This window comes from Cryptomeria japonica, chromosome 4, assembly GCF_030272615.1.
Source record: "Cryptomeria japonica chromosome 4, Sugi_1.0, whole genome shotgun sequence".
NCBI classification, from domain to species: domain Eukaryota; kingdom Viridiplantae; phylum Streptophyta; class Pinopsida; order Cupressales; family Cupressaceae; genus Cryptomeria; species Cryptomeria japonica.
This window is the reverse complement of record NC_081408.1, coordinates 345,648,184-345,720,272: the sequence shown is the minus strand read 5'-3', so window position 1 is coordinate 345,720,272 and position 72,089 is coordinate 345,648,184.

The following is a 72,089-nucleotide window of genomic DNA, read 5'->3' as shown; positions in this document are numbered from 1 at the left end:
ATCTCAAAGCAAGTGTGTGTCCATCAATGACAATCACAACATAATCATCAAAAATGGCAATAGTCTACCCTGAGGGCAAGGACATTCAAGAGGTCATTAATAAGATCTGGGTGTTCTTGCAAATAAAAGTGTACAACTTTTTAGTACAATTAAACCTTGGCCACTTTAACTACAACATCTTTGAATTGCATATGATCTCATGCCTCTGGAGAATGGTTCATGATAGTAGTGGCAACATTATCATATGCATCATCTTGAATATATAAATATGTAAGTTCCTTCCAGTGTTGTTGCTCATCACAAACACGGATATGAGTTCATCAAACAACCCTTGTTTTGATAGTAATCATTAACCTCTTCCAATTCATCCACCTGGAACAAAAAATAAATGTCAGAATCACAAAAAATATAAATTCCTCACTTTCACAGTTACACATAACACTGTAGATGAACCTTCCTAGATTATCATGAAAATAAAACTTAAAAAACAAACCACTTACTTGTGGTGTTGTTGTTCGTGTTGGCTCTATTGGACCCTGTAATTAAGATTCAATATACATTATTCAATAAGATTAACTATGCAACATAATGAAATATTGAAAAGTGTGTTATCTTATTGAGCTTCGCTTGGTTTCGAGAATAGTTTAATATTCTCTCCTTAACAGAGCCAACCATGTGAAGGTGGAAGCTCATTTGGCCCCTCCCCCCCCTAACATCACTCTAAATTCCCCATTAACATCTAACATTCATTCATTTTTTCATCCATTAATAAAATATAACATTCATTCATTATCACATAACATTTAACAACACATAACATTCATTAACACTCATTAACATGCAACATTCATCAATATTAATTAACACATATCATTCATGAACATTCATTAGCACATAATTATATTCATTAACACATAAAAATTTGTCATTATCAAATAATGTAGATTATAATTATTTCTTTTTTCTTTTTTTGGACCATCATTTTCTTCATCACTTCCCCCCTCTTCAGTTGTTCTGCCCTCTGCTCATGGTCTCAATGTATGCCTAGTCCTCTTCTAAGGACGAGGACATCGATGCAAAGGGGGGTCCTCTGCAATAACAAAGAAATGGGTTAAATTTAAATCATTTTTTATTTTTGTTACAAGTATTTCATTAATTTAAAGAACATAAATGTGGCACTCTTTACCTGATGGGGCCACATCATCTTCGAAATCATTTTGTCTAGCTTCAACCTCAACATGTTGAACACCCTCTAGATCCTTTGGAGTTGAAATATGAAAGATTACATTAATCAATACACCAATTGCAATTAAATATGTTTAAATGAATAACAGTGGTCCTCTTTACCTGACTGGGGAACATCACGTTCCTGATGTTGTCTACCCGGATCATGCTCCACTTGGTCACCACCGACTACATGCTCTAAAATATTAACAAAAAAGGTTACATTAATTTCTACACCAATTAAAATTTAAGATTTTTATTTGTATTAATAATTACATTAAAAAAAATTGAATAGAAAATGAATACCTCCACTACTGGGATGCACATCCGGACCTTCATGTGGAGGTTGTGTTCCACGATTATCAGGCTACATTTGAATGCCATGTGCATTGTTATAATTGCTTGCTTAATTAAAACAAATAAATTCACTTTATGTTGGAACTTAACATCAAATAGATTATTGGTAAGGTATTCAATTTGAAATTATTTTCATATAGCTTATTTATCTGTGTGATGGATGCACCAGAATCTCATGTTTTCCCACTCAAATCTCATAGTCATTTGGCCACGGGTATATAGCCTTGCTGGTAGGCAATTCTCTTGTCATCTTCTGTGGGCGCTCTATTGAATTCAAAGCCCTGCATTTTTGCTTAGTATTGTGAATTTTGCTTGTATTGTTTGATCAAAAAAAAATTGTTTGCAATTTATAAATAATTTGATGTGATATTTCATTTACTGATTCTTACAATTCGTGCAGCAAGTTTGATATAACCACCAGAGTCGAGTTTGTGTTGCTCGTGCTTTTCTTGTCTTGCCTTGGTTGCCTTTGACGTGTTACTCAGTCTATGAAAAGTTTGAAATATGTTAGATTATATAAATATAAAGAGTAATTAGTACATAATTACATTCCTAATAGTATCGCATACCTTCTTCTGGCATGTAGTGGTGGATTTTTGTTTTTTCCTTACAACTCTCTCCTTCGCATCCAAAATCAGGTCCTTCCACTCCCTCTTTGGAATCATGGGGGGATGCTCGTACTTTACGTTCTTCTCTAAATGTGTCCTATACTGGTTCCTCACATACTTTAGATATGTGCCATCTTTTTCAAGGACCTTGGTTTTGTCGAATGTGTCATTTCCGAACAACTCAACCATACGGTTTGTGAGTTCATCTTTTAACCTGTTTTCTTGGTCATTCCACCTTTTAAGCAAAAACAAACCTATTAGATTCATAAATTAACTGAAGCTACCTTTAATATAGTTCAAGTAATGGATCAAAGGAAAACTATTCTATAAATGATGTGAAATAAAAATAGTGGATTAGGGTTAGTTCACATATGATGTTCCACCTTTTATGTATGGTGGGCCCAAACATCTGCAATGGAATATCATTAATATTTTTATAAAAAATATCATTTCCTGCAAAAACATCATGGGATAATTAGTCCAAAACGAGTGATCAGTAAGTAAATTACAATTACGCTATATATAATAATAATTTTAAAGTACCTAGAACCTTTTGTATCTTCAAGGGAATAAATTCTTCGTTGCTCACCACCAATGTGGTCTGCAACGTTCCCGTAATAGCAATACGGGAAGATCCAAGAAATGATGGTATAGTATCACTAGTATTCACCTCTGGCACATCCTCATGTGCATCTCCTGCTACACAAAATGAATCCAATATGAAATGCCCCAAAGAAAGAACACTTCAAGGGAAATAAACACATAACAAAAGAGAGAGCAAATAGGGATCTACCAACAATGGGTGGGTCAACATGACGAGAAGTAGAGGACGTATGCATGTTGCTTGTTGCTGACATTGCAGTCGGCAATAACCTCGAATGAGGTGGCCTTTCCACAGGAACATTGGCAACACCTGAAGAATAATACATTAAATATATGAAAACTGCAAGAATTGTAAACAATGATGAACCTTTATTAAGAGTTGCAAAGAAATATGAACCTTTATTAAGTGTTCGATACTAATCTTAATGATACAACAGTATGAAGGAGAACAAGGAAGATAGTTTTTGATGCAGGACAAAGGTATGTAAATTTGTGACAAGAGCGCAGTGTAAGTGATAAACTAGTATAGTCCTTACAAAAGATAGTCCATGGAATCTATTTATTTAGATTTCTTCAATGTGCTATCTTATGTTTTCAAGCTTCACGCTATCTTATTGGTCTTTGTAATGTCCCTACTTTGAAATATAATTTAATAATAGTAAATTAAAATACAAGTGATCTGATCAGATCAAATGAGAACTTCTAATTGTGCAACTAAATACTTTATTAACAGTTTAATAAACTATTATTACAATCATATATACACACAAAACTTATTATTATTCATTCTAAAGAGAGAGCAATAGTATAGACAGGGAAAGGCCTGTGTTAATAACAGTAGCATTAAAAAAGCAAGTTCACAAGTCCAAAGGAGTAGTTTTAATGTATAGAACATGGTCATCACCTGCACTACCTTCAATACCCTGATCATGTCCACCAGGTTGATGATCACACATGAAATTCTGTAAAAACAACATTTACATATTTTAGTTAGTGACATAAAAGAGTATAAAATATAAACCATTATTGAATTTTTGTTATAATCAAAGCTTTCATTACTGCATACTCACATGTTTTATACTGCTTGCATCAATTGATTCAGCCTATCTTTTATCTCGTCAATTTGAGGGGTCGTGCATACCAAAGACACAATCTCTTTATTAATTTTTGTGATAGACATTTTTATCACTTCTATGGGGTTTGTGGAAATTGTGTAGTCCTCATCGCTTAATATTGTGTTGAGGTGTTGATGTAAGGGAGGTTCCTTTCCCTTTCCCCGAACGTCCGTCTATGACAAGAATATTATTAACACTATCAAAATTACTCCAAAACACTCAAGAAAAAAGCATAATAATGTAACAGTTTGCTTCTATCTAATTTATACAATTACAATGAGGTTTACCTGCTCGGTAGAAGTGTCGGGACCTACATCCATGTCTGTGCTATGTGATAGATCCAGGTCACCCTATGACAAAGAAAAAATATAAACACGTTAGCGAAATGAAACCAATAGACTTAACAAAAAAACTTAATAATAAGATGGTATATTGGAGTCATTAATTGGAGGTTGGTTTAAATGGTATATTGTGCATACCACCCCCATGTTAGTAACTTTTTTTGTATCTATACAATTCAAATTGTAATCGATTACCAGCTCTTCCCCTGCACTTATTGATTTTATCGAACATACGAATACACGATTTCCCTCACGCGCCTCAAATATGCAATTGGGTTGCTTATTAGTTGACCCAAGTCACGTACTATTTATAAAACCTACAATATTCCCTGTTGCATTTGGCCTTTCGTCAATGTATACAACCACTCGTTTACTTTGACCATTATCTTTCTGTTGTATATAATTTGTCGATAGTGCATACCTACACATACTTTTTTTATATCGAACAATTTGCATCCAATTTTTGTAATTGTAACAAGGTCCGGCATACTCCATCAATTCAGCAACTTTTTTGTAATAGGCCTTTATGTCGTCCATGGAAAATAGGCCCAAACCATGTAACGATGAAGGTGCTATGCGATATATCCTCTCGTTAACACAAAAATCAGTGTTTATTGGAGGAAGTTCCTTGGGTACCCATTGTTTCTCTAGATGTTTGTACCTCAAGGGCACCTCGATGTCACCTTTGGTCTCATCATCATAAGAACATGACCCCCCTTGAGCAAGGAAAAATTCCATGCATTTACTAAATTTTCTTCTAATCTTTTGACCTCTAGTTGATCCCCCTATTTTAGACCTAGTACATGTCTCACTTTCGTCGACTATTCCTACATTTCCCTCACTCGAGGAAGACACATCTGACAAATACCTATTTGGTGGTACCTACACTCCATCAAATGAGAGAGTTAGTTGGTAATGAGAGAGATATTTTGCAAATGAGGGTAATTTTGATGAAGAAGTCGGCCCTAAAGTTGACGTTGAGATTAAAAATTGAATAAATAAAAAAGTCCAACTGGGGCCTCAAGTGTTGATAACTGTATTAGATTTGTTGCTAATGTCGAGGTTTGAAGAACTGGGGAACTTTGTTTTCCTAGTATTTTTTTAAAAATAAACTATTTCTAAAGGGTGTATTGACTTATACCTATCGATACATGAGACTATGCAGGATCCTCGTCAAAGGGGTTCAGGTTCCTGCATATGTAATTCAATTATCTTATGTTAGCTAAAAAATACATGATATGTATACTAAAAATTACATAGTACACAACATGAACAATATACAATTATCATAATCATTGTATATTTTTTATTTCTTACCTTTACTTTATGTAGACTGTGTAGGATCCTCAACTAAAGAGTTGACGATGTCTATAGTCAATTACCTATTTACACCAAGGGTGGTAGCATCACACAAAATATATACATGAAATCAGCACCAACAATTGAGCATCATAAGCATTACATTTGTAATTTGATAAACAATAAATACATATGTATCATGAGCATCATAAGCATCACATATGTATCATCATATATGTAATTGAGCATCATAGGCATCACATATGTATCATCATAAACATGTAATCTATCACATATGTATCATAAATCACCATCCATCACATATCTAATAGACAGTCCACATTCCATAAATAAACACAAAGTTCAAAAAATGTCAAGTGTATCATCATAAACATGTAATCCATCACATATGTATTTTAAATCACCATCCATCATATAGCTAATAAACAATCCAAATTCCATAAATAAATACAAAGTTAAAAAAATGTCATACATTTCATTCATATCATTGATCTTCTTCTTCATCCAACTCATCATCATGACCATCATGATCATCATCGTCATCATCATCATCATCACCATCATCATCATCATCATCATCATCATCATCATCATCACCATCATCATCATCATCATCATCATCATTATTGTCGTCGTCATCACCATCACCATCACCATCACCATCACCATCACCATCATCATCAACAGCAGCAGCAACAACAGCATCATCATCATCATCATCACCATCTACATCATCTTCTACTTCTTTGATATCTTCTTCTTCCATCTTATTATACTTTATTGGCATTCCTCTTGGATCATGTCTAACAACAAATGACCACCAGTTTATGTGGAACCTCTGAGTAAAATACCTGCTCACATTGGCTTGGAAGAACATAGGGCTCATCCCCAACTGGCTCAAACGACCTTGTATTAACCATTGTAAATCCATTATCATGTTCAATAACAGTTCTATCAAGATTTTTTTATTCAGTCGTAGCCTATACCATTTGATGATGAACAGAACTAATTTGAAGGAATTAAAGTCACACTCAAGTATATTATCCAAAATTCCATAGTATTGATTTTGAGACTCTTGAGGATGTATGTCGTTTCTAGATGAAATATTGGTCACCTCAAAGACTACAGTTATCCCAAAATCACAAGTTTTCTTCGTGTCATCCAACTTTTTGATGTGAAATTTATGACCATTGCAACACATAGCCTTGTAGTGTTTTACCTACAATATGTCTAACATATTAAAATTATTACATCGTGATTTGATAAACATACAAGTGATTAATAAAATTATACGTACCTGTATATCTCTTAAATCATATACTAAATCAATTTCCCTTTGCGTAACATTGGAATCTTCATTAAGATGAGCTTCTTTAACCAATGAAGCCACACCTTCCCATGTTAATGTGCGACTAGAATGTTGACGTCATCCAATCCACACCGTCATCCAATCAAGATTGTTTGTAATATACAAATGTGGTGCATCCCACTCACGACCAATTGTACAAATAATTAATAGACAACTTAGAACCGATTTATTTAGAAGATTAAGAATTAATTAACTACAATAAAATCTTATAATTACCTCTCACTTTCCTCCATCTACCTTTCCCCATCAAGTACTCCCCTTTGAATTTGTTAATGGGGTTGGAATCCAAAATGCGATCTACGTGGCTGTTTGTTGCAAACTTAGGAAGATATTCAGCAATGTACACCATAGTCTGGTATACCATATATCCCTCCACCATACAACCCTCAAGATGTGCTCTTTTTTGAACCAAAGCCTTCAAAAATTTCAAGTGCCTCTCAACCATCCACATTGACCTAGTGTGTACAAGTCCACACAATTCAATCTCCTCAACTTGGTGTATGAGGTAGTGTTCTTCTGCATTGAAAAAAGTTGAAGGTAGACACTTTTGCATTTCACACATTAAATGAGGAATTTTTCTCTTCCACTATTTTATATCTTCTTTATGGATTTCTTTAGATGACAACCACCTAGAAGAGATTCAAGATGCAAAAATATATAAACAAGACTTTACAAAATAATATACAATATATTACATAACAAGTAAAACAAATTGCAAATATATTATCTTTACAACAAATTGAACAAAGATCACTACTTACCTCATGTATTTTCCAAGATCATATATGACTTGCTTGACATTATTGTCAAAGTTGTCTGGGAGAGATAGAGGTGAATGTACTGCAACAATTATCAAATGATCTTTTCATTGTTTTCTAACATAATACAATGAAAAGTACATGTGTAGTATACAAATATTTAGTAAATACACAAGAACATGAATTACCATAATGAAGGTATGTCAATCATGTGTTTTCATCCCTAGCCCAAATTCACTTTTCTTTGATATGAGATTGTTTATGTTCGTAGCAAATCCTGTGGGAAATTGAATTTTTTGTATCACTTCTTTTATAGCATTGCTTTTCTGGTCCATTAATAACCAAGGAAGGGCACTTATATTAATCCGGTCTCCATTGCTATTTGATTGAATGACATTTTTCATTGCATGATTGGATTCCTAAATGCCACTACAAATTTTGACATTTTTTTCTTTGTCATGCCTTCCCTCCAATATTTTCCATAATGTCTTTGTTATATTCTTTCCAATATGCATAGTATCAAACAAATGCCACAATTTGTAGCTGCTCGTAGTAGTGCAACCTAGTAAATTGTCTCGGATAACTTTTTAGTCCCTTTGGAAGGTGGTCATCAGTGCCTTGACGACCTTCATAATCATCAATTACATCATCAGTAAACAAAACACAATAGAAAAATACAAATTCCAAACATAAACCATTAAATGGAATGACATTACCTTGACGATTAATTCTATTATATTCCAACTTCCATAGGAAAGGTGTCATTCTTCGTGGCTTTGATGTAGTCTCTTCTTTTCCATTCAAAAGATATTTTTCAATATTTCGATACTTATAATTTTTGTGGAGGCTATACTCATCAAACACTTGCTTTCCTAAAGTTTTTGAATGATGGGATTTCATCTTTGGACCACAAACTGGACATGCAAATTTTCCCTTTATTTGAATACCTACATGATATGTATAATTGGATTAAATATGTTAATTTTTATAATTATAATTATAATGTGCAACTTGAACATTGTAACATACCACAAAAATGTGTTAGCCCTGGGGCATCATGTATTGTCCATACAAGCATTGCATGGAATTGAAATTGTCTTTGTCCTATTGGTCTAGAGATGTCATACATAGTGACACCATTCCATAACTCCAGCAACTCGTCGATAAGAGGCTCAATATACACATTCATATCTTTAACTTGGTACTTACCCAGTTGAATGAACAAAAACTACATAATTATTATGACCATTTTACTCCAATATTTATAATTAAATGTAAATGACTATTAAATGATAAAATACCAGGAACAATCATCACCAATATTATGTGCTCCCTCTTTATTGACATCCATGGATGAATGTTATTGTTGATAACAAAAACTAGCCACACCGAGTAAATAGATCTCATCTCTTCAAATGGATTGACACTGTCCACTGCCAATGAAAGCTTGAGATTACGAGGTTCTTCTTTAAAGTGTGGCCACTTTTCCTCCATGTCCATAAATTTTAAACCATCCATAGGCATTCACATAATGTCATCTCGACTTCTATTGTGTGCATGGTAATGCATAAATTGTACCAAGCTAGTGCACCTAAATAATCGTTGCATACGTGGAATAATGGGAATATAACGAAGAACCTTGTGAGGCACCTTTTTTGTTATTTGATATGTTCTATATCTACTGATATGACATTTAAGGCATTCTATTGCAAATTCATGTTGTTTATGATATATAATATGATTGTTAGGACAAGCATCTATTATTTGATACTCCATTCCAATATCTTTCATAATGAAAGATAATTCTCGGTATGAGCGAGGTAGAATATTTGATGGTGGTAACAAAAACTCACCTATAAATCTATAGAATATTAATTTATTAATATAAAGAATATTAATGGTACATGATTCACCCTTTATTAACTATAATGACATATACAACATACCTTAACATATGTGAGATTGTTATGTTGGATAAACCATTCATAACCTTCAAGTTCACCAACAACAATACATCAGAGAGAAGAGTTGTTTGGGAGCCTTCATAAAAGGGCTCATATGCCTTCTCAAGTACAGGTAAATCATGAACAACATCAAAGTCATATTGATCATTATGATCAGTTGCGCCAGTACTAAATGTGTCATGGATCAATGTATTTGTACCATCATCTTCAATCATGTTTTTTGGTGCATGATCGTCATCTTCCATGGGATCATTATCTTTAGCTTTAATATTCACACCTCCATGTTCCTCCACTTTGAAAAACATATTCTATGGGTTGTGTTGGTCCATATCATGTGCCCTGGGGAGCTTGACCTATATAAAAATGATCAACCTAAATAAACCATGATCATGATCTCATCATGAAGTGATTTCTTATGTATATAAATTGTTAAAATGATATAATGAACAGCTTACCATTGGATGATAATCATGTCCCCCTTCAATGTGACCATGTTGCCTACAATGGTTCTTAGTTGTTTTGATTAGAAGTCTTCTAGTCTTTAAGCCCTTACAAATTTTGCAGGGACAATAACATTTTCCATCACCTTTTCTTTTCAAGTTAGACCACAATCTACCAATTGTCTCCTTATTTTGTTCTTCACTGATATTTTCTGACATGGTCTTTCTTCACACGCAAAAAAGTCGGGCTATCGAAACTTCGGTTTGTAAACTTCACAAACTACGCAAAAGGATATCGTAAGTACGGAAGTCTTCCTAGAACTAGTTATATAGAAGTTGAAATTTTACTTAAACTTAGACTCTCTTCAATTATGAAAACTATTTTATTCAGATAGTTTTCTTGGCTAAAAAAGAAGTTTGATTTTGGCAAGTTGATGAAAAATATTTGAGTTTTAAAAAAAGAGAAATATTTTTATTGTGTCATCTAATAGAATCAACTTAGGAATGTATATTTACGAAGAAGTCAACATGAAATCAACTTCATATGAAAGAGAATTAAATTGACTATTAGAATCCAAAATATGAAGAAACTTGAGCGGTTACGTTAAGAGTTATAATCAATTCTTTTGTTGCAACCCATTCAACAAGGGTTTTATGATAGTTTTGACAAAAACCTTTAGAACTTTCTTTATAATCCATGGATGACCTTCAAACTTGTCTTGAATTAAAGATAACTCTTCATTCTACAACCTCAAATAGGTTATTAGGGGTCGGATTCAATCCAAATCTTATTAGAAAAAACATCTAAAGCAACAAATAATCTATTGGGATCCAAGAACACTGAGAGGGGGGGGGGGGGGGGGGGGGGGTGAATCAGTGTTCTGCCAGTAAGATAAGATTTTATCCTTTTATACCATACACATATAAATCGGTAAATAAACATATAACTTGAAGAAAAATAAACCATCCACATGAATGAACACCATAACACATACAATTTATACGTGGAAAACCTCAAAGAGGAAAAACCATAGTGGGATTTGTGACCCACAATATCAATTCACTAGCCATATGAAAGGATATTACATATAATGGGGGCCTGCACATGCAGGAAGGCACACTGCCTAGAGCACACTTCTCATAACTAAAGAGTCTCACTGACTACAAGCTTCTGCTGAAGTAAAACAATGAAAATGAACTCATAAAATGCATCTGATATGCCAAATAGAGTTCTGGTTCTAGCTCTACTCTGTACTGGTTCATAAACCCTGAACACTACTACCAGTATCACCTTCCCTCCAAGAATGTCTTACAAAACATTTACAGATCATTGCATAATACAATGTTCGCATACAAATGATCTTCGCATTCACAATCCACATCCACAAGTTCTATCCTCACATAAAATCATGATGTATCATAATGACCTAACACACTAACCTATATACCCATTACAAACAATATGCCTTATGTCGGCTTACAATACATTACAAAAGATATCCAATGTCGGCCTTGACAATAATTATAAAATGATTTTCTAAATAAATCTTCCTTGATGTCAGCTTCCTTGAAGTACTCGATGTCGGTGCCGATGTAACCCTGGATACTCCAATGCTGGTGTCTGATGGTAAATGCCTCCTAATGCTGGTATATGACTTCCATATGATCTTGTTTCCATCAATGACAACAAAATAAATTTGATGAGTGTCAATTGCCAACAATCTCCCCCTTTGGCATTGATGGCAACACTCATGTGAAAAATGGATTCCCTGTCAGTTCAACTGAAATATGCTCCCCCTGAGCAGTACACTCCTTCTGATATTCTGATGTCCTTCCCATATGTTCCTGTCTGATATTTTTCTGATATTTTTCACATATATACACTCCCCCTTTGGCATCAATGTCAAAGACTGATGAAAGAATTGAAAGAATTCAAAACAAAAGAATGAATAAATATTATTTGTTTTACCGAAGCTTGAATAACTTCAAAATTTTCGGGTAAGCCTTATCCAGCAACTATAGGTATGTATCCCAGCCGGTTTTGAAAGTTTCAAATATGGATGCTAGTCCACTTAGTAAGTGTGCCAGTGTTTCCTTCTCTTTGACTTATGTCAGTGTGGGTTTAGCAATCATGTCCATACACTCTCTTTTATGTACACCCAATGAATCCAATATGGGACTCACCAATCCTCTAAGACTCCCTACTCTCCAAATGATTTTATCTCTCTTCTTCTCAAAAGAAAAAATTTGGTTCTCCAAGGACAAAATTTCTCCATCAATAGATGTTGTCAGTGAGGTTAATCCATCAAAATAATTAGCAATGCTAGCTACCTTATCATGTAATTCCTTTAATCTGCTATCTACATTTGTTGTAAGACTTTCTATGTTACAACAGACCCTGTAGATATTTGTACATTGTTTCAAGTAATTCTCAATAAGAATGAGTTTAGCTTCAATTTTATTTTTCTCAGTTTCAATGATCTGGTCAAAGGCGGCTTTCTTAGCCACAGTAAATCTTTCTAATGCATGTTGGTCTGATATCTACTGCAATGATTGAAAATTGTTAAATATGTGCTTTGTTAGTGTTTTAAGCTTGTCGAAAGGGCTTGCTTCATTCTCAATCTGACAATCAAGGATTAATTTATGCAACATTGTAACTAATTGATCTATTATTCCCTTATCTGTAGATCCCTCCTTTAATAGTTTCTGAGTAGCCATCATCATTAACTCAGTTGGACTCATCTCAGTGACTGGTTTCTTCTTAACTTGAGAAGTGTCAATTGCCAAAACCTTTGTCGGGGAATCAATATGAACTGTTGGTGTACACGCGATTCCCTTTACCTTATCTTCTTTAGCATTGGTGGCTTCACCACTTAGTGCAGTGTCAATTACTGTCGGTGGAGTATTATCCACAATATTCATAGTATCATGTACATTTCCTTGCTCAAAAATAGTTTGTGCCGGTACAGACTATACACTTTCCTTTACAGTCGTTTGTGTCTGTATATCTATAGTTACTGTCGATTTAGTCAAAATTGGAGTTGAACTTCTCAAAATGCCTTTCCCTTTTTATTTATCTGGAGTGGTGGAAGTTGTTGCCTTAACAAATTCTTCATGAGATCTAAGAAAATCTGGATTCTTCTGGAAGAATTTTGTCCAACCCTTACTGGTCTCATTTATCACCTCATTAACTCCGACAATCATTAGGCTTATTTGTCGGGTTTTACTACTGAAAACCGTCCTATTAGAAACATCAATACATCTCTTCATTTCATCATTACTAATAGCACCACATAAAGTCAAAAGTTCTACCTCTTTGAACTCCCTATCTCTCTTGATTGCGTCAAGTCTTCTAGCATCTAGTTTATTGTACAATGATAGAGGTATTTCCTTCAAAATTTCTACTAAGGCTTTCTTATAGATATCTATATGCAACAAAATTGCCTCTTCTATCTCATTCTGCTCACTTTCTTCTAAATCCTCATAATACATAGATACATTTTTCAAAATTCCATCCTTTGTAATTTCATCAATTAATTTAGCACGGGTCATTTTGGTCTTACCGGACTCAGTATCATCGTTCTTCTTCTTTTTGCTTGGGGTTGTCGAAGTAGGTGTAACTAGTTTTCTCTTTTGTATAGGCTTCCTTGCCGGAGGTGGCGGTGCAGTAGTTTTAGTTGCCTTTCTAACAAGTCTCCTCCTAGGCTCCACCTTCTTCTACTCTACTGGTGGCTGATATACTTTATTCCTTTGTACCCTTCTGAAAGATAGAGGTTCATTGTCCTCAGGTTCAGAATTAGAAGTGATGGTAGAAATGTAAGCTTCAGACTTCTTTACTTTTGTAGTACTAGCCACTGTCGGTTTTGTTGCCGGTTTGGATCCAGAGCCCAGTTGAGTGTCTGTCTTATGAATTACTTCCTATATATATGAAGACATCTTGTCTATTTTCTTCTCCCTTCTCTTCCTGTTGAAGCCAATTTTGACTTCAAAGGCCTTCTCTTCTATCGTTCCAAAATGCTCTATTTTGTCATCCAATGGGGCATCTAGCAACATTTTTGCATAGAGGTCCAGAATGTTATCATCCACCTCATATCCAAGTTCTATAACCCATATGATCCTTGGTTCAACTGCTTCCATGAGGGTTTCATCAGTCTTCACCATGAAACAGATATCAGTGGAATACTTCTCCACAATGTTCTTTCATAACCTCTCCCTCTGCCTCATGTTTTCTTGCAATGTTTTGAAATAACCCCAAAGTTTCTCATCTCCGCAGGTACCAAGACTGGTGATTGCTTCATTGATCTTCCTACCTATCGGTAGGTTTGTTTCATAGTCTTATGCTAAGTGAACCTTCAACAATGATGAACTCAACTTTCCAGATCTCTTTCGATCTCCTCCAGGGGAATATGCAATATTTGCAATGAATTTCCCAACCCCTAAGGCCTATGTCTCAGTTACCAGTGGAATTTCCTATCAATGCAGAAATTCTCTGTTCTACCGGTGTTGTTACATTTCCACTTCGTTCTTCAGTTTTTCTAACCCATCTCTTGTTGTGGTCTTTTTGTATTTCATCTACCTTCTGCTTTCCTTTCTCATTATCTTTATCATTGCTAATCAGTTGAGTCTTGCTTCTGCAGTACTTAGCAATATGACCTATTTTGTTGCATGCATAACATGTAACATTGTTCTTTTGAATTGATTTGACATATCCGGTGTCATTCCTTGACCTACAATGATTAGAAAAATGTCCAAACTTTCCACATGCATGACATTTAACATTCATTCTGCAATCTTCTGATCTATGACCATATTTCTTGCAATTTGTGCATTGATCGGGAACAGAATTGTACTTTTGATTTGCTCTATTTCTACATTGTTTACCATATGCCCAAATTTATTAAAAACAAAGCATTTACCATTGAATTTAAAAGCATTAGAACAAAGCATTTACCATTGAATTTAAAAGCATTAGATTTACTTACCAATTTCCTCTGGTCTGATGAGTTCTGCATACCAGTTGTCTGATCTTCATTTGCAATACCAGAGCTTTCACCTTGTACAAATCCAAGCCCTCTAGAATCATCATTCTCCCTTTGTCTTTTCAATAAGTCATCCAACTGTGCAGCACTAATCCTAAATTTGTCTTTATACTCACTTACAGTAGTCACATCATCTCTCAGAGTAGTTATTTGTCTTTCAAGCTCTTGTTCATTATTTCGGGAGTGTGCCAAATCAGTTCTCAACAGATTATTCTCATGAGTCAATTTGCCACATTCATCAAATTTGTTCTTCAGAGATATAACAAGATTATCTTCCTTCTTTTTTATGTCCTCAATATCTTTTGATAACCTCATAGTCAGGTCTTGGATTTCACTCTTCATGAGCATGTTTGCTTGACTTAGTTTCTGACATTTCTCCTTAAGTGCATTTTTCTCCTCATCATTCGGGTTTTGCAAAAGTTCCTTTCTCTTGGCTTGAGCTGATGATAACCTTTCTTGCAGGACAAGGATGAATTCATTATCAGAATTCAATTCATCTTGCAGTTTCAAGTTCTTCATCCTTTCAGCATCATAATCCTCAAGAGCCATCTCAAGTTGCTTCTCCATAGCCATGTTCAAAGATTTTGGTTTCAGGATCTTCCTCAAGCTGTTAAACTTCTTCCGAGGAACTAGGCTCTAATACCAATTGTTGGGATTGAAGAACACTGAGAGGGGGGATGAATTGGTAATCTGCCGGTAAGATAAGATTTTATCCTTTTATACCATACACATATAAACCGGTAAACAAATAAACATATAACTTGAAGAAAATAAACTATCCACGTGAATGAACACCATAACACATACAATTTATATGTGGAAATATTCAAAGAGGAAAAACCACGATGGGATTTGTGACCCACAATATCAATTCACTGGCCATATGAAAGGATATTACATATAATGGGGGCCTACACATTCAGGAAGGCACACTGCCTAGAGCACACTTCTCATCACTAAAGAGTCTCACTGACTACAAGCTTCTGCTGAAGTAAAACAATAAAAATGAACTCACAAAATGCATCTACTATGCCAAATAGAGTTCTGGTTCTATCTCTTCTCTGTACCGGTTCATAAACCCTGAACACTACTACCAGTGTTACCTTCCCTCCAAGAATGTCTTACAAAACATTGACAGATCATTGCATGATACAATGTTCACATACAAATGATCTTTGCATTCACATTCCACATCCACAAGTTCTATCCTCACATAAAATCATGATGTAGCATAATGACCTAACACACTGACCTATATACCCATTACAAACAATATGCCTTATGTCGGCTTACAATACATTACAAAAGATATCCAATATCGGCCTTGACAATAATTAAAAAATGATTTTCTAAATAAATCTTCCTTGATATCGGCTTCCTTGAAGTACTTGATGTCAGTGCTGGTGTCGGTGTAACCCTGGATAGTCCAATGTTGGTGTTTGTCGGTAAATGACTCCTAACGTCGGTATATGACTTCCATCTGATCTTGTTGCCATCAATGACAACAAAATGACTCCGATGAGTGTCAATTGCCAACATAATCATGACTGTCAAAAACAATACTTAAAAGTATTGAACAAAATATCAATTTTCTCATTGAATCTTATCAAAAACATTTTCCAATACATACTTTATAGCAATACACTTCCTTCCTATTTATCCAAAAATTGATCACATGGAATTTTTACTTTCAAACTGATATACAACCCTGTAACTGTCATAACCCTGCAAAATTAAGTGACAGTCTGAGGCTTTATTTGATCTAGCCTTACAAGACTTTCCTCCAAATCTGTCACACACACTTAATTTGAATAAATGATGGATTTTATAGCCTCTCATGGTTCTATAACTGTTCCAACTACCCCTAAGACTGAAATGTACAATTTGACAACATTTTATGCATTGTTGCATTACAACTTTTTAGTGACACCTTGACAACATTTGCCTTTTGACATGAATGACCACTAAACATTACTTAGATACTTTGAACACCTTAGAATGGACTCAAAAAAACATATTAAACCTTTATCACCCTTCAATGGATACATTTATATTATTTGAACAATCAGGACCGGAATAGGACTATTTGATAACTTCTGACAAAATGGCACAATTAGCCTTACACATTGATTTCAAGCTTGACAAGCTTGTTTATTTCTCATTACTCATGATGAGTATGTAGCTTATTAATCTTAGTACTATTTATTTCTCCATTTTCTTTAAGCAATAAAAGAGTATGGATATCTTTAAGTATGGATGTCTAGAAGTGGAAGAGAATGGAAGAAGTCCATTAGAACTCCACAAGTCTGCAAATCAAACCATCGGTGTAGCCTACCCTGAATAAAGTACCCTAGCAAACCCAAACATCATCGGGAAGTTTAACTATCACTAAAAGGGGATAGGCATTATCTCGATACTCGATAGACACATCGAGAGGATATACACCGATCGAGTCATTACTAAAGTATCATCGGGGTGACTTTCGCTATCGGAACATGCAAATTGTTGTCTTGTCGATAGTCGATAAGGCTATTGGTAAGACTTACACCAATAGGGAGAGAAGCCTTAGTCATCAGTACAACTTAAAGAGATCAGGGTGTAACATTTCAAGCCATCTCGACGCTCGATGGAAATAATAGAGCAAGAGATTCACCGGGGAAAAAGTAACTATCGGCAGAGACTGTTCAAGGTTATGTCGATACCCGATGGAGGGCTCGAGAAGACACGCACCGATAAAAAACAAAGCGACTTAAGGAATGAAATATTTTTTATGGCGCCAAGGGAGTAATTCGTCAAGAAAGCATATATCGATGAGTCATTACAAATACAATTTAAAACTGAAACCAAAGTAGCCTGTATTTAATGCGTGCAATTGAGTAGATTGAAAGCTCACATGAGGCAAATTAAGAACCAAATGCAGGTTGCATCTTAGTAAAAAACACACAAGGTGAGAATTATTGATCACAATTCATCATGCATCATGGAGGTTGCAAGTTCATCAGGAAGAAAGAGGAGTGATAAGGGCTCCAAAACCACGTCTAAAAGATCCAAAACAGCGGAAGTCCCTCCTGCACAAAAACTGAATCAATATATCATTGATCAATTGCAATTTCTAGGCCCAAAATCAAGGAGGTCAAAACAGCATTTGCCCAGAAAAGACTAGCTTGAGGACAGGTAAAGTGGTTGGAGATGTGTGGACAAAGGTGAGAGGTTATGAACTCTTCCTATTTCATTTTCTGAGAAAGGACGGAGAAGTGTCAATTTGTAACCCCTGGATAACCAACTTAGGTAAACTAGTTGTTCCAAATGTTTTTGTAAATATCAGATTGATGGAAGTCTTGGTCAAAAATTACAATTCTGTGAAGAGATGCATTCAATTTCCAAATGGCAAAGTGTTTATCAGATTTAGTCGTGGCACCATAGATGAAGTTTTTAGCTTAGACCCTAACCCTGATGTACCATTGTCGTTTGAAGAACTAGAGGAGGAATTTGTTAACATGGATACTACTTATAAAGGGTGGAACTTAGCTTTCCACAGGGTTCAAAAGGGCATTCTAACCGAAGAGGATGGTCCCCCGTTCAACATGGACATTTTTAGACACTACTTACAATACACCTATATGTCATGCGGACAGGTTGGAGATATAGAGGTCCCTTATGTAGCTAATATTGGACCACTGGTGTTAGCAGCTAATGTACAGATGTATGAGCCAAAACCCTTTGATTATGCTACTTATGTTGTAGAAAAATTACATGAAGGTTTCTTGAACCTCAAAGATAATAGGGAGATCACTTTCAAGTTTTACTCGTTGTTAATGCATTTGATTTTATTTTATGGAAGGTTTAGGGGTATGTGGCCAATGAATTTAAAATTGAACACAGTGGACAGAGCAGGTAAAGAACAACCAGTATAGATGTGGACATCCGTTTGGGATTCACGATATGTAAAATCAAACTACATCAAGTTTGAAGAGCTAATAGTAAAGCCATTATACCAGATGTATGGTGTCCTGTGTGAAGGATCTATTTCCATTGAAGTTAAAAGATTTCTTAGACCTGTTATTTTTTATGAAAGAAGTATTGTTAATCACAACTGGGGCGATTGGTTTGTTCACAAGGATTTTACTTGCTTCAGGATTTATGGTTTCGAAGGAACCCCATATCTATTGCCAAAACTTGAACCATACAAAATTTCTTATCTGGAGATTGTGAGACAGTTAAGTGTTTCGATTGCCAAACATTTTGGAGGTATGCATAAGCAAACTTTCCTTCCTGGGACTCTTAGTTTTGGGGATTTTACCATTGTATCAACAAAGGCTTAAGAATCCATTGATAGGAAACTGATTGAAGAATACAATTTGTTCAAATGTGCTACTAGGGTCAATTATGACCCTAAGGGATATATTCACAATTGCAAGAAAAGTCAAAATCTAGGAGATTATATTCATGTTTACTTGGAAGCAGGGGACATGTTTAGAAACATGGAGGAGGAAGAGGCCCACACGGCCATTGATGAATTAAACAAGAAATTGGAAAAAAAGAAAAAGAGATTGCAAGAAATGAAAACTGAAGAAGAAGAGAGTGAAGGTGAGTCCGAAGAAGTTGAGGTGGTATCTAGGCATCAAACATCAGACATAGCAGAAGAGATAGACTTGCAAGAGAAAATTGTTGCCAGGTTGAACATTCATAGTGATGCAAGATACGGTGAGTATTCTGCCTTTGTGTCTGATGATATTTTTATTAAGTCAAAAGAATTTAAATCCTTTTTATATAATTTCAAAGGGAAAAAACTGAGAGACTCTATCCCAAATGTAACCCCTGAAAAAGAATCAGAATTGTTGGGAAACTAAAGGAAGAAATCACTTTAGAATTGACCACTATAACCCCTCAAAGGGGAAGACAGCTTCTTAGTGAAGTAGACATCATCATCTTTCTAGGATGGGACATGAGTGCATCATTTATTTTTGATAGCATGTTACATTCTGAGAATAAGGATTTTAAATTGGATATTCAAGGGGTAAATGATGTGTATGTCGGCTCTAGATTTGACCAGAATGAAGAGGCTTTTCTTTGTGGGCTCTTTACCCTCCAAATAAGAGGCCAAAAATCATTGATGTGGATAAATCCTTTGGTCACATGATGAAATTAAGAATTGGTGAAGTAGATCCCATTGTTACTGCTGATATGGGTATTGATATTTCAAAATTTAATAAAGCACAATTGGTCAAAGTGATCAAAGAAATAGATTAGTACAAGGGATTACATGAAGAATTGCTAAAAATAGGAGGACAACCTGTGCCACAAATCCATGATGGGTCTCAATGGAAAAAGAAGTGTGAGGAAGTGCAACTAGAAAATAAAAAGTTGAAAAGGCAAATGCAAAGTGTGAGGACTAACACAACCTCTATTTTATTGACTAAGAGATTTGAAAAATTGCAGGGTTTCCTAGAAGATTTTTGGGTTGTTTATCAAAAGAATATGGATAATGCAATATCTCACAACCAGATTTATAACATACTAGGAACTTTGTTGCATGATAAGACAATGGCCAATACAGATGTTGAAGTCATTAAAGGAATACAAAAGTTGTTGAAAAATCATGAAGACTTTGACACGGAATTGCAAAATGAACTTAATGAATATAAGGAAATAGTAAAGCATGGTTTTCCAGAAATTGAAGATCAGAATGGACAGATAAAGGATAAGGATAAATGGATTGTGGAGTGTCGAAGTCTTCTCAGTGCTTCCCTTAGCATTGTGCAGTCTGATGTACTTGACATGATAGACACAATCGAGAAGATGGAAAAATTCATCACTTTGGAGATTGTGGTCAGAGATATTATCTACGATGCAGATACCTACAAATCAGAGGGATATTTGAAGCATATTCAGAAGTGCGATCAGATGTTTGGAGACTAGCCATAGATATCAAAAGATGTTTAAAGATGTGACTTTGTATTTTATAGTTTTAGTTTGTTAGGGCAGTTTTTAGGTAGTTAGTTTCTAGTTAGTTTTTTGTTAATTTTAGTTTAATGAAAGGGTATGCCCTTTGATTTTTAAAACCGAATCCTCATCTATACATGGAGGATCTTTTAGGAGAGATGGATATCAAAAGTTTATAGTTTTTTTTATCAAGCCAATCTCCATGCATTTTCTTATGAACTCATTGTCTGCAAGTACCAATTTGATAGAGGATATGCACTAAAATCAATTGGTTTAAATATTTTATTTTCAATATAAAGATTCAAGTGTTTCTCATTCATGATGGTATCTATCTTTTTAATGGATTGATCAGTTCCTTGGATAAATCTATTTGCATATATTGTTTCATTGTGCAATCTTATGTTGTTGTAATTAAGATTGATTTTTCAGTTTGAATATCAGTTTGAAGGATTGGTTGGAAAACTTTGAATTGTCTTATTGGTCTTTCAAAGTAAAGTTAAATTCAGTAAGACTAACTATATGTCACATTTTAATTGCAATTCATATGGAAGCCTTTGAGATGATGGTCTTGTTACATTAACAAGTTATTCAAATTGTCTCTAAGGTTAAACGTAGGATTTTTCATTTAAAATGATATGAAACCAGTAAGGAATCAAGGCACTGGTCTTTTATTGATTTTATATATTTGAATCAAGTATTTCCAAAGTAAGTTTCATTAAGGAATCATATTTCTAATTCATACAGTCACTACTTGATAAACATTCATTTACAAGCAAGCAAGCAGATTGATTCTAGTATAGTAAATAGGGTTTACTTATTTTTTAATTTTTATACAATACTTTTAGCCTTTATCTAACATAATCGATAATTGGAAGACTTTTCAATAACTAGGGATGGAAAACATTCATTTACAAGCAAACAAGCAGATTGATTCTAGTATAGTAAATAGGGTTTACTTATTTTTTAATTTTTATACAATGGTTTTAGCCTTTATCTAACATAATCGATAATTGGAAGACTTTTCAATAACTAGGAACTGCAGAATTAGGAAAGTAAAGAAAAACAGATAAATGAGAACATACCAGTAGGATGACAAGCTCAAATTTATGAGACACGCACTCTGAAATGAACTTGTCTGCAACCAACTTTACATGATTCAAACACACAACCTGTAACTCCACGGGAATTTAATGGTATGCAAAAATCTATAGGAATTTCACCATCTCCAATAGTTTGATACCCTCCAAACGAGTTAATTCAATCCTTCATTTTCACCTGCTAGACAACCCAATTTGCAGAGGCAGAGGCAAAAGAGGCAAAGGAAATGTCGAACCTGATTTGCAAAGGCAGAGGTAGAGGAAGAGGCAAAAGAAACAAAGGAATTGGCAGAGGGAGAGGAAGTTGAGAGTTAATTCAATCAGTCATGCATGGTTTTCAAATGAACCCACACTTCTTCTTTTTTTTAATAATGCCTTTGGTTGTCGGAATTCCAACTAACACAAGCTTCGTTGGAAAAATTTGTCAGCATCGTCGTTGGCATTTTGACGTTATCAAGCATTTTTTTTTTAAGAAAATCACATTTGATCACAAAAAGCCTTGTCCGCATAAACCTCCGTTGAAATTTGAGGCTAAATGTATTAGTGCCACATCCTTCACTCTAACCGCAAACAACTGCCAACCTTATGTGCACACTTCTTCATCTGCATAGCGGAAATCATGCGAAGAGAGATAGGTCTCTAAATACCTACAATCTCCACACTCTTCCCACTATCATCCACACACTGCACTCTCTTACCTCTACAATCTATCTGCGCTTAGTGAGATCCAAGCCAATCCATACCAAGAACCACATCATAAGATCCCAAAGACATAACACAAAGATCCACAAAAGTATGGCAATCTCCCAAGACTAAAGGACAACTAAGCACAAGGGAATCCACTACCACTTTTGACCCCTTAGATAACTCTACCTGCCACTTATCATCCTGCTTTGTCGTAGCAATCCTGCATCACTCTACTAGAAAAGGAGAAATAAAACAATTCGATGCTCCTGAATCAAATAAAATTGAACAAGAGATACCACCTATCACACCTGATGTCTCCACAATGGTGGCCTAATGCTCAACCTGACGGTTATCAACCACCGCAAATAACCGATGAGACATGCTTGCATCTCCAACTATAGGCTCAGAAGTAGCTGGCTTCTGCTGCCCTGACAACTGAGAATTATGTTGAGGACAATGAATGACAATGTGTCCTAGTTGTCCACATGCAAAATAATCCTTCCCGCCAAACACCCTACTACCTGGTGATGTACTCGACTATTGAACATTGCCTCTACTAGAAGCTAGTTGAGAAGGAGTAGGTATTATGTCACGCTGACGACTGTGACTCCTATCACCCTAAAATCTCAGGGCACCTCGTGCAAAGCTCTACCCCTGAGAAAACTTATTCTTAAACCGTTGACCACCACAGAAAGAAGATGGATGGCTCCTAGCATAACCTGAAGATTGTTGTTGAGATCCTCTCACAATAGATCATGTAACAGGTGCACTAATTGTTTTTCCTCCAGTCGCTCCTCCTGATGCTAAGGCAAGATTCTCCTCTGCTAGCCTTGCCTTCTCCACAGCTGCCTCCAAGGTCTTAGGTTCGTGCATCCAAACGTCTCCACTGATACAATCACTGAGACCTCTCACAAAGTGTTGAATCAGCATCGGCTCATCATCTACATACCCAACATACTGTCTAAGCTCAAAGAACCTATGCTCATACTGCTCCAGAGTCATCCTCTACTGTCTCAAATTGTGGAACTCATAGGCCTTCCTTTGCCTCCAATGATCTAAAAAAAATCAAGCACGAAACCGCTCCAAGAATAACTCCCAAGATATCGTCGCTATGTCCAGATGAAACTTATGTTCCTCCATGTGCCACCATGTCATTGCAAAATCACAAAGATGCATAATTGCACATCTCACCTTAGTGTTAGTGCTACACTAGTGCATAGAAAAACACATACCTAAGTCCAATAACCATGTCTTTGCCTCCATGCCACTGCCCAAGCCATCAAAGGTAGGAGGATGAATCCTCATCAGATCTCTCATGTGACTAGCTGCAAGCGCCTCCTGATCCACCTCAACTCTCCTCCTAGGAGAATGCAAACGTTGTCTCTCTCGATGCTCTGAATGATGAGATCCCTCCTACCGGTTCTCCTCCTGTCTTAGTCCTAGGCGACCAAGAAGCTCCTGAAGCACATTCACCAACTGTGGAATCACATCATCTCTAGGTTGCTCCTATTGTTGCTCCTAATGGTGTGACTCCTCAGAAACCTCAGGTTGAGGGTTCCTATGAGTACCCATGCAACCAGCACGACGATGATCTCTACCCCTAGCAGGCATCTTGTCTAAGCAAGATGCAAAGGAAACTATAAGCTAACAATCTAGGACAACTATAACAAGAAAATAAATAGCAGGGATAAAATCGTTGGGCTACCCCATGATAAATGCTAACATGCACAATGGGCTCAATTGAAACCAGAGTACCCAGTGTTTGAACATGGGCTCTGATACCAAATGTAATCCCCGCCAAAATACCCTAGAGAAACTAAACATCTAAAATGCAAATGGAGGTAAAAAAAAATTTAATTAACATCTAATAACAACTAATATAACACAAAATATATCCATCTAACTACATTCATTAACCATTTAACCATTATGGACATACATCATTACACATTTCATTAACTTACGCAAGCGGAAATAACTTAACATCATTAACCTTTCCCTAGGGTACTTCAACATCATTACTTAATTAACTACCATAATGACATCCTACACACATGATAAACATACTCCATCTTAATTTAATGCATCATTCTTAATTTCTCAACTAGGAGATATGCAACCTACTATATTATCTATCCATCATGATATGCATATCATTTACCATTCTACTAGCACGTTACATTCCTTCTTTTAAAATGCAAGACAGCCCCATAATCCTACATTCATTTTATGCACCAAATCCAAATGTGTTTTAACCCAACATTTCCTATCTACATGTTCTTTTCCTTTTCATGATAATGCAATCCTAATGCATAGATATAATCCATCCTTAGTAATCTGATTAATCATATTTCAATTGCAACTAATACTAGCATGATCATCTTCCTTATCATTAATTCTAAATGTATAATGCAATAATCTTAATGCATCTATAGGAATTATTCATCTTCACTAGACCTAATTAGCTTCTTCTAACATATTCATATCTTACTTTATGAATATACCTCTTCTAAGGTTCATTTACATTCTAATTTACATTCTAAACATTCCATAGATTGACACAATTAAACCACAATGCATATTTATTTCTATTTTAATCATAAACCATTTTCATACCAAGATACATAAATCACATCCTTACAATAATACCAATTACATCTCTATTGTTTGATTTCAGTTTATGAAATAATCCTAATTTCCAATTACAACCTTCTTACAATTACAAGTACATTAATTAAATCGTGAGCATAACTCTTCCTAATACAATGTTTTCAAACTACTTCATACAAGAATATTACATTACATGATTCCATCATATACAATTACATAAATCTTTTGCAAGGCATATCCATAGTTCATCATGAAGAATAATCCACATCCATGCAAGAAGAATCCAAGATAACATCCCAATGGCTAAAAAGCACCAACTACCCAACCATGTGGAACCAAAGGAACCACCCCCTGTGCTAGGAGATGACACAAGGTCCCAACACGCACTCTAAACCTAAGCTGGCACCTATAACCAAAGAGACTAACCACACAAGGACTCTCATGCAAGAACTCACGCAATACAACAAGATAAACTCCCAGAAGCGTACACTTCAACAAGACATGAATGCATCTAATAAGGCATAATCATAAATCATCAAGGGAATCACATGTAGGAGTGGAGTGTCATCACATGTCATCCTCAAAACATAATAACATAAGGCACTAGCCTGATGGACATGTGGAGTCATCTCAACCTATGAGAGGCTAAGCAAGATTATCTTACCGTCTTCATGACCTTCTCATGATTATCCTAAAACATCCTCCCTAGGACTAAGTCATGAGGCTCAAATCAATTTAGAATCTTATTAATTCATCTAGCTACCCAACCCATCAATTATTAGGTTATCACTTATTTACAAATCAAGGTAAACTCCAATGTGCCCTAGTGGTCTAGACTTCATGCATCCTAACAAGGAACCTCATGCAAGCCTATCTTTCATGACCCTGGTCATCACAAGGAAGCCCACTCCCCCTAACATGGATCCAACAATAATAATCACAAGAGGCTCCAAAACCATAATCAAAACTGAGAACATACATGAATCTGAGATCATAAGCAATCCATACGCAACCAACAATCTCATCTCATAAGCATGAAACATGTGAAAGGTCACACATGAGAACCAAAACCAATGAGCCTCTTGGCCAAAACAAAATCATAAAGACCATAATAAAATCCATACAAATCTGAAATGAGTCATCAAATAGTCTCAGCAACGCCAATTCACTTGTTGGCACAAAATCACAAGAATCTCAATCTCTCTCTCGATGCATCAACAAGAGAGGAAGAACAAACAAATCAAATGGCATAAAACGCATACAAAACTCACAAATAAATCATATGAAGACATCACCAATCATAAATCAACATTAGACAACATCATAAATGGTAATTATTTTAGCACATATGGTGATTATTTTAGCGCATAGGAAAAAGATTGTAAATTTTGCAGAAATTTGCTAAAGTGCAGGATCAAAACTAATTTTTGTATTAAGTATCATAGAATCATAAAGCTCATTTTTTTCTCATTCGAGCATCCACGTTACAAACTTATTACAAATACTAGCTCCTTTCGAGCACCAAACTAGAAACAACAATTGGAAGACCAAGGGTCACAACTTAGAAATACACTTTAAACAATGTGAAAAATACAACTAATGGAAGACAAAGAGTCACAAATTGGAATTCTACACAAATGTGTCCCTCATGGGGGTTGAACTTGGGTCTCGACATTGAGAACTCAATGCTTTAACCAACTAAGCTCAACCCCTTGGATGGGATCAAAACTAATTGAAACATAATGAGCCAAATATGATGTATTTATACTCGTTGGAATCGGCACGAAATGAAATTTAATAATATGTGAACTAAATAAAATAATAAAATTCACCCAAGGAACTCCAATTGAAAACATAATGCATACTTTTGGAGAAAGAACATCTCTAGCATAGTCAAAACTAAGACAATACTCAACAACCTTGAATCTAAAACATAGAAAGGATAATATATGACTCAAATACATTTAAAAAGGAATTCCACATAACAAATAACATCCATACACAAGAGGATGAGTGAAAATGAGAAGGGAAAAATTTTCGTGAGTCTCCCCTACGGCAGAGCCAAACTGGGGCTCGCAAAGACTCTCCTCTTTCCCAGATTCACAATTTCCATAAGAACTCATCTACCAGAATAAAATATCCTGAATAAAAAATAGAAATATATTAATATAATGCATACAAAGACATCTACAAAATCTACAAGACATTCCCCATGTTGAACATTCACAACAATGCACATGAAGCATTATTTCCAGAACTATAAACCAAGCAAAAGAATCTAGAATCCCATGGCTTCCCATTCCAAATATAACAAGACTAAAGATAATGCATAAATGAAAACCTTTTTTTTTCTTAAAAAATCAAACACAAAGAAAACAAGTTTCAGAACTTTGAAAGCAAAACAAGAAACCAATGGAGAGGCCTCCAACCTGCAACCTGTGTGATGGTTTGTAGGTGAAGGAGAGCCCACAATGTTCTACAATTCCACTCTAAGACAAATTCCCACCAAATCCAAGCCCAAACAAGCCTCTAAGAATTCAAGCCAAAAGAATGGAACCCGTGAACAGTCACAGGCATTCCATTAAAACATGAAAATCTCTAGAAACCCTAATCCTCCAACCAATAGGATTATTCCTTTTTGGAATATTTTTTCCCTACCCTATAGTTTTCAAAATTATTTTTCCCATTTGAAATCCACCAATGGGAGAATAAGGTAGGTGAGGAAAATGATAATTTAATATAAGATATAAGTGGGGTTAATTTATTTTTTTATATCCCAAGTATATTATTATTCCACTATATATATATTAATGTACAAACTATAGTCTACTTAAGAAATAATATTTAATCCACCATAGGCTATATTTAATTTTATTAAATAATCACAAGGGAAGAACATAATTAAATAAATCTGGCACTAAATAGTTAAATACTCAAACCAATAAAATATTAAACGTTAATTAAATAATCCTTACAAAATTATTAATTAAATAGATACTATAATTCTAAAAATCATAAATCAAATAATTAAATGGTCAGATAGATAAAATTAAATAATTAAAATAAATATTACTAACTATTAAATCACGCATCAAATAATCAAATAGTCAACCACAACGGGGGTTCACTCGCAACGTGACAGTAAAGTCACGAACCCCAGAATGGGGAGGTCCCATGTTCGACTCACACCGCCACAGATGAGTCGACTTAGCCCCAGGCAAGGATGGAGTGATAAGGAGGTCGCGCTTCATAGGTGGAGAGATAAGGAGGAACCATGATTGGTGGAGTGATAAGGAGATTTTCGCTCGTGGCTGTGGAGGGATAAGGGAGATGGTCATTGTTGGAGAGATAAGGAGGAGGAAATGACTGCTAATAGAACTAATGCTTAAAGGTGTTAATACCTCAAATATGTAAGGCGAGGATGAGGCCCCCCGATTTGTGGCCTCACCTGGTGATTGGACCAGGCTAAAAAATCCATGTCACCAATCAAAAATAAATAAATAAAATAGTCAACCACAACAAAAATAACCATATAGCCAAATAGATCAACCATACTCACAAACTGAAAGATCCAAGCCGACAACTGACATGACAAATTGTGCCTAGTGACAATCTTAGACCTAGAGTATGTGAAGGGAACTCATGTCATCTCTGAACCACATAAGCCATTGGAATTAAAGACATGCTCCGACCTGTGAAGCCAGGTGGAGTCGATGTCTAGTAACTGCAGAGTCCTGCAACCACAAAATGATAATACAACACATACATATACATATATAGAACAAGCAAGTGATAGAGAATTGTGACGACACATCCTGCTCGCAATGAGTGATGTGGAATCATCCCTATCACAAAGATAGTCAAACAATAATCAAACACATCTCATAAACATCTCATCAAATGTAATCATCAAATAGGGTTAGCGTCATCATAATCATCATCAAAACCATGATAAATCTAATCTATCTATAATCCATCACATAGTAATCATATGGAATCCATCAAGCACATATATCCATCAAATTGGATGATCAATAGTGATAATATCATCATCCATACAGATCATCAAAATAGCATATGTCCAATAGTGTCTAACATCAATAGTAAGTAACTGAAACACATGAGTAATCAGCATCCAAATCATCAAATATAGTCTAGATAAGTCTATCAAGCATGAAATAAAAGTTAACTCTAGTCAAAATAGGTCAAGTCAAGGGTGGACACTACATAGTTAATGCATTTGGGTTTGGATATGAGGTGTAAGATGTTTTTGGGAGCGATTGAGCGTAGTTTCACGTGTGCACCTTGAGTTTTTTTAATCCAGTAATCAGTAACAGGGTAGAACATAGCAGTCTATCAGAACAATACAGCGGATCACTTTGTGCCTAATCAAAACTGTTATTTGGCATGGTCATATGCTTTTATTCAGTTCATTACTCATTGTAATCATTTTCTATTAGCCTATAAAGCAATGAGCCTTCCTCCAGGTTGTAGCCCTTTTGTAATTGAGCAGTGAGCTCTAGGGAGTGTGCCTGAATGCATGTGCATTTCAACTCATGTAATATTTTTTTACTACTAGCCATAGTATAATAATATTATGGGTTCAAATCCCATTGTGGTTTTTCCCTTTTTGGGTTTCTAGGTAAAAATATTGGTGAACTATGGTTATATTCTTGTTTGCTTTGTGTTTCTGCATTTCAGTTTCTTATTTGTGCATATGGTTGATTAAGAATCATATTATCAAATTATAAGTACCAGAACACTGATTCACCCCCCCCCCCTCTTAGTGTTCTTTGATTCCAACAATTGGTATCAGAGCTTTGTGCCTCAGAAGAAGCCTAATAGCTTGAGGAAGATCCAGAAGATTGAATCAATGGACTCCGGTTTGTAGAGACAGCTTATTGTGGCACTTGAAGATCTTGATGCAGCAATTAAGAAAAAGCGTAGCTTGAAAAGAAATTTGAGTGCAGTGAAAGACTTCATTGAAACCTTGAAAGATCAAGTAAACACTTCTTGGGAAAACAGAAAGGAGCTGATGGACAAGCTAAAGGAAAAAGAAGAACAAAGTGTTGACAATCAAATCTTTCAAGACAAGACTGATGAATGTGAGAAGCTGGCTAGGGAGAATGTTGTCTTGAAGAATGAGATGCAATCTATTGTTATGAATCTAACTATAAGGATATTGAAGATCGAAAGAAGAATGAAGAAAGCTTGACTCAATCATTAAAGGATAGATCTAGTGCATGTTGTACATTGACATATAAGAATGATCAGTTGAATCTTGAACTAGCACAGACAAAGAATGATGGGCAAGAACTTGAGAGACTGATCATAATTCTAAGAGATGAGCTGACAACTGCTAACGAGTACAAAGAGAAGTTCAAATCTATTTCAGCCTGATTGGATGAGATGCTGGATAGTTAGAGACATGGGAAACACACAAGAGGACTTGGATATGAGAAAGGAGAATCCTCTAGTTCTAGACAGAGTGATGCAAAATTGAATCATAAGTAGCGCAAGAAGCCTTCGGTAAGACAGCCTAATGCCTATAAATTCAATGGTAGATGTTTTACTTGCAATAAATATGGTAAATCAATCCAAAATTAGGATGAATAATGGAATGATGAATAATGTGAACAATGGTCTTGCCTTTACCGGTCAATGTTTCAAATGCAACAATTTTGGACATAAGAAATATGTGCAGAATGATGATCAAGTTTCATAATATGAGATGTTTTGCATGTGGGATGTTTGGACATATATCTAACCAATGCAAGATGAGACCAAATCATATGAATTTTAGGCCTATGCAGAGAAATGTTGTATGTCATGCTTATAACAAAGTAGGTCATATTGCAAAACATTGCAGAGGCAAGAATGCACCGATGAACAAGAACAAATATGATGAGAAAGGCAAAGCAAAGGTAGATGAAATCAAAGATTAGCATAAGAAGATGTGGATAAAGAAGGAAGATTCTAATGTCCAAAATGGCTCCATGCCTTAATCCAGTGATGGAACCTCATCTGGTAACTAGGGCTTTTTGGCCTTAGGGGGAGTTTGTCATGCAGAATCAATAGAACCCCCTTGCAGAGATCTATAACCGATTCCAAAAGGTTGCAGAAGATTCAGATCGAGCATGCAGTTGATATTCGGAAGATTTTGTAGCAGTTCGGCAATCTGGTGAAAGAAATGATAAAAAACAATGTAACCAGAAGCTTAAAGATTGAAGCATTTATTAAAACTTAAAATTAGGTTTTTAGAGGTTAAAAATGTTGGCAATTGATACTCATTGGATTCATTTTGTTGTCATTGATGGCAACAAGATCAGATGGAAGTCATATACTGGCACTTGGAGGCATATACCGACAGATACCGACTTTAGAGAATTCAGGGCTACACTGGTACCGGCATCGGCACCAGCATCGGCATCAATACTTCATTGGAAGCTGACATCAAGGAGGATTTACTTAATAAATCATTTTGTAAATATTGTCAAGGCCGACATAGAATATCTTTTTGTAAATGTATTGTAAGCCGACATAAGGCATATCATTTGTAATAGGTATATAAGTTAGTCTGCTAGGTTATTTTGTAAGATATGAGACATATGAAATGTGTGAATATAGGATAATATAGCAGAACTGTATGATGCAAAATATATGTATAAAGATCATTTTGTATGTGACTGTTATATCATGCAGTGATCTGTAGATAGCTTGGAAAGCATTCTTGGAGGAGAAGTGATATTGGTAGTAGTTCAGGGTCTATGAACCAATACAGAGCAGAGCCAGAATTGGAACTCTATTTGGCGTAGCAGATACACTCTTGAGTTCATTTTTCAGTAATTTACTTTAGCAGAAAGCTCGTAGTCAGTGAGGCTCTTTAGTGATGAGCAATATGCTCTAGGCAGTGTGCCTTCCTGCATGTGCATGCCCCTATTATATGTAATATCTTTTCATATGGCCAGTGAGTTGATATTGTCGGTCACAAATCCACCATGGTTTTTCCTCATTGAGGTTTTCCACGTATTAATTCTATGTGTTATGGTGTTCATTTATGTGGATGGTTTATTTGCTTCTTGTTATATGTTTATTTGTTTACTGGTTTATATATGCATGGTATAAAAGGATAAAAATTTATCATACCAGCAGAACACTGATTCACCCCCCCCCCCCCCTCTCAGTGTTCTCAGATCCCAACAATTGGTATTAGAAGTTGGTACCTCAGAAGAAGTTTAACAGCTTGAGGAAGATCCTGAAACCAAAATCTTTGAACATGGCTATGGAGAAGCAACTTGAGATGGCTCTTGAGGATTATGATGTTGAAAGGATGAAGAACTTGAAATTACAAGAAGAATTGAATTCTGCAAATGAATTCATTCTTATCCTGCAAGAAAGGTTATCATCTTCTCAAGCCAAGAGAAAAGAAATTTTGCAAAAACCGGATGATGAGGAGAAGAATGCTCTTATGGAGCAATGTCAGAAACTAAGTCAAGCAAACATGCTCATGAAGAATGAAATGCAAGATCTGACTATGAGGTTATCAAAAGATATTGAGGATAGAAAGAAGAAGGAAGATAATCTTGATATATCTTTGAAGAACAAATTTCATGAATGTGGCAGATTGACTCATGAGAATAATTTGTTGAGAACTTATTTGGCACACTCTGGGAACAATGAACAAGAACTTGAAAGACAAATAACTACTCTGAGAGATGATCTAACTACTGCAAGTAAGTATAATGAAAATTTTAGGATCTGTGTTGCACAGTTGGATGACTTATTGAAAAGACAAAGACAGATTGATGATTCTAGAGGACTTGGGTTTGTACAAGGTGAAATCTCTGGTACTGCAAATGAAGATCAGTCAACTGGTATGCAGAACTCATCAGAAAAGAGGAAACTGGTAAGGCAATCTAATGCTTATAAATTCAATGGTAGATGTTTTGTTTACAATAAATTTGGACATATGGCTAAACAATGTAGAAATAAAGCAAATCAAAACTACAATTTTGTTCCCGGTCAATGTACAAATTGCAAGAAATATGGTCATAGATCAGAAGATTGCAGAATGAATGTTAAATGTCATGCATGTGGAAAGTTTGGACATTTTGCTAATAATTGTAGGTCAAGAAATGATATTGGATATGTCAAAGCAATTGAGAAGAACAATGTTACATGTTATGCATGCAACAAAATAGGTCATATTGCTAAGTATTGTAGAAGCAAGACTCGACCTGTTAATAATGATAAAGACAATGAGAAAGGAAAACAAAAAGTAGATGAAATACAACAAGATCACACCAAGAGATGGGTTAAAATCTGAAGAACCAAGTGGAGATGGATCTATACCGGAAACTCCACTGGTAGAACAAGGTAATCCTCCACCGGCAGGAAATTCCACCGGTAACTGAGGCATAAGCCTTAGGGTTTGGAAAAGTCATTGCTAAATTTTGCATAGTGCCCCGGAAGAGACTTAAGGAGATCTTAAAGAGATCTGGAGAACTGTGTTCATCATTGATGAAGGTTCACCCAGCACATGACTGTGAAATCGACATCTGTAGGGTTGTTGGCGAAGCATTTATTACAGAAGATTAGGGTTTTATTCATTGATAAAAGGGGGTAAGTGAATTCATTTTCACTCACTGAGCATTCAAGCATTCAAAGCAAAGTAAAGGCGAGTTAAGAGCGAGCAAAAGCATTGTGAAAGGATTTTGAGCAGTTATCTGAAGCACTCAATCTTCCACTGACATTCACTTTCAGGTATTTTTTGAAATAGCATCTGGATCTTCAGCTCCTACTTTTATTTCAAATCCCACCATTGTCGAAGTCAAAGATAGGTTAAGGCCAGTATTTAAGGAGGTTCCTAAAATTGCTAAAAAGGAAGACTCAGAGGGAGCATTTTCTAGGGTTCCTGATGGTATAATGTATGTTGAAGATGTGAGGGCATACATTCACTGCACCCTTGAGGATTTGGGCACAGAGGACATCAAAAGCATGTATCAATCTGTGATACTGGGAGAATCTGGAACCATCAAATCAGAATACAAAGCAATTGAGGATCTAGGGTTAATCGATATTCTGTACATACTGGGATTCAAAGATGAGGTTATCAGATACGTTCTTAGCAGGGTTCACAATGAATTTATTTGTCTAGATAGGCCTTACATGATCGCGAAGGAGGCTATTCAAGTTGTCACTAGCTTACCCAAGGTCAGACAAGAACCTGGCAAGAAAATTTCCAACACAAAGGTCAAAAAACTCACCGGTGCTACTCCTGATAACAGATCGATGAGGATAAGCACAATCACCGACACAGATATAAAGTTTGCAAGCATGATCATAGGTTACAAAGTAACTCAATCCAACCGATTGAATTCTATTGCTAGTTCATGCATTCATGTTGCATATCAGATGCTAAGGAACAATGTGAAGTATGATTTATGTGAATGGATGAGAAGTGAGTTGATGTTAAACCTTGGTAAGATCAAAGGAATCAAGGAAGGAACTTTTAGATATGGAAACTTGATTGTTTATTTAATGCTTTACTTCCTAAATAAGCTACCCGGTTTAGGGAAGAAGCATTGGGCTCATGACATACCGGTAGATATGGAGATCAAGGAAGCAATCATCGGTCTTGGTACTAATAGAGATGAGAAACTTTGTGGGTATTTCAAGACATTTCAAGAAAACATGAGGCAAAGGGAGAGAATATCAAAGAACATTGTGGAGAAGTATTACACTGATATCTATTTCGTGGTAAAAACTCATGAAACTCTTATGGAAGTAGTTGAACCTAGGCAAATCTGGATTACTAAGCTTGGATATGAGGTGGATGATAGCATTTTTGAACTCTACGCAAAGATGTTGTTAGATGCCCCATTAGATGATAAAACAGAGCATTTTGGTACAGCAAGAGAGAAGGCTCTTGAAGTGAAAACCAGTTTTAACAGGAAAAGAAGAGAGAAGAAAATAGAAAGCATATTTGCATATGTACAAGATGTAATCTATAAGATAGACACTCAACTGGGTTCAAAATCTAAACAAACAGCTAAACCGACAGAGGTTGGTACCACAGAAGTGAAGAAGCCACAAGTTCACATTTCCCCTATCACTTATGATTTTGATTTTGAGGATAATGAACGTCTAACTTTCAGACGGGTACAAAGGAAGAATGTTGTAAAACCACCAGTAGAGCAAAGGAAGGCAGAGCCTAGGAGGAGACTTGTTAGAAAGGCAACTAAGCCTACTACACCTCTACCACCGGCAAGGAAGCCTATGCAAAAGAGGAAACCAGTCACACCGACAACCACAAGCAAAAAGAAGGGTGATGATACTAAAACTGGTAAGACCACAATGACCTGTGCTAAGCTTATTGATGAAATTACAAAAGATGGAATATTGAAAAATATATCAAAGTATTATGAAGATTTAGAAGAGAATGAGCAAAATGAATTAGAAGAGGCTATTTTGTTGTATATAGACATTTATAAGAAAGCCTTAATTAAAATTTTGAAGGAGATACCTTTATCCTTGTATAATAAACTTGAGGCTAGAAGACTTGACGTTGTCAAGAGGGATAGGGAGATTAAGGAAGTAGCACTCTTGGAAATGTGTGGTTTTATAAATAATGAAGAAATGAAAAGATGTATAGATACTGCAAATAGGACAGTTTTCAGTAGTAAATCCCGACAGATAAGCCTTATGATGGGGAGAGTAAATGAGGTGATAAATGAGACTAGTAAGGGACGGACAAAATTATTTCAAAAAAACCCATATTTTCTCACATCTCAAGAAGAATTTGCAAGGGCAAGAACTTCCACCATTCCTAACAAATCAAAAGGGAAAGGTATTTTGGGTAGTTCAACTCCTATTTTGACACAACCGGCAGTAACTATAGATACTCAAACACAACCAGCAGTTAAGGAGAGTGTACAGTATGTACTGGCACAAACCATTTTTGAGCAAGGCAATGTACAGGACATTAGAAATAGTGTGGATAATACTCTATCGGCAGTAACTGACACTGCACCAAGTAGCGAAGCCACCGGTGCAAAAGAGTTTGAGATGGACAAGGTAAAAGCAACTGAGTCCATACCGGCAGAACACTGATTCACCCCCCCCCTCTCAGTGTTCTTGGATCCCAACAATTGGTATCAGAGCCAGAACCGGAACTCTATTTGGCATAGCAGATGCATTCTTGAGTTCATTTTCAGTAATTTACTTCAGAAACGCCCTTTCAAATTCATTAAAGATGATCCGGAAGGAGCCTTTTCTTCAGTTCTGTATGGTGTTCTTCATAATGAAGACATTAGGGCATATATCCACTATGATATTGAGGATATTGGCAGTGCATACATTTTATCCCTTTATAACAAGCATTTGGTAGATAGTTTGGGGAATTTGAAGCCGGAACACAAAATTCTCCATGATAAGGGTTTCATGCAATTCATTTGTTTTCTCGTATTCAATGAAGCAAAATGGGTCTGGTATGTCCTTAGTAGGGTCTATGATAAATTCATTTGGCTGGACAAACCTTATAAAATCACCAAGCAGGTTATTCAAGCAGTCACATGCTTAAGTAAAACCGATGAAGTTCCCGGACTGAGAAAAGTACATAATAACACTGTGATAGCCGCTACCGGTTCCAGATTTGACAACAGGGTGATGACTATCAGTGATATCTTGGAGCATGATGTCAGATTTGCCTCAATGGTGGTGGGTTACAAAGTTTATCAATCAAGCAAGCAGAAATTGGTCTCCGCATATCAGATGCTCAAGGAAGATAAAAGGTATGATTTGTGCACAGTTCTCCTGAATGAATTGATAAGTAACTTGAAGAAGATTAAACAGGACAAGAAACACGCTTTCAAGTTTGGGTCCCTTCTTATTTGCTTGACATTATACTTCTTGAATGAGATCCACAGAATAAAAGGAAAAGTCTAATGGGCCTATGATAAACCGATGGTCGTGCAAATCAAGGAAGGACTAACGGGTATAGGTGACGCTACAATGAGAATATCTACATTATGGGGCTATTTAAAGAACTTTCAAGTCTCTATAAAAGCTAGAGAAAAAATTCCTAAGGAGATAGTTGAGAAATATGAGAAGACAATTTGTTTTATGGTTGATAAAGATCAATGCCATATGGAGGTTGTTGAGCCGAGAACAACCCAGATCATGCCCATGGGGTATGAGGTTGATGCTATCACACTTGAAGCATATGCACAACATCTATTGAGTCAGCCAATAAATCAAAAGGAAGAAATATTTTCAACTTTCCAAGAAGAGAACCTTAATCTGCATAAGAAATTCACTAAGGCCGGAAGGAAGAGGAAGGTGAGAAAGGAGGTAGAGGAACTTGTAGAGTAGATGGGTATTACCTAGGAAGTAGTACAACAGGCAAGGGAGAAAAACATTTTGAAGGAGGAAGATATGGTGAAGCCACAAGCTAAACCAGTTCCTCCCAAGCAACCTCGGGTCAAGCCTAGCAAATCAACACCTACCTCTAGTAAGAAGAAACTAGTACCTCCACTTAAGCCTAAACCAGCAGCATCTACACGTGGAACTGAGAAAAGGAAGAAGGAGAAGTCCACAAGACAATATACTATAGCAAGGAAGAAACAGAGTCGGATGAAGAGGTAAGGCAAGTTAAGAAGACTGTAATGCCCACCAAAATACCCTAGAGAAACTAAGCATCTAACATACAAATGGAGATAAAAAAAATTATATTTAACATCTATAATCAACTAATGTAACTCATAAAATCACCATTTAATTACATTCATTAACCATTGACCATTATGAACATGCAACACTACACATTTCATTAATTTATGCAAGTGGAAATAAACATAAACAACATTAATCTTTCCCTAGGGTAATTCAACGTCATTACTTAATTAACTATCATAATGACATCCTACTCACATGATAATCACATTCCATTCTAACTTAATGCATTATATCCATTTCCTAACCATGAGATATGCAATCTACTATGATATTTATCCAATACTATTCTAACATCTTTCTAGCATGATACATTTATCTATTTCAATGCAAGACTAACCCCCTTAGAGATCTCCATTCTTTTTATGTACCGAATATCAAATGTGTTTTAACCCAATATTTCTTATCTACATGCTCTATATCCTTTTCCATGATAATGCAATCCTAATGCCTAGGTATATTCCATCTTTAGTAGTTCATTTAAACATACTTCAATTGCATCTAATTCCCTAACATGATCATTTATTTTAACATTAATTCCAATGCATAGCAAGAATCTTAATGCAATCTTCTTACTTAACAATCTCTTACATACAATGCATAATTTCTTTTCTACCAATGAGTCTACATGAGTCATTCATCCAATCATATTATTCAAAAGTCTCATTAATACTAATCCATTCAGTAAGGTTCCTTCCCATTTCAATCGCATCCTAATCATTTCATAGAATTCAATTTCAACCAATACAATTAAGTCATAATATAAATCCATCCCATTTTATTTACTAATACACTTAAGGACATTTCTTCCATTCTATAAGTACAACGTAATACATCATATAGTCTTATTACAATCCATGACATAATCCTAAATTCCAACTAAGTACCTTCTTACAATTACAATTACGTAAAATACACCATGAGTATAGCTCTTCCTATTACAAGATCCCAACTACAACATATAATAATATTACATTACATAATTCCATCACATTCATTACATAAATCTTCTACAAGGCACATCCATAGTCATCATGAAGAAGAATTCCACATCCACGCAAGAAGAATCCAAGAGAACATCCCAATGGCTAAAAAGCACCAACCACCTGACCATGTGGAACCAAAGGAACCACCCCCCTATGCTAGGAGATGACACAAGGTCCCAACACACACTCTAAACCTAAGCTGGCACCTATAACCAAAGAGACTAATCACACAAGCACTCTCATGTAGAACCAACACAAAACAACAAGAATAAACTCCCAAAGGCGTACAACTCAACAAGACATAAATGCATCCAATAAGGCATAATCATAAATCATCAAGGGGAACACATGTAGGAGTGGAGTGTCATCACATGCCATCCTCAAACATAACAACATAAGGCACTAGCCTGATGGACATATGGAGCCATCTCAACCTATGAGATATCAAGGGAGATTTACTTGCCATAGCAATGGCCTTCTCATGCTTATCCTAAAACATCCTCCCTAGGATCAAGTCATGAGGCTCACATTAATTTTATCTTTATTAATGAGTCTAACTACCCAACCCATTAATTATTAGGTTATCACTTATTTACAAATCATGGTAAACTCCCAATGTGCCCTGATGGTCTAGACTTCATGCATCCTTACAAGGAACCTCATGCAAGCCTATCTCTTGTGACCTCGTTCATCACAAGGAAGCCCACTCCTCCCTAACATGGTCCAACAATAAATCACAAGAGGCTCTAAACCATAATGAAACATGAAAATAGCATTCATATGCAGCCAAGAACATCCACACATACTCTTACAACATACATAAGGATACAACATAATTAAACATAACAAACGAGCCTCTTGGCCAGCAATAAACAAAGGCATATCAAGCCATCAAATTTGTTGTCAAAAGTGAAAGTAAAACCACATCAGCACCAAAATCTACTCATCAATCCATGGCACATCAACATGGAGAGATTCCAAACATCCACAATGACATAGGGAAGTAAATATACATAAAATCATCAAATTACATTGAAAAGCCAAATCTGAAAAATATCAGCAAACTTCAATAAAGCCTCTGGTACAAAAATCCAATCGGAAAAATTAATCAAAATAAGCAAAACTGTGAAAAACACATAAATCAGATAGGTTCGCGCATTCACACAATAGGTTAGCGCATTTACCCAATAGGTTAGTGCTTTTACTCGGCAGGTTAGTGCTTTTACACAATAGGTTAGCGCTTTTATTCAACAGGTTAGTGCTTTTACACAATAGGTTAGCACTTTTACACAACAGGTTAGCACATTTACACAATAGGTTAGCGTTTTTACTTAACAGGTTAGCACTTTTATCCAAAAGGTTGGCGCTTTTACACAATAGGTTAGAGTTTTTGCACAATAGGTTAGCGCTTTTGATAAAGCAACGCAAATACATAAATTTAACAAAAAATGTAGAAAACTTACGACAGAAAAATAAAATCATACACTTAACCAAGTCTCACAAAACAAAGACCAATAAGGTCGCCCAGAAATAAGGAATAAAAAGGCATAAACAAAATAAAATATAACCAAGTATAAATCAAAATATATCAAAGTTTTTCTCACGGTAAAACACACAGATAAACTAGAATAAATACTCACAGAACCTCTAAACAACCCAACAAAACACACACAGGATAATCCTATTCAGAAAGGGGATTCTTAAGCACCCCAACAACCAAATAAGTTCTTAGGGTGGAAGAAACATTTCTCAGAAAGCGTATAGAGTCGTGGATGACATTCACAGGAAAGCCAAAGTAATATTTCCAGCAAACTATATAGAGAACCCATATAATATAAAGTTTCTCCCCCAAATATTATTTTAAAAATTATATTAAAACTATAGGATATGCAAATATTTCTTCAACCCATCTCCCGCAAACAATGCACAGACACAAAGCAAACACATAGAATCCATTAAAATTAAAATGCAAAGGCTCAAGCTCCAACCTGCAACCAAAAGTGATGGAATATAGTTGAAGAAGAGCTTCCCACAAAGCCAAGCCAAAATCCAACCAAGCTCCAGCCAAAATCCAAGTGTAAATCAAAAGCCAAAGGAAAAATACTTGTAGGAAAATTTTCAGAGAATCGCCAACCCGAAAAATCATCACGAGAATGAAAATAAAAGCAAACAATAACCAAAAACCCTAGCCTCAATCTCGACCAATCAAAATATTCCATTTTGGAATATATTTTACCAACCCCACCATATAATATAATTTATCCTCTCATTTCGAATCTAGCCAATGAGAGTAAAAGGTAGGTATAGTAAATATAAATTGTGTTTATACAACCAAGTGGGAAATTATATTATTATATTATTATTATTTTTTAAGTGTTTATACACCCCACTTAAGAAATAAAAGTCAAACTATTAAATAAACATAAGCTATAAATATAATTAACCAAATGGGGATTAAATAAACCAAAAGCTCATAAAATAAATTAAAGAACCAAATAAATATTAAATATCAAATAAATACTAAACCATAGGACATTAAATAAATAATCAAATAATCAAATACCAATAAAGGATTAAATCACAAATGTTAAATGAATATTAAACAACAATAAAAATTAAGCAATAAATACCAAATAAATATTAAAATCATACAAAATAAATAAACTTAAAATATCAAATAATTAAATATTCAAGGCCAATAAATTAAATACATTAAAATAAACATTACTAAATATAAAACCACACATCAAGAGCCGCATAACGAGTCTAACATAATCAAATAGATCAACCATCACTAAACATGCTCACAATACTGAAAAGACCAACTTACTAATTGACATGGCAAATTACGCCAAGACACTGACGACTCACAGTGAACAACTTAGACCTAGAGTATGTGAAAGGAACTCATGTCATCTCCGAACCACATAAACTATTAGGATAAAGACACGCTCAGACCTGTGAAGCCAGGTGGAGTCAATGTCTAGTACCTGCAAGATCCTGCAACCACAATACGACATATACATATACATATTTAGAACAAGAAAGTGATAGAGAATCGCGATGACACATCTCGCTCGCAATGAGTGATGTGGAATCGCCTCTATCACGAAGAAAATCAAACAATAGTCAAAGACATCTCATAAACATCTCATCAAATGTGATTATGAAATAGGGTTAGCGTAATCATAATCATCATCAAAACCATGATAAATCTAATCTATCAATAATCCATCACATAGTAAGCATATGGAATCCATCGAGCACATATATCCATCACATCACATGATTAATAATGATAGTATCAACATCCATATAGATCATCAAAATAGCATATGTCCAATAATGTCTAACATCAATAATAAGTAACTGAAACACATGAGTAATCATCATCCAAATCATCAAATATAGTCTAGATAAGTCTATCAAGCATGAAATAAAAGTCAACTCTAGTCAAAATAGGTCAAGTCAAGGGTGGACACTACAAAGACTGCTACCTATGCAATGGTAGTCTGAAATCCTATATCCAGTGATGCTCCTCCTGCTAAGAAATCTAAGCCTCAAGCAGAGCCATCTGAAAGGGCTAGAGCTGGCAAGAAGAAGAAGTTTGAAATAGATGAAGCTCTCAAGTCCGGTAAGATAGAAAGTCCATATGAAATAATACCTCCTCTGACTTTGCAGGAGTTAATTGATAAGATTTTGAAGGATGATAATTTGAAAAATGTTTGTGTATTATGAGAATTTTTAGGATAAAGACCAGTGGGCAGTAGAAGAAGAAATTGTAGAGTATATGGATAAATTCAGTAAGGTTTTGATAGAGTTATCATCTATGATCCCAAAGAGCCTATATGATATCTTCGATTCTCAGAGACACACCGCCAGTATAGAAGATGAAAGGTTGAAATAATTTACATTAGTAAAGTTACGTTCAGAAATATCTAGAGAAGAAATACCTAAGATTTTGGGACTTGTAATAGAGTGAATAAAATAATGATTGGAAGGATAGATAAAGTAGTGAAAGACACTGAAGGCATTTTGAGGAAAATTTTGAAAGAAAATGGCTATCAAGTTATTCCAGAGAAGAATGATACCCAACCGAAAGGACATTAAAGTAAAGACACTTCTCCTCTAACAATCCATGTACAGACAGAAGCTCCATAGGATCATCCCACTATACAAATTGATCTAGTTGAGATGCCTCCGAAAATCAAGCAATGGATAACTCCAGTGATGTTACTCAGGATCCTCTTGAGATAGAAATAATTGCATAAATGATAGAAGAGGAATTACGTGAAGTGGGAAAGACTACAGATGATGGAAAAGCTGGTGAGAGAGCTGAAGAGGATGTAAATATAGAACTGGTGAAGGAAAAGGGTGAAGAGCAATCAGATAAAGCTCCGACAACCATGACCAAAGCTACTATCTCTGATAAGGGAAATCAGATGATCTTTCTCATGGTCTGGTAGATCTAAGCACCTTATCCCCTCTTCAAGCATTATAGTTGGCCACTCTTGCATAGACCAAGGCCAGTGAGGACTTACTCAAGTCCTCTTCAGAAGAGGAAGAAGTGATATCTTTGGCCACTGCATTTTTGGAAAAAGTTTTTCCTGACCTTAAGCAGATTTCAAATGACTCACCCTCTGATAAGCTTAAGGATATGTTGAATAAATTAGAATTTGATTTTGTATCATTGGAGAAAGCAATAGATATAAAAGTTTTGAATAAGTTCAATGAGATGAGGATTCAAACCTATTTGAAGGCAATTGAAGATGAAGGAGAAGTTTTGAAGACTGCGGTGAAGAGTGCAGAGGATGCATTAAGTGAAGGTGGAAAAATATTTAAATCATGTCTATTTTTCCCAAGTTTACTGCAGATATTGATAAGAAAATAAGAGATTTTGAAGGGAAGCTTGCTATTATTGGTCATTCATTTGCTCCTCATTAAGTTTTTCCTAGTTCCCTTGAAGCCCAAATAATGGATATTACTGACAAAATAAAAAGTTTGAATAAAGAAAAAGAGCAAGTATTGAGCAGAGTGGGAGAACTGAGAAGTCTGATCACTCCCCGGATGCACACCTTACTCAGAGGTTAGAAAGATGCAATCGGTGCCTTAGGTAAATAGGTACCATCTAATCTCAAAGGTGTTGAAGTGCATGCATACATGTTCAATGCTCCGATTAATGTTTTAGATTGTTTCCTGAGAGGATGGAATGGGTACTTGCAATCCTTGAAGGTTACTTATGTAGACATTTTTAAATTCATGTAAATTATTGCATTCATTTGTACATAAGTTTGGGTAGACTCCTACCCTTTTCCATTGATGTCAAAGGGGGAGAGAATTGGGAGAGAGTGATGAAAAATGATGCTTATTCTTAGGGGGAGTCAGTTGGAGTCAGTTGAGTCTACAAATTTCAAATTGTCGGATTGTTTGCAGTTTCTGGAACACTTATCATTTTTCATAATGTTACCATCAATGCCAAAGGGGGAGGTTGTTGGTATTTGATGTTGTTCCAGTGATGCTCTGGTGAAGATTGGTGATATTTGATGCATGTAGATTCTTAAGAGTTGTCATTGATGGCAACTCAGCATTCTAATCTTATCCAGTATGGAGTTTTGGTTAACTGGATGTCTTGAGTAAGTTTTCTAGTATCAAGTCTACCCAGTGATTCTCAGTGTACAGTTTTGTGGACATTTCTCATTTTTGGTAAAGGAGATTTTGGTTTTAGTGATCAGGGTTAGTTGGTCGAGTATCAAAAGCAGATTATCATGAAAATCCACCCTCTAGTATTGCTTCCTAAGTCTTTTTGGACATTCAATATCTGGTAGAGTAGTAAAACAGTGTTATCTTCATTATTAGTGATGAATCGTGTGGTCCGAATTTCCTGAGGTGATTCCAGTGGTTGTTGGTAAGTTCAAGGTAATTGAGCTGACTTATGGGTAGCATGTGATCATATTTTTTGGATTCAGAATATTGTTTTGTGGAGATCTGAGCCGACTTGAGCTACACGTTTCATATTATGATATTTTGCGAAGTCAACTTGTGGGAGATCAATTTTGCTAGTGCAGATATATAAGATTGACTTGGTTAATGCATTTGGGTGTGTATATGATGTGTAAGATGTTTTTGGGAGCGATTGAGTGTAGTTTCACGTGTTCACCTTGAGTTTTGTTGATCTAGTAATCAGTAGCAGGGCAGAACATAGCAGTCTATCAGAACAGTGCAGTGGATCACTTTGTCCCTAATCGGAACTATTATTTGGCATGATCGGATGCTTTTATTCAGTTCATTACTCATTGTAATAATTTTCTGTTAGCATGTAAGGCAGTGATCCTTCCTCCGGGTTGTGGCACAGTGAGCTATAGGTAGTGTGTCTAAATGCATGTGCATTCCAACTCATGTAATATTGTTTTACTCCTGGCCATAGTATAATAATATTGTGGGTTCAAATCCCATTGTGGTTTTTTCCTTTTCAAGTTTCCACATAAAAATATTGGTGTTATGGTTATGTGTTTTTTTTCTTTGTGTTTCTGCATTTCAATTTCTTATTTGTGCATCTAGTTGATTAAGAATCAGATTAACAAATTTATAAATACCGAAACACTGATTCACCCCCCCTCTCAATGTTCATTGATTCCAGCAAATATTTCCTAAGTCTTAGAGTTATCTTCTAAAGTTAAATTGACTATTGTGCAGCATTGTAGGCTCCAAATTTGTCAAATCTATTAGAGTTGCATTGATGCACTAGCTATTGATCGTCTGACAATGGGACCAAGTCTCATCAGTCAAGCAAGGCAAAGCTTTCTCGTCTCACATTGGACTATGAAGGCATAGTGTTAGGGGTCTCAGAGTGAATATTATTCATGATGTTGCACTAAGTTAACATGTGGATGTGGGTTTATATCTTACGAGGCTTAGCACATGATTAGTGATGTGAATCCCAACATGGCTTGCACTATTATGATATAATGACAAGTAGCTCCCAAGTGGAAAAGTGCATTATGAGTTGGATTAAATTTATTGGCATGCATCACTTCAAAGCATGTAATCTCATTCTTAAACCTGATGTTTACATCATGGTTGTCTATATTGTTGTGATTTGATTTCATCAATAGTCAACATTCAAAGCTAGAAATAGCTAGTAATTGGTTCATTGGTCGGCCCTTGCACAGTAATGGTAATTTGATTGAATAGATCTGATTTCTAGTAGTTTCTTTGCAATAAATACATTGATAGGACCATTTTTTCAAGCATAATCCATTACAATATGAATTTTCAAGTGATTTAAGCTCTTTATGATAGAATTTGAAGAACTAGGGTTTTTAGTTGTGAGGTGTTTGTAAGTGCAAAAGTAATTAATTTTTTGACCAATTTGATTTCTAATTATATTAATTATCTTGAAATTGATCATTTAATTTGAGGTGAATTGTCAATCTATGTGTTCTTTGAGAAGCCCTAGCATGCAACAAAACTCTGAGCATGTAAAAATGATCGGTACATCAAAAAACATGAGGGGATTTGAGTAGGACTTGTTTTCTCAATTCCCTAGATCAACCAAGAATCTTATGAGCCTGTCTGAGAAGAATAAGAGTGATGAAAAATTTGCAAATTCTCTTGGAGAGGTTAGAGATGCAATTGTTCCTAATCCTAGGTGGTCACTATTTGAGCACTAGTACTAAAAGAGATCATCCAAGTTCCTTCTGAGAAATGGATGGTATATGGATATGGTAAAAAAACTTGTGCTCAATGTGTTTGTGGATGCATATTTTATCTATGTGGTGGCATGGAGGTAATATGTTCAATCAAAGATTTCTTGCAACAAATGGGGCTCCAATTATTGTATTCACAAAGTCCTATGTTGCAGAAGTATTTGATCTTAGTAGAGTTATGAATAAACCCATCAATTTGGATGCTTTTAAATCCAAGTATCGAACCCATAGGATTGTCTATAGGTTAGTAAATATTCCAAAGCACGAAGTTAAGGGTCTTGATGGAAAGGGAGTCATAATTTTGAGAAGGAGCCCTTTAGTGTTGAGACCTTTGAGGATTATTTCATAAAAGCATACTATTCATTGTGCCAAATCGTGGGTGAAGATGCAAAAAAAAAAATGTTGTTTCACTTAATGTGCATGGCCATGGATACTCAAGATGACTTGGTGAACGTGAAATTTGACTTAGCTTCTTGCACAATCAAATGATGGCCATTAAGAATAATAATACATAATTTGAGTTCAAGTGGTACTATTTGATGTGCCACATGTTTTTGTATGTTGGTAGAGAGGTTTGGGATTAGACTCTAAGAGTAAGGATATTTGATGACAACAAGAAGCCTCTCATGGTGCAGCGTTGAACCTATTTGTGGGATAGAGATTGTAAAAACTCAAACTTCATCATTTAAAAAAAACATAAAAAATTAATGGCGTACCTTGGAGAGCATGTGGAGACAATTACCAAGGAGATAATGGACTTCCTTAGGCCACATGAAAGGACCCCAAAATTGGGAATTAGACACAATTGGGGAGATTGGTTCTTGAACCAATGCTCCACCTATTTTAGAATATATGGGTTTTCTGTGAGACTTCATTTGTTACCATTCTATGTGCCTATGAGAATTGCATTTTTAGAGATAGTTTGGTAATTGAATGAAGTTGATAAGATTCACTTGAGGGGCCAAAAGAAGTTTTATCTTCTCCCCATAGCTGTAAAGTGGTTTGATTTCCAAGTGGCCAACAAATAAGGCCTTGATTGGATCACTTTATTGAATAGATATAGACTATCTCATGTTGTTGTTAGGGTCAGTTTTGATCTTGGTGGATTCATTATTGTAGTCAATCTCAATGTAAAGAAGTCCCTCTTTATTCATGAAATTCATTTTGATGAGGATGTGATAATGAATTTCTTATCATTTGAGGAAATGCAAGATAAGAAGAATAAGTGGCTTAGAATTGTGAAGGCCAAGAGAGAAAACATGAGGAAAGATCCAAAATTTCTTGGTTTATTTGAAAATGAACAAAATAATGTAGTCAGGATGAGGAAGTTGTTGGATAATGTAGATCAAGTAATGGTTCTTGAAGAAGAGAGGCCTACGATTCACAAAGATCCTAGTGTTCTTGTGAATACTTGTGTCGGTCCTAGGAGTGAAGAGTCGGAAGAAGTATTCCAAGGTGTTGAAGAGGTTGATAGTCAACAAACCAAGAGGCAAAAGACCTCAAAGGAAAAAGGAAAGGATCTAACATAAATAATTGATATTGAAGATAAAATTGAGTAATAAGGATCTTCTCAAATTGAGCTTGAATCAACTAGGGTGATAGTGCACTCAATGCCTTTCAATAGGAGCATTAGTTTTTTGAAAGTTACAAATGATGATATAGCGGACATAATGGCCCTGGCTTGTCATAATTTTTTAAGAAATGATGAGTTTTTTGAAACTTGAGAGTTCAAGGATTTTTAGTTAGGAAGAAAGAAAGCTACCTACTAGAATAAGCTTGAAGAGGGAAGAAAGAAGGTTGATCCTTCACAATAGAAGGAGGTAGCAGAAATAGTCTTGTCTGAGTTTGATTTAAAAGTAGATAATATAACTCTTGATGAAGGGAGGCAAATGGTGATTGAGAGTAGCATACTACTATTACCTAATTGGGACTTAACAAGTTCTTTGGCATTTGAAACCATCAGAATGCAAAATAAGGAGGTTTTCTCCATTGAAGATAATGTTGAAGAAGTGTTTCGTTATGGATTTAACCCAACATTTGAGACATTAGCAATATGGATTTTGGCATCAAGTAAAAATAAGTTGGATGTAGTGGAAAGTGTTGATCAATTGAGAGGAAATCTTGTTCCCAAAATAGTATCAAACACTCCAGCTCCCGAGGAAACAACTTTGGTGGTAAATACAATCTTGTTTAGTCAACCCACTATGAAGAAATTGTAACGAGACCATAATGAATTGCAACAAAAATATATGGAGGTACTGATAAGATTTAGAGATTGAGAGGAAAAGGAAGAAGCTGTTGGATTGTTGGCATTGACAAAACTGGTCAATCTAGAGAACCAGTATATGCGCTAAGATTTGTCATTGATGTCTAACACTAACCAATGAAGACACTAACCGGTGTAGTGGTATCAGTAGAGTGATGTTTTCCCAGTAAGAAAAGGTGATGACTTACAAACACATGGAAACAACATTGGTAACAAATGACCAAAAGTTCAATCAGCTCAAGGAAAGATAGACTAAGCCAATCGGTATGTCATTCAAGTGGATCGGTCACTCTAATGATGATGAAGTCACAAAAGGTGACTCAAGAAAGAAAACTTGAGGTTGTATCAAACCAAAACCTCATTGGTAAATAGGGGAAGAGACTTGATGCTAGCACAACAAACTGGAAATCAAAGGATGAACCGGTAATATAGAAGTGCAGTGGCATACCGGTACACTGGTATGACAAAAGGAAGATAGGTGATCACCATAAATCTCAGAGCGGTGATTGGTTATTCAGTTGCGGTAGCAAAAGATGAGTTGGTTAGCTTGTGTCTATGCCAAATCTCATGATTGGTAAGGTCAACTTCAGTTATAATGCATTCAACCATGATTACCTATGGATTTTCTGGTTCGCACTTAATTGACTGAACATGACCCAGAAGTTACTATCTTTGGGAGATGCGGTGGCAGAATTTGTTGAACAATTGGTGGAATTATTGTAAGGCACGCAAAGAAAGAGTGGGAGATTTTGAATTTTAAATCTTCTGAAATCCTTGATTGCTTTGATTGAGGGAATGCCTAAAAGTGTCGACAGAAAATGTATAAAGTGTTCTTGAGTTCATTCAGAAAGATTTGATTGTGAAATTTGCAATAAGCAGATCTTGTTGAAGGAGATCCAAAGTGAAGAGCAGAGAGAGAGGAAGTGCTAAGAGTTTTTAGCAGAGTAGAGTATGTTTGAGGTAGATTGACTTAGTGCAGAGCTGAAGGACAGAGAACCGGCAGAGTGTAGAGCCAAAAGTCAGAGGATCGACAAAGTGCAGAGTCGAAGGTCAGAGGATCGACAGAGTGCAGTGCCGAGGGACAGGTGACTGGCTGAGTGAAGAGTCAAAGGTGTAAGAAGAAAATTGGTGTTGTGTAGAGAAGACGCCACCAGTGTGGATTGAGTGTGATACACATTGAGATTTGATTAAGCTATCAGTAGCTAATTCAGTAGATCATCTATTTGTTTCTTTCTAACCACTACAACATAAATCCCTTAACTGGGTGGACTTTAACAGGTCCCTTTTATAAAATCACTTAACTGGGTGATATCTTAATTGATGCTCTTAAGTCCTTTAACCAGGCTACCTTTAACAGGGTAAGGGCACTAACCAGCCTTGAACAAAATCCCTTTGTCGGGTGGCACCTAACAGTGTCTTTGTAATCTCCTAACAGGGATGGCTCCTCACCGAGCATACTTCAAAAAAGTACAAATTTTGTGAGTTCCTACTAACACCGTGGTTTTCTCCCATTTGGGTTTCCATGAGATAACTTCTTGGTGTCACTGTCAACTTTTCATGCTTGCATATTTTACTTCAGTGATTAAGTATATTGTTGAATATTAGATGAATGCAGATTTAAGTTAAAAGTTTAATTGTGAAAATTTGATCATTTTGATTCACCCCTCCCCTCTCAGGACCAGTTGGGACTAACAATTGGTATCAGAGCACCATGTCCTTAGAATCAAAGGAAGATTAATCAGCTTAAGGGAAGATCCAAGATGATGAGAAAGGAGGGTCCTAAGTTCTCTAAGGAGAATTACATCTTATGGTGAGGAAGAATGAAACTTTATCTAAGATCCCTAGGAGAACATTACTGGAATCATGTAATCACAGAGTACATTGAACCTTTAGGGACACTCGCTCCAGAACAAATCAAGGAAAGGCAAAATAATATTGCTGCTATGGATTTGATTGTCAGCACTCTTTCGAATAATGAATTTGCAGAGGTTCAAGATTTGAAAACAACTTTTCATATATGGAATAAGCTGAAGACAGTCTATGGGGGAGATCCTCATGTCCAAAAAGCAAAAGTAGACAGCCTGAGAGGAAAATATGATGAGATGAGGATGTGGGAAGGAGAAAACATAGAGCAGTATAGCAAGAGAATAAAGGATGTAGTAAACTCCATTAAAAGCGCTGGAGGAAAGCTTGAGGAGGATGATGTGGTTAGAAAAATCTTGAGAACCTTTCTACCACAATATGCCATAAGGGTCTCTGCTATCCAGGAACTCGGATCCTTGGGAACAATTAATGTATCTCTTGACTCACTGATGGGGAAGTTGGTTGCTTTTGAATTGAGCAATTATGACAACAGCGTGCCAAAGATTGATGTTGCTTTCAAAGCCTCCATGATGCATGCACCAACAAGGAGAAGGAAAGAAAATGGTAGTAGTTCTACTACCAAAATCGGTCATTCCCATGAAAGTGACAATTTGCTATCTGAGGAACAGAAGCAAGATGAAATTGAAGCTCTATTGGCAACAAGATTGCCAAGAGGAAAAGGAAAGCACAAAGGTAAATTACTCTTAAAGTTCTTCTCCTATAATAAGATAGGTCATATTGCTTCAAGATGTCCTGACAATGATAGAGACAGGAAGGATAATTTTAGAAGCTACAGGGACAAGAGCAAGAAGGAATGTTATCTTGCAGAAGAAGGAGTCACTGATGAAGAATCAGAAGGATCTGATGGAGATGGAATTGCATTTGTGGTAGTCAAGGAGGACAACATAGAGTAAGGAGATATGGCACTAATTTCTAGTACTAACCGGTGTGGAGAATGGGTGATTGATAGCGGTTGCACTCACCACATGACTAGTGATAGAAACAAATTCCTCAGCATGGAGTATTGCAATGGAGGAACTGTGAGATTTAGAAATGATGCCCCTTGTCCAGTAAAAGGTAAGGGATCTATAGCCCTAAATGATAAAACAAATTGTGATGATGTTTATTGGGTAGAAGGGTTAAAATATAGTTTGTTAAGTGTTGCACAACTTAACAATAAGGGTTACCGGTTAGAATTCAATGAAGGAATATGCAAAATAAATGATAAATCAGGAAGTCTGATTGCTACCGGTAAACAGTCAAGAGGCAATTTGTTTCATCTAGACAGCACCATAGGTAGTTGTCTAATGGCTAAGGTAGAAGACAGTTGGTTGTGTCACAAAAGATTGTGTCACGTTAATTTTGACAGCATAGCAAAAGTCAGTAAGGCAAAGTCTGTCAGAGGTACGCCTAATATAGTGAAACCTGAAAATCCTATGTGCAAAGAGTGTCAACTAGGAAAGTTGACCAGGTCTAGTTTTAGCAGTAAAACCTTTTCATCTGAAAATGTGTTGGACTTAGTTCATATAGACCTGTGCGGTCCCATGAGAACCAAGAGTTTCTATGGAGGCCGGTATTTTATGTTGTTTGTGGATGACTTCTCAAGAATGATGTGGGCTATATTCTTGAAGGAAAAATCTAAAGCCTTTCACATGTTTAAGGTTTTTAAGGCTCGAGTAGAAAGAGGAACTGGTAAGAATCTAAAGCGTTTGAGATCAGATAGAGGAGGAGATTTCACCTCTCAAGAGTTCGTGAATTACTGCGAGGAACAGGGGATTATGAGACAAATGTTTGCACCCAGAACACCTCAGCAGAATGGAGTTGCTAAAAGAAGAAATAGAACTCTTATTGATTGTGCAAGGACTCTGATGATACAGAAGGACATTCCACATATCTTTTGGAGAGAAGCAATAAGCACTATTGTATACACCTTGAACCGGATACAGGTAAAGCAAGGGACAAATAAAACTCCCTATGAATTATGGTGTGGATACTCACCGAATATTTGTTATTTTAAAGTATTTGGAAGCAGGTGCTATATCAAGAGGGATGAGTACACTGGAAAATTTGATCCCAAGAGTGATGAAGGAACCTTCTTAGGTTACTCAACAAAGAGCAAGGCATACTAATGTTTAAACAAAAGGACCGGTAAGATTGTGGAAAGTGCAAATGTCAAAGTAGATGAGTACTCTGAGAAAAATGAACTAGACAGTAAGAGTGAACCGGAGGACTATAAAGGGTTCGAGTATAATGTATCGGTGGAACCTACTAAAGAAGATCTTGTTGAAGTGGCAAATGAAGAAGCCTGTGAAGTAGAACCTTCACAACTAGTAGAAGAAGCTCCGAGGAGTGAACCAATATTGGCTAAGTATGTCAGAAACAATCACTCTGCAGAAAATATCATCGGTGACAAAGATGCAGAAGTTCTAACCAAAAGAAGAGCAAGAGAGAATGGTTGTATGCTCTCCATATTTGAGCCCAAAACAACAGAGGAGGCTCTAAAATATGATGACTGGTTCAAAGCCATGGAAAAAGAACTAGAGCAAATTGAGAAAAATGATACATAGACTCTAGTGCCCAGACCGGAAAACAAAAATGTATTAGGCACCAAGTGGGTGTTTAGAAATAAAATGGATGAAACCAATAAAGTGATAAGAAACAAAGAAATATTGGTCTACAAGGGCTATGCTCAAGAAGAAGGTTTGGGCTATGGATAAACCTTCGCACTGGTGGCCAGGATAGAAGGGGTCAAAATTTTGCTGGCCTATGTTGCTTATAAAAAATTTTAAGTTCACCAAATGTATGTCGAATCGGCATTCTTAAATGGAGTGTTAGAGGAAGAAGTATACATAGAGAAACCATAAGGGTTTGCATCTCAAGATGGAAGGAATATGGTATGCAGGTTGCAGAAGGCTTTGTATGGGCTTAAACAAGCACCGAGAGCTTGGTATGAGAGGTTGCACTCATATCTGCTAAGCATAGGGTTCAAAAGAACCAGTGATAACAGTAACCTATATCTGAAGAGTGGATTTGAAGGAAAACATCTAATTGCTAAGATCTTTGTAGATGACATCATCTTTGGGGGAGATGATGAGATGAGCGGAAGCTTTGCAGAACAAATAAAGCAAGAATTTGAGATGTCCATGATTGGCGAGATAAAAAAATTTATTGGCCTGCAAGTCTCACAATTAAAGAATGGCATCTTCATCAGTCAAACTGATTACATAAGGGAAATTTTCAAAACTTTTGGAATGGAAGATTGCAAACCTATTGGAACTCCAATGGTTACAGGTTGCAAGCTTTCTAAATATGATGAGGCTGAAGTAGTGAATGAGACACTTTACCGGTCCATAATCGATAAGTTACAATATGCAGTACATAGTAGACCGGACATAGCACAAGTTCTTGGCTTGGTTTCCATATTTTCTGCAAATCCGAAAGAGACTCACATGGTGGCAGTCAAAAGAACATTTAGATACCTCAAGGGGACTGATAAGTATGGTCTTTGGTATCCACATAAGGGAGACTTCAGCTTAAGTGTCTTCACTAATTCAGATTGGGCAGGGAACATTGATGACAGAAAGAGCACTAGTGGAGGTGCATTCTTTGTCGAAGATAGGATTGTATCTTGGACAAGAAAGAAACAAAACTGCATATCTCAATCCACGGCTGAGGCTGAGTATGTAGTTGTTGCAATCAACTGCACACAGATAGTTTGGATCAAGCAACTTTTGGAAGGTATCCAAGAAAAAGTGATTGGACCGGTAGTGATTCATTGTGACAACACTAGTGCCATTGACATATCTAAGAATCCGGTGATGCACTCCAAAATGAAGCATATAGCCATCAAATATCACTATCTAAAGGAACAAGTTCAAGGAAAGGAAGTGATGTTGAAATATATACCAACAAAAGAGCAGGTAGCTGATATCTTCACCAAGCCACTACAGAAAGACACCTTTGACTATCTCAAAGGTAAGTTGGGGGTTATGCCCCTACATGCAGTAAAGTAAGCAAAAAGGGCTCTACATCAATCTGGTATGATTTCAAGTTTTTCTTCTAAGACTAGATTGATAAGTGTGGACTACCCCGGTTAGGGGGAGCAGTCTTGTAAGTATACTAAAATGAATCTTTGGCATTGTTGTCAAAGGGGGAGATATGATTATAGTGTTTGAGCATTGGTAAGTAGTGACTGAGCTAAAGTTGCTATACCAAAGTATTACCAGTGATAGGTGGAGATATTCATTACTCAGGGTAGAAGTAATGACCAGACTGGTACAGAGATGAAGGAAGAAGAAGAACATGCAACTGATTAGACGGATTCTGAACTGTTTGCCATCAATGCCAAAGGGGGAGATTTTTGGATTGTTGGTGTAGACACTCAAAATTGTCATGTCTAATTAAATAAATATTTTATTTATTTAATTATCTAAGCCTAATTCTTCTATTAATTAAATAAATCTTTATTTATTTAATTAATTCATTTATCCTCTTCTAGCCTTATTTCTCATTTAAATAAATACATTTATTTATTTAAATTATCCCTTTCCTAAATTAAATAAATATTTTATTTATTTAATTGTCCTACTTCTTCTATTAATTAAATAAATCTTTATTTATTTAATTAATTCATTATCTTTTTCTACATGACACATGTCATTCATCTCTTAATTCCTACACCACCTACCTCTTTCATTATTTTGGTATTTCTTATACCTACCCTCTAATCCTAGCCGACCTCCTTTTTACACCTCTCAATCTTAACCCTCCATTTTCTATTGTGTCTTCTATTTAAGGAGATGCTTTCTTCATTATCAAACCCTAACTACTGGATCAATTGACTACACTACAATTCTACTTGCAACCACATTCCGTTCTTTGTTGAGCTCTTGTGCATACAAAAATCTGAGAGCAAGCATATCAAACAAGATCAATGGAGATAGGAAGAATGGAGATCAAAACCCTAGTGGACATGTGATGGTATAATCTTTGTGATTTTTGAGTTATTTGCATTGTCTTAGGTTATCTTCATATGTTATGGTGGATCTTTGTTCATTGTTAGGCTAGGGTTTGGTGGTTGAATCCATTTTAGTCTTTCAATATTGTTGTTTATTGCTATCCATTTTCACCATATACATTTTGGCACGCCCGGTGGGACTCTTGTCCCTTTGCATTTAACATTTTTGTTGCAGATTTTGCATTTTTGAAGTTGCAGATCGGACGATTTCGACGACATTTTAGGTTTTTTTTTCGCGACTGCGAGTGTTTGGATCGCGTTTTTGTATTTCAGAGGCGTCTGTGATATCTTGGATCGCGTCTGTGTTTCTGTCATTTTCTATTTTTGCAGGTTTCCGAAAGTCGCGTTTGTGATCCCGAATCGCGTCTGTGAACCATCTGATCGCGTCTGAAGAATAAAGAGGCGTCTGTGTTCTGAGACCGCGTCTGTGAATAACAGAACCGCGTCTGTGTCAGACAGACGCGTCTGTGTCTGGTATAACAGCGTCTGTGCATTCTGTTTTGCAAATTTTTCAAGTTTTTCGATTCGGCTTTTCGGATTTTTGTACTTAGGGTTTCAGATCTGGTTTATTTTCGGCTAACCTTTGCAGATCTAGCTAACCTTGTTTGTGCAGCTTGCTTTGGAGGCAAATACGTTTTGTTGAAGGCCCCTTTTCACAAAGTCTTTTTGGGTTTTCTTAAAATTTACCTAACTTGTGTGCTTGCAGGAAGGGGTTATCACTTGAAACAACCCAAACTACTAACAATTTTGTTGCAGGGCCTTAGCTAGGGTTTTGTAATTTTATTTGTGTGCCTTGTCTTCATAGCTTAGCAAACACTTCAATTGGTGCACTAAAATTGAATCATTGTCTTTTGTGTCTTGAGCAATAGGCTCTTTTTGTTTACTCTTTAGAGGGCCTGTCTTCCCGTGTGGTCATTAGGACTACTAGTGAGAAGAGAATGACCCAAGTGGTAGCAAAAGAAAAGCCATCTTCTTCCAAGCCACTATAATCAAATGTATTCATGGTGAAAACTATGAATAATGTGTGCTGATTAGTTCATACCGACACTATGTCTCCCCATAAACCCGTTTGATCAAATCTATTTGATCATTTGTAGAGCGTAACCCCTACCGGCTGGGAGCCTTCTGTATTTACAGAGCTGAAAGTGCCGCATGTATGGCCACACGAGCGGATGCCCTTACTAGCACCATTTTGTTTTAGATGCCCAAATCCTTCTAGTTGTTGAGGCAGGAGGTCGGACCTCTGGTAGCGGCCCACACACATACGGTTCTTAGTAGAGATACAAAGTTCGCCATGGGGAGTTTTCATGGGGACTGATGCTTGGCTGACCCGAGAAGTGAGTGCCGAGGGTGGAGCCAGTGAGGTCAAGCATCTAAGTATCCGCTCTGAATAGCGTAGCCTCGGGGGTAAAACCCCATGTGGGATCAACAATTATTGTCCTGGCCAGCCATAAGAATTGTGCTTGACTTATGATAAACATTCAAACAATCAAGACAAAACAGCAAAACATTGTGTCTTTTGTGTCTTCAAGTGTATGCAAAAACTTTTTACATCAAACAACACACTTTTTGGAGTCTAAACAGTTTGCAAACATTGGGTCATCAATACTGTGTCCTCTTGTCACGAAAAACAGTCGAAAAATCAGATTTGGTCACAGCAAAACCAATTCACAGATAGGAAAGATTACACTAAGGTTACAGAAACGCGTCTGTGTCTGTTAAAACCGCGTCTGTGTCTGATAAACGCGTCTGTGAAGTACAGAATAGCGTCTGTGTTTTTATCAGCGTCTGTGTCGAACAGAGACACGTCTGTGTCTGGAAATCGCGTCTGTGAATTATACAGGTGCGTCTGTGTCCACAATTGCAAAAAAACTGTTACAGTCCCAGCAAACATCAACAGGAAATCTCAGAATCACGTTTGTGTCAAACAGAATAGCGTCTGTGTCTTAAAACCGCGTCTGTGAAGTATACAGAGGCGTCTGTGTCAGGATTTGAAAATTTTAACAGTTAAGCAAACAAAGAAAATCAGTTTCGGCATACTTGAGCTTCCTAGGTTGTCTCTTCAGATTTCATCTAGCATTCAGCCTGTTCTAAGGTCTTACATAGTCCATCATTGCTTCATACCTCATTTTACATTCATACTTGTCTAAACTTGAGTCAAAAGGTCACTTGCTTGTCCTCACTATACTTTGTCAACACACTACATACAACAACACTTTGCTAAGTGGTCCCTCATCAAGGTTTCTTACCTTTGGGTCTCATTTGGTCTTACTTAGAGTCAAGGTCAGCTTACCTCATCAAGAGAAACTATCCTCTCTTTGGAAGTCACACCTACTCTACAACATACATACTTGGTCTTACACTTTGGACATTGCAAGTAAACTTCAGATTCATTTACATTCCATACAACTCTTGGTCTTCCATACTCTTGTCATTTTCGTCTAGTCTCCCACATATTGCTAAACACCTAGTTCATGGTTGAAACCCGTCTTCAAAAATCTAGGAGAAAAGCTAAAGAAGCTCAAGGGTCCGTAAACATGAGTTCTTATGAGTATGACAATGATGTCTTCTACAATCCTGAGCACACTACATTACCAGACATGAATGTTTATAGACACAATCCAAATATGGAAAGCGCAAACGCTATACACAACGCTACACACAATGACAATGTTGACAATTCTTCAATACTATCAGCAGACATACAAGAATCTATAATGGACCCTCAATTCAATAGATTGGTTGAAGAGATAATGAGGAGAGATCGTCAATATTTCCTAAACATGATGGCACAAAGTGGAGCTAAAATACCACATGATTTTGACTTATCTCAACTTATGGAAAGTAGACCTTCACAACAAACTCAACCAAATAGTGGAGGACCCAATAATATGATGCCGGAGTCACCATTAGTTTTGCTTCAGAAACCAGCAATCCCACATACACAAGCTCAAATGCATGATACTTACACTCAAAGACCATCATGGAGGCCTTATGTTCAAACACATGCTCAAGATATGGGTCAACCAAGACAAATGGATACTCAAGGACTTCCTCAAAATTTTGACACAAGAAGACCTCATGCCAAAATTGGGGGCAACACAATGGAAAATGAAAGGCCCATTGAATATGGTTTATATACACAAAACAGATATGGGGTCCCTCAACAAGAAATTATGCCAAGTGCTCCATACATGTCGCAACAATATAGACCTCCATATGGACATGTCTACGATCAGTATCATCCATATATGCAACAAGCTCCTCCTCAAATGGGTGTTTCAAACATGGGATATGCTACAAGAAATCCATCTCCTCCCAAAAATAATTTGGAGCAACAAATTAGAGATCTACAAAAGAAAGTGGAAGACATGGGCACATCAAAACCCACATATACTATGAGAGATATATGCCCTTATCCATTTGATAAGAGCATTCCAATGCCTCCGTTTCCTCCGCACTTTGCAACACCGAAATTTGACAAATATAGAGGGAGAGGAGACCCCAAGGCACACATAAGACAATTCTTCACAGCTTGCATTGAGGTAGCGGCAGAAGAAACATACTTGATGAGGTTATTCCCACAGAGCTTAGGAGATCAAGCGATGGAATGGTTTTCTCAATTACCTCCTGGTATTAAGTCATGGGGCGACTTGGCAGAGGCATTCATTCAACATTTCTCTTACAACATTGAAACAGATGTCTCAGTTACTACCTTGTGCAATACGAAACAAAAAGAAGGAGAATCTTTTGCGTCATTTTTACAAAGATGGAGAAACTTAGCTAGCAGATGCTCTTGTGAAATCCCGCAAAAACAAATGGTGGAAATGTTCACACAAAATGTTAACAAGGCTATTGGTTATGATCTCAGAAGAGCTTGTTTGTCTACATTTAAGGATGTCATTGAAAAGGGCCTAGCAACAGAAAAGGTCTTGATTGAACAAGGAGTTATCAAACTATTCAAAGAAAACAAAGAGGACTTTAAGGGAAAGGACAAACCAAAGTTTTGGAACAAGAACAAGAACACAGTTAATGATGGTGTTGTTGATGCCAACACAGTGAGACCAAAGTTCATCTTTTCTGGATCAAATTCTACCAACAATCAAGTGAACAATCAAACGGCTGCTAAACCACGAAGGAAGTACACTCCATTGGGAGAACCACTTGAATCAGTATTCAAAAAGCTTGTAGCAAACAAGGTGATCACAGTCCCAGATTTTCCTCCATATGAACCAAAGGTAAAACCAAATTGGTGGAATGATGATGAGTTTTGCGAATTTCATAAGAGCAAGGGTCACAAGACAAGTAATTGCCATCGATTGAAAAACATTGTACAAGATCTCATTGACAGAGGAGATATTGAGATTGAGGGACATTCATCTAACCAAGAGCATGAGGTGTTTAAGGAACCATTCCCAAAACATGACAAGGGAAAAGGCAAAGTCACAGATGATCAAGCCAATTACACCAGAACATCTTACAATTATGATTCCACTATTAATCACATCTCAATGGACAATCATATTTCTACCATTACTATCAAAAATAAAAATCCTGAGAATCCTCCTCAACGACCTAAAATTGTCCTAAAGGGTGTGGGATCTTCATCCGAAGCTACCTCTGAATGTCATGTTACAACCCGTCGAGGTAAGATCACATTGCCAGGTACCTCTACTAAGAATACCAATCTTTCGTCAACTAAGCCTGAGTACGATCTTGTAGAGCAATTAGGGAAAACACCCGCACTCATCTCTATTCTTGAGCTCTTACGTATATCTCCTGCACATAAAGCTGTCCTTGACAAAACCTTGAGAGATACTGCTGTCCCTACGGATCTGAACGTGGATCAGTTTCAAGCCATGGTGGGATACCTATCCGTTCCACACTCCCTCACATTCACAGAAGCCGATGACGCCTCCATAAGTCAGCCTCATAATGCACCTCTACATATTGAAGCCTTCATACATAAACACCGAATAAAACGAGTCCTGATAGATGGAGGAGCAGGTCTTAATATTTGTACATTGAGCACCATCAGACAATTGGGATATTCTGACAAAGCTGTGAATTCTACAAACCAAATCACTATTAAGGCTTATGATGATGAAGAGCGTTCGTCCAAGGGCACAGTCATCTTACCACTAAGAATAGGGCCAGTCACAAAGGACGTGATTTGTCAAGTCCTGGATTTAGACCTCACATATAACATATTGCTAGGACGTCCGTGGATTCATGAAATGAGAGCAGTCCCATCAACGTACCATCAGTGCATAAAATTTCCTCATAATGGAGTCGAGGTAACGGTCAATGGTGATCCAAATCCATTCATATATTGCAATAACTTGAGATCACATACTGAGATTATCATTCCCAGCAATCGTGAGGCTACTCCTTCTTCAGCATATATTGATCCTGAGTCATTAAAGCCCTCGACATCCAAACAAGGTGAACTTAGAGCCAAGTTTCAAGACAAAGGCATGGGAGAATACACTCTGAATCAAACAATGTTCTTACGACAAGTCATGAACTCCCCCAAGGAATATGGGAGACCACATCCTAATAAGCAAATCTCCATCATGCTCCTCAAATGGGATCCTACCATCTTTCAAAAATGGGGCGAACTAGAGGAAGAAAGTTTATATAAAATGCTATATAAGGACGCTGAAGATGATACACATGATCAAATTATAATACCCTGTGAAAACTATGGTAAAGGTTTCAAAATTCTGCAGAAATTCGGGTATGATGGAAAAAGTCCTCTCGGACTACGCAAAGAAGGTGTCATGGAGCCTCTACAACCTGAGCTAACTACAAGAAGGGAACGCTCTAAGGGGCTTGGTTTTCTAAATCCCAAGATTCAAAACAAGAGAACAAAACAGATATGGCGAGTCAAAGTGGCTGAAGTTCAGCAAGAGGATAATCATTCCACAGACTCCAATGAGTGGGAATGGGGTTCAGACAAATCCTCCAGTGACTATGAACTCAATGAGACATTTAGAGAGCCAGATGAACCTACAGAGGAGGAGGAGTTTTACAAGAAATTCAGAGTTGGTCAAGAACCGACCTATAAGGATCCCGCACAAGCTTCGTTTCAAGGCCCTAGGTCAGGATCACATAGGATGAGGACACCTGTCCCTGAGGGTGCTACTAGTGATGATAATTTGGACTCACTCACGATCGACACTGATGAGGAGAGTGCCATTGACGACCTCGATGACTACCTTGACATACTTGAATATAACCACATCTTCACTATTAGCCTTGCGGACTCTAAAAACACTAAAGATCTTCCCCTCGTTCACCCCCAACTCATTGACTGGGATCAGGATGGACCACCACAGATTGATACATTTCAAAATGACGAAGCTATTGTTGATTATCTTGGCATTCGTGATGATCTTCCTCTTGGAGACCATAAAGCAGGATACGCCATAGAGCTAAATAACATGGCATACTTTGGTGAGGGTGTCGGGCCTTCTAGTCGCAAAAATGTGAAAATAAAGACAAAACAAGGGTCTTATGGCGAAAACCACACTGTGGCGCTCTCTGACTCTAAAAAAGTAAAAAGAAAGGACGTATCTGAGGGTGAAAACCTCTCTGAGGCGCCCGAAGATGGAAGGCTTGACATTCTCCCAGCATCATACGAGGAAAAATCATCCATGTTGGTAGAGGAGACTATAAAGACAAACATTGGTACAGCAGAGGTTCCACACAACATATTTTTGGCTCAATCATTGACAGAGGCCGAGAAAGCAAGGTTCATAAGCTTCTTTAAGGAACGACAAGTCAACTTCGCATGGTCTTATGCTGATATGCCTGGACTAGACCCCGACTTAGTAATGCATCATTTAACAGTCAAACCGGGGGCAAAACCAGTAAAACAGAAATTGAGGAAAATGCATCCACAGGTGGCATTGCTAGTCAAGGCAGAGCTGGAGAAATTACTAGATGTCGGATTCATACGCCCAATTGATTATCCCGAATGGATTTCCAACTTAGTACCTGTTAGCAAACCAGATCGCAGCATCCGAATATGTACAGACTTCAGGGATATCAACAAGGCTTGTCCGAAGGACGATTTCCCATTACCAAACATTGATTTAATTGTTGATCTCACAGCAGGCCATGAGATGTTATCTTTAATGGACGGATTTTCTGGATATAATCAGATCAAGATTGCACCTGAAGATCAACATAAAACATCATTCACTTGTCCATGGGGAACCTTCTGCTGGAATGTCATGCCCTTTGGGCTGAAAAATGCAGGTGCCACGTATCAACGAGCCATGACTACTATCTTCCATGATCTCATGCATGTAACGGTGGAAGATTATGTTGACGACCTTTTGGTTAAATCAATAGATAGAAATACACACTTGGACATACTTTCAGTTGCTTTTGATAGGCTGGAAAAATACAAGGTAAGATTAAATCCAAAGAAATGTGTCTTTGGACTAACCTCCGGGAAGCTCCTAGGATTCATTGTGTCTAAAAGAGGAATAGAAGCGGATCCAGCAAAAGTCAAGGCTATCTTGGACATGCCGCCACCCAAGAATATCAGTCAACTTTGGTCTTTACAAGGGAGACTCCAGTCCATACGAAAATTCATAGCACAACTTGCAGATAAGTGCAATCCTTTCCAGCACCTACTACACAAAAACATTAAGTTCAAATGGGATGAGAACTGTCAACAGGCTTTTCAGGCACTTAAAGACTATCTTTTGAACCCGCCAGTTTTGATGCCACCAATTCAAGATCAACCATTGCTACTTTACATATCAGCTACTCCGACAGCACTGGGGGCACTCCTAGCACAGCAAATACCTGACGGCAAGGAAAAAGCAGTCTACTATATCAGTCGCACATTGGTGGGATATGAGCTGAACTACACACCAATTGAGCGTGCATGTCTTGCTGTGGTCTTCGCTTCACAAAAATTACGACATTACATGCTTACTCACAAGACCAAGTTGATTGTCAGAATTGATCCACTAAAATATCTGCTCAACAAAGCTACACTTACTGGGCGACTGGCCAAGTGGGTAATGATTTTGAGTGAATTCGACATTGAATATGTGGACAGAAAAGCCATAAAAGGACAAGCCATTGCAGATCAACTGGCAGATGCTCCCATGATAGATGATGTTCCTCTACAGTCAGAATTTTCAGATGAGTCCATTCTAACAATATCACCTGCAAAGCCATGGCAACTATACTTTGATGGCTCATACACACAACATGGGGCAGGAGCGGGTATACTCTTTATAACTCCCCAAGGCGATTCTATACCAAAGTAATACCGCTTATCATTTCCTTGTACCAACAATATAGCGGAATACGAGGCATTAACAACGGGGTTAAGAATTGCAGTTCAGTGGAAGATCCAGGAACTTCGTGTTTTTGGCGATTCTCAACTTGTCATCCGTCAAACAACTGATGATTATCAAACAAAAGATGAAAAGCTAATGCCTTACAAACAACTGGTAGATAATCTGAAATAGCACTTTGCAAAGATAGAGTTTGAGCAGATACCAAGAGAACAGAATCGTGCTGCTGATGCCATGGCTACAATTGCTTCGCTCATTGACCTACCGCAAAATGAGACCTGCTATGAGTTCCTGGTGGACAACCTGCTGGTTCCGTCATATGAGATCACTCCTATGGAAATGATATGTGTTGTTGGTCCTGAATCCCAGTTATATGGTTCCATATTCACATACCTTCGCGACAACATCTTACCTCCCGATTTATCGAACAACCAACGCCGCACTTTCATCCGCCAATCCTCCCGATACGTTATCCTAGCTGATATCCTATACCGACGAGGTCTAGATGGCACCCTCCTTAGATGTTTAGAGAGTGACGAAGCTCAGATTGCGTTACGAGAAGTGCACGAAGGGATATGTGGTCTGCATACTAGTGGTCCTACCTTGGCCAAGAAACTCATCAGGACTGGATACTACTGGCCTACTATAGAAAAAGATGCATATCAGTTTGTCAAGAGGTGTAAGCAGTGTCAAATTCATGGAGACCTCATACATGCACCAGCACAGGAACTACAGCCACTTGCATCTCCTTGGCCCTTTTGTCAGTGGGGACTCGATCTCATAGGCAAGATTCACCCTCCTTCTTCCAATGGACATAAATTCATTATCACAGCCACAGAGTATTTTACAAAGTGGATTGAAGCTGTGCCTCTCACACAAGTTACTGGGAAACAAATCGCTACTTTCATCCTGAACTACATCATTTGCCGATACGGGATTCCTACTTCCATTATTACCGATAACGGGCGTCCTTTCAAGAACCAGGATGTTCGTGAACTCTGTGAGCGCTTCCATATCTCTCATCGTTTCTCCACACCATATTACCCCCAAGGTAATGGCCAAGCTAAGGCGTCTAACAAAACAATTCTCAAAATACTTAAAAAGACAGTCGACGACGCTGGCCGTAACTGGCATGTCCAACTCAATCCCGCACTTTGGGCCTATCGTACCAGTGTCCGCACACCTACAGGAGCTACACCTTACTCACTTGTCTACGGTGCTGAAGCCATCTTGCCTATTGAGGTCGAGTTGCCTTCTTTACGGGTCTCCTTGAGAAACATAATCAATGATGAAGACTACAGGGTCTCTCGCTTACAAGAACTAGAACTGTTGGAGGAACGACGACACACTGCTTTTAATCATCTCAAGGCTTACCAACAACGAATGAGTCGCAGTTACAATCACAAGGTCAAGCCTCGCACATTTGAGGTAGGTGACTTAGTCCTCAGAGAGAACCCCAAGAATCAGCAAGATAGAGAAAAGAAGGGCAAATTTGAACCCAACTGGCTTGGTCCTTACATCATCACAGCAGTATATGGATCTGGGGCATATCAGCTCTCAACTACAGAAGGGGAATCTTTGGAGGATCCTATCAATAGCATGCACCTTCGCAGGTTCCACACATAGCTCTTTTTGAGTATCCTAATGCAAAAATACAAAAAAAATTATAAAACAAAAAAATCGTTACTTGGTGAAAACCTGGCAAACAGGCGCCTTGTGACAACAAAAAAAATTGAAAAATCGAGAAAAGTAAAGAAAAATAATTTCGTCCAACGGTGAAAACCACTTCGGTGGCGCCCTAGGCAAGTACCATGGTGAAAACTGGGTCACCAGCGCCATGCGTAGGGACTTTGCTCCTCCCTCCTTCAGGATTCTCTTTCATCTTTCACTTTGCACACACTCACAACTTATTCGCTCACAATAAACTTGCCCATTCCCATCATGGCTTGTTATTGATCTACCCAAGATTGGTTAGCCATCCATAACCCTCCCCCTTTCACTCCCTTTTCCATCCATAATAAATCAGATCCTATCTGTGACTACGGCCAATTCCTACGTCTAGTAATGGGTGTGGAACTGAGAACATCACATGTTTCGAGGAGTACAGTTTTCTTCAGTCTATCCGCGCGCAATCCGCAATAAAACAACATTTGCATCGCAAATCCGCAATAAAGTTTCGCCTTCTCCGCAATAAAGTATCAGTTTCATGGATTCAGTCAGTTTCAAATGAGACACAGTAGCAACAATGGGCTTCAACAAAATCAAATCTTTCAACAGACTCAGACAACATATGGTTCAGTGCTATCTATCCTTTTTGTGAAAGTGAACATTGTGACCACAATCAAAATTTGACTTATACAAGTGACAAGAGACATTAAACTTGAGGACTACAGTGGATGTTGGTGTCGAGTCTTGGTTTTCTTTTGGTTTTATCTTTTTGGTGACATGTCTTTTAGCTTTTCCAGGATGTCTTTGACTAGAGATTCTATCTCCAGGATGTCTTTGACTAGAAAGGCGAGGATGGGGTATCGTCACCTATTTGCATTTGCTGTCTGTGGATTGTCTTTTAGTAATGTTATGACTTGTCCAAGGATATGAGGACACTGTGAGTCTAGTATGAACTGGGGCATTCCTTGTTTGTGACTGTCTTATCTCCATGCAAACAGGTACAATGACTTTCTGGGTCAAACATATGCCTTGATTGTCATAACCTATTCTGCCATAATAAAGCTCAATGATGATAACGCACAAGAAGCTCTTTCACGTTCATATCTTCTGTCTTCCATCCCCCTTTCTTGATTGACTTCCATTGTCCTTCTCGAGTCCGCGTAGCCCGCTATCACATGACTGAGTATAATGACACACCAAAAAACATTTGCATTTCATATAGTTGCACCTGCATCACCACATATAAGCATTTCATACATACATATAGATATTACCACTGCATCACATCCTGCATACAACACATGTTAACACATTTCACATTTTCATTATGTAAGTAATCATTTGCATTATCATATTCATTTGCATCACATATACAACATAAAAGAACAAAAAAAAATATATTGCATTGCATCATATACATATTTGCATCCATATCATAAACATCACATAAGAACATTTCATCACATAAGGTACACATGCATATAGCTGCCGCAAAAAATGAATCATCTCTCATATATAATCAAATGTGTCATAATACAATGATGTCAAAAGAATCATATGGCTACAAAAGAATCACCCGCAGGTGTCTACAATACAATAATGGTACATATACTGATACAATGGGAGCCCACTATAGCTATGAGGAACTCCCTCCCTCGGAGCCGCCTCGCCTCGACGGAGTCTGAGCTATAGATGGACCCGCCCCAGGATCCCCCTGTCCCTCTGGTGGTGGTGGAGGCCCCATAACCCCACCGCTGGATGCCTGTCTCCTGCGGCTCCCTCCCGTAGCCGTCGCTGTGCGCGACGATCTCTGGAAGCTTCTAGCCCGCTGCTCTGCTGGCACGGCTGCATAATATAGATCCCTCCAGTAGGCGATCTCCTCTCCGGCTCGCAAAACATAGGCGTAGCCTGCCCCTGCATCCTCTGCTGCCCGCCTACCTGCCCTCAGATCTGTCTCGGCCTCGGTATATCTCTGGATGGCCTGATCCCTCTCCCGCTCTGTATCTCGGACCCTGATCCTGAGGTGGTTCCTCTCTCGAACCAAATCCTCAATCTCATCTGCCTGGCCCTGGCAGATCTCCCGCAGCCTAAGCACCTCATCCTCCTCAGAGTCTCCGCTCTCCGTCCCTGCCTGTGGCTCCTCCTCTACAGGTGCCTGTCCCTGTGCCTCTGCCTGCACCTGTCCCTGTGCCTGTATAGGTACCTGTGGCTGTACCTGTCTCTGTCCCTCTGGCTGCACCTGTCTCTGTCCCTCTCTGGGACCCTGTGCTGCTGGCACCTGTAGGGGCAGTCCACCCCGTCCTCTCACCACTGGAGCTGCTCTTTCCTGTCCTCCCTCCCTCCGAGGTGCTACCCGTCTCTCTCCCACCACTCCCCTCCGCCTCCGCCGGCCCCTACCTCCATCCCCTCCTCCATCATCATCCTCCCCTCCACCATCTCCATCCACTGGCTCGGTTGGATCTGTCAATCTAGGAAAGGGATGCTCTGCCCAGTACGCAGAGTACTCTGCGTCCATCCCTGCATCATCTACCTCTGGCCACATGTCCTAGGGCATCGGCATCATCTCCGCTAGCTGCATAACTGCCTGATCATAGGATAGCAGTGGGCCAAACTGCACCTGATCTCTGACCGTACGGGCATACATGCCCGAGCCTCGCGGCATCCTCTGAATCCTGCCATACTGCCTGCATACCCTATCCACCAGCTGTCTCTCTAATATGTAGGGCGTCCGCCCAATCAGGTACCTGCTCCGGAAGGTGTAGGGCAGCTCCAGTGCATCGTCCTCCCACTCCTCGCACCCCAGGTACGGCCTCCAGATCACCATGTCAATGTCATCAATGACTCTCCTCCAGTGCTCCAATCTCCCAATCCGAGGCTGGGATGTAATCATCGCATATAGGTGCACAAAACTCTGTCCCTATCCTCTGCCTCTGAAATGAATAGGTCATGTGATGGGAAGGTGCTCATAGGCCCACACCTGCAAGAGAGTCACACCGCAGCCCAACCCCACTGATCCATGGTATACAAACTGATGCAGCTCATAATACAAATGTGCTAGGACACATGGCCCCCATGCATACCTAGTGTGCTCTGCCATCAGCGTCTCCAAGGCCCCTCCCCAGCCCACTGCCAATCCTCATGTGGCCCTGTCTGGACACAAGTATCCACTGATAACTCCCCCAACAACTGCCGGCAATGCTAATCCTGTGGCAGTCATGGTGTCCCAGGCTACATGACCTGCTCGCATCTCCAACTCAGGATCCTGAAAGACCCGTCTCAAGGCCTCCCTGTCACCGTCACGGTCGTAGGGGATCAACTCTCCATCAATAGGAACATGTAATATCCTGTATACATCCTCCAGTGTCACTGTCATCTCACCCATCGGCAGGTGAAACGTGCATGTCTCTGAGTGCCATCTCTCGGCCAACGCAGTCAGCAACCCCATGTTTGCCCGAAACTCGGGCACATAGAGCATATGTGTGAGACCCATCTCCTCAACGGAAATCATGTCCTGGATAGACAACTCTGGTCGCAGTCTCTGTGTCGACGGGAATCTCTCCCGTGACTCCAACATCGGCAAATACTCCTGCAGTCAAGCAAATCAATCTTGTCAGTTATCGTGGCATTCACTGTTTATCACAAAATGCTACTCGCTACCCAAATGCATATGGCTATCTACCCTAGTGACACTCACTGTTCATCACAAAGTGTTGCTATTTATCCTAGTAGTGCTCACTGTTCATCACAAAGTACTACGTGTGTGACATTCCCTGTTCATCACAAAGTGTCACTCACATTCGCACTCCCTGTTCATCACAAAGTGCTACCTATCCTGGTGCTCCCTGTTCATCACAAAGTGCCTTGATCTATCCTAATCTTCCTAGAGGACCTGCTTGAGTGTATCCTCTCAGCAGCTTATCCAATCGACAGCGTATGTTCATCACAGAACTGCCGATTTGACCTACAGGACTAAAACCATGCATTTAAACACACAAACGCACTGTTTCAACACACACGCGCTTTTAACTCATAAACGCGCTTATAGACTGCATAAACGCGCCTCTGCAACACAGACGCGCTTTCTGAACACAAACGTGCCTATGCCAGACACAAACGCGACCAGGGAACACAGACGTCCCTGCATGACATAAACGCTACTAAAAATCACAGACGCCTCTGCATTTCACAAACGCGTCCGCATTCAACACAAACGCGGTTCCAGGCACAGACGCGCCTGGACCCGACACAGACGCGCCTGTTGGACACAAACGCGCCTGGCGCTGACACAGACGCGGTTGCGCGTTTTTGCACTTCTACACTATCCTATTCCTAGCGCATTTATTGCTCCTAAACATGCATTAATGACAAACCTCGAAATGCGTGAAAGTACGAGGAGGTTTTCGGGTACTTACCGGCTCTCCTGCATCGGCTGGTCGCTGGAATCGGCGGACACAGTCGAATCTATGAACGAATGCCATCGCTGCTGACTGCTGCTGCTCTTTTCTTGCTCTGCACTGTGATCTTCTATGGGTGTGGATGACAATGAGGATGTCTTTTGCCCGTGGTCTATCTTATAGCCTACCCTAGCCCTGCCTTTCATTTCCCGAGTCAGTCTTCCTCATCCCGTGACTTTGTCACTTTATCCAATCAGTCCATTCTATTTCATCTTTCTTATCGAGAGATTGTCCGCAATCTTTCCAGACTTTTTCATCCAATCTCTCGAGGGGGCATATCATTCCCATCCTGGGGCAACTCTGTATCAGTTCATCTTGTCTTCTTTGAAACAACGCGACAAGCCGCATTGTCTCAAAGAGGGGCAAAATGTAGACACTCAAAATTGTCATGTCTAATTAAATAAATATTTTATTTATTTAATTATCTAAGCCTAATTCTTCTATTAATTAAATAAATCTTTATTTATTTAATTAATTCATTTATCCTCTTCTAGCCTTATTTCTCATTTAAATAAATACATTTATTTATTTAAATTATCCCTTTCCTAAATTAAATAAATATTTTATTTATTTAATTGTCCTACTTCTTCTATTAATTAAATAAATCTTTATTTATTTAATTAATTCATTATCTTTTTCTACATGACACATGTCATTCATCTCTTAATTCCTACACCACCTACCTCTTTCATTATTTTGGTATTTCTTATACCTACCCTCTAATCCTAGCCGACCTCCTTTTTACACCTCTCAATCTTAACCCTCCATTTTCTATTGTGTCTTCTATTTAAGGAGATGCTTTCTTCATTATCAAACCCTAACTACTGGATCAATTGACTACACTACAATTCTACTTGCAACCACATTCCGTTCTTTGTTGAGCTCTTGTGCATACAAAAATCTGAGAGCAAGCATATCAAACAAGATCAATGGAGATAGGAAGAATGGAGATCAAAACCCTAGTGGACATGTGATGGTATAATCTTTGTGATTTTTGAGTTATTTGCATTGTCTTAGGTTATCTTCATATGTTATGGTGGATCTTTGTTCATTGTTAGGCTAGGGTTTGGTGGTTGAATCCATTTTAGTCTTTCAATATTGTTGTTTATTGCTATCCATTTTCACCATATACAGTTGGCATTGACAAAACCGGTCAATCCAGAGAACCAGTATATGCGCTAAGATTTGTCATTGATGTCTAAGACTAACTGGTGAAGACACTAACCGGTGTAGTGGTATCGGTAGAGTGATGTTTTCCCATTAAGAAAAGGTGATGACTTACAAACACATGGAAACAACATTGGTAACAAATGACCAAAAGTTCAATCAGCTCAAGGAAAGATAGACTAAGCCAACCGGTTTGTCATTCAAGAGGATCGGTCACTCTAATGATAATGAAGTCACAAAAGGTGACTTAGGCAAGAAAACTTGAGGTTGTATGCAAACCGGAACCTCATTGGTAAATAGGGGAAGAGACTTGATGCTATCACAAAAAACCAGCAATCAAAGGATGAACTGGTAATATAGAAGTGCAGTGGCATACCGGTACATTGGTATGACAGAAGGAAGATAGGTGACCACCATAAATCTCGGAG